The sequence below is a fragment of the Schistocerca americana genome, unplaced genomic scaffold (assembly GCF_021461395.2).
Source record: "Schistocerca americana isolate TAMUIC-IGC-003095 unplaced genomic scaffold, iqSchAmer2.1 HiC_scaffold_89, whole genome shotgun sequence".
Taxonomy (NCBI): domain Eukaryota; kingdom Metazoa; phylum Arthropoda; class Insecta; order Orthoptera; family Acrididae; genus Schistocerca; species Schistocerca americana.
The window spans coordinates 75,233-147,321 of NW_025726664.1; positions in this window are offsets into that span (position 1 = coordinate 75,233).

The following is a 72,089-nucleotide window of genomic DNA, read 5'->3' on the forward strand; positions in this document are numbered from 1 at the left end:
TTGGAATTAAATAGAAAACGCACAATGCCGACTTAAAAACAAGAAGACTGACTCTTCTTACTGTCTATGTTTTGAACCATTCCTGTGACACTAGTTACAGATTCCGATGCTTCACTTCGGGTTCACTGTATCCCTCTGACCTTCTTATTGACGATGAAACACAGAAATTGCATCGGAATTAAATAGAAAAGGCACAATGACGACTCAAGTACATGAAAACTGACTCTTCTTACTGTCTATGCTTTGAACCATTCCTGTGACACTAGTTATAGATTCCGATGCTTCACTTCAGGTTTACTGTATCCCTCTGACCTTCTTATTGACGATGAAACACAGAAACTGCATCGGAATTATATACAAAAGGCACAATGCCAACTCAAGTATATGAGGACCGGCTCTTCTTACTGTCTATGTTTTGAGCCCTTCCTGTGAGACCGGTTTTAGATTCCGATGCTTCACTTCAGGTTTACTGTATCCCTTGCACCTTCTTATTGACGACGAAACACAGAAAATGCATTGGAATTAAATAGAAAGGGCACAATGCCGACATAAGTACAAGAAGACTGACTCTTCTTCCTGTCTACGTTTTGAACCATTCCTGTGACACTAGTTATAGATTCCGATGCTTCACTTCAGGTTTACTGTATCCCACTGACCTCCTTATTGACGATGAAACACGGAAATTGCATCGGAATTATATACAAAAGGCACAATGCCGACTCAAGTACAAGAGGACTGGCTCTTCTTACTGTCTATGTTTTGAACCTTTCCTGTGAGACCGGTTTTAGATTGCGATGCTTCACTTCAGGTTTACTATATCCCTTGGACCTTCTTATTGACGACGTAACACAGAAATTGCATCGGAATTAAATACAAAAGGCACAATGCCGACTCAAGTACAAGAAGACTGGCTCTTCTTCCTGTCTATGATTTGAACCATTCCTGTGACACTAGTTATAGTTTCCGATGCTTCACTTCAGGTTTACTGTATCCCCCTGACCTCCTTATTGACGATGAAACACAGAATTTGCATCGGAATTAAATAGAAAAGGCACATTGCGGACTGAAGTACAAGACGCCTGACTCTTCTTACTGTCTATGTTTTGGACCACTCCTGTGACACTAGTTATAGATTCCGTTGCTTCACTTCAGGTTTACTGTATCCCTCTGACCTCCTTATTGACGATGAAACACAGAAATTGCATCAGAATTAAATACAAAAAGCACAATGCCGACTCAAGTACGAGAGGACTGGCTCTCCTTATTGTCTATGTTTTGAACCTTTCCTGTGAGACCGGTTTTAAATTGCGATGCTTCACTTCAGGTTTACTGTATCTCTTGGACCTTCTTATTGACGACGAAACACAGAAATTGCATCGGAATTAAATACAAAAAGCACAATGCCGACTCAAGTACAAGAAGACTGGCTTTTCTTTCTGTCTATGTTTTGAACCATTCCTGTGATACTAGTTATAGATTCCGATGATTCACTTCAGGTTCACTGTATCCCTCTGACCTCCTTATTGACGATGACACACAGAAATTGCATCGGAATTAAATGCAAAAGGCACAATGCCGACTCAACTACAAGAAGGCTGGCTCATCTTACTGTCTATCTTTCGAACCATTCCTGTGACACTAGTTATAGATTCCGTTGCTTCACTTCAGGATTACTGTATCCCTCTGACCTTCTTATTGACGATGAAACACAGAAATTGCATCAGAATTAAATAGAACAGGCACAATGCCGACTTAAGTTCAAGAGGGCTGGCTCTTCTCACTGTCTATGTTTTGAACCCTTCCCTTGAGACCGACTTTAGATTCTGATGCTTCACTTCAGGTTTACTGTATCCCTTGGACCTTCTTATTGACGACGAAACACAGAAATTGCATTGGAATTAAATAGAAAAGGCACAATGCCGACTTAAAAACAAGAAGACTGACTCTTCTTACTGTCTATGTTTTGAACCATTCCTGTGACACTAGTTACAGATTCCGATGCTTCACTTCGGGTTCACTGTATCCCTCTGACCTTCTTATTGACGATGAAACACAGAAATTGCATCGGAATTAAATAGAAAAGGCACAATGACGACTCAAGTACATGAAAACTGACTCTTCTTACTGCATATGCTTTCAACCATTCCTGTGACACTAGTTATAGATTCCGATGCTTCACTTCAGGTTTACTGTATCCCTCTGACCTTCTTATTGACGATGAAACACAGAAACTGCATCGGAATTATATACAAAAGGCACAAAGCCGACTTAAGTACAAGAAAACTGACTCTTCTTACTGTCTATGTTTTGAACCATTTCTGTGACACTAGATACAGATTCCGATGCTTCACTTCAGGTTTACTGTATCCATCTGACTGTCTTATTGACGATGAAACACAGAAATTGCGTCGGAAATAAATCCAAAAGGCACAATGCCGGCTCAAGTACAAGAAGGCCGGCTCTTTTTACTGTCTATCTTTCGAACCATTCCTGTGACACTAGTTATAGATTCCGTTGCTTCACTTCAGGATCACTGTATCCCTCTGACCTTCTTATTGACGATTAAACACAGAAATTGCATCGGAATTAAATACAAAAGGCACAATGCCGACTAAAGTACAAGAGGACTGGCTCATCTTACTGTCTATGTTTGGAACCATTCCTGTGACACTAGTTATAGATTCCGTTGCTACACTTCAGGTTTACTGTATCCCTCTGACCTTCTTATTGACGATGAATCACAGAAATTAAATCGGAATTAAATAGAAAAGGCACAAGGCCGACTTAAGTACAAGAAAACTGACTCTTCCTACTGTCTATGTTTTGAACCATTTCTGTGACACTAGTTATAGATTCCGATGCTTCACTTCAGGTTTACTGTATCCCTCTGACCTCCTTATTGACGATGAAACACAGAAATTGCATCGGAATGAAATAGAAAAGGCACAATGCCGACTTAACTACAAGAAAACTTACTCTTCTTACTGTCTATGTTTTGAACCATTCCTGTGGCACTAGTTATAGATTCCGATGCTTCAATTCATGTTTACTGTATCCCTCTGACAATCATATTGACGATGAAACACAGAAATTGCATCGGAATCATATACAAAACGCACAATGCCGACTCAAGTAAAAGAGGACTGGCTCATCTTACTGTCTATGCTTTAAACCTTCCCTGTGAGACCGGTTTTAGATTCCGACGCTTCACTTAAGGTTTACTGTATCCCTTGGACCTCCTTATTGACGATGAAACACAGAAATTGCATCGGAATCAAATAGAAAAGTTACAAAGCTGATTTAAGTACAAAAAAACTGAGTCTTCTTACTGTCTATGTTTTTGAACCATTCCTGTGACACTAGTTATAGATTCCGATGGTTCACTTGAGGTTTACTGTATCCCTCTGACATTCTTATTGACGATGAAACACAGACATTGCATCGGAATTAGATAGAAAAGGCACAATGCCGATTCAAGTACAACAAAACAGACTCTTTTTATTGTCTATGTTTTGATCCATTCCTGTGACACCAGTTACAGATTCCGAAGCTTCACTTCTGGTTTACTGTATCCCTCCGACCTTCTTATTGACGATGAAACACAGAAATTGCTTCGGAATTAAATAGAAAAGGCACAATGCCGACTTAAGTACAAGAAAACTGACTCTTCTTACTGTCTATGTTTTGAACCATTCCTGTGACACTAGTTATAGATTCCGATGCTTCACTTCAGGTTTACTGTATCCCTCTGACCTCCTTATTGACGATGAAACACAGAAATTGCATCTGAATTAAATAGAAAAGGCACAATGTCGACTTAAGAACAAGACAACTGACTCTTCTTACTGTCTATGTTTTGAACCTTTCCTGTGAGACCGGTTTTTGATTCCGACGCTTCACTTCAGGTTCACTGTAACCCTTGGACCCCATTGTTGACGATGAAACACAGAAATTGCATTGGAATTAAATACAAAAGGCACAATGCTGACTTAAGTACAAGAAAACTGACTGTTCTTACTGTCTATGTTTTAAACCATTCCTCTGACGCTAGTTATAGATTCCGATGGTTCACTTCAGGTTTACTGTATCCCTCTGACATTCTTATTGACGATGAAACACAGACATTGCATCGGAATTAAATAGAAAAGACACAATGCCGATTCAAGTACAAGAAAACTGACTCTTCTTACTGTCTATGTTTTGAACCATTTCTGTGACACTAGTTATAGATTCCGATGCTTCAGTTCAGGTTTACTATATCCCTCTGACCTTCTTATTGACGATGAAACACAGAAATTGCATCGGAATTAAATAGAAAACGCACAATGCCGACTTAAGTACAAGAAAACTGACTCTTCTTACTGTCTATGTTTTGAACCATTTCTGTGACACTAGTTATAGATTCCGATGCTTCACTTCAGGTTTACTGTATCCCTCTGACCTCCTTATTGACGATGAAACACAGAAATTGCATCGGAATTATATACAAAAGGCACAATGCCGACTCAAGTACAAGAGGACTGGCTCTTCTTACTGTCTATGTTTTTAACCTTTCCTGTGAGACCGGTTTTAGATTGCGATGCTTCACTTCAGGTTCACTGCATCCCTCTGACCTCCTTATTGACGATGACACATAGAAATTGCATCGGAATTAAATACAAAAGGCACAATGCCGACTCAAGTACAAGAAGACTGGCTTTTCTTTCTGTCTATGTTTTGAACCATTCCTGTGACACTAGTTATAGATTCCGATGATTCACTTCAGGTTCACTGTATCCCTCTGACCTCCTTATTTACGATGACACACAGAAATTGCATCGGAATTGAATGCAAAAGGCACAATGCCGACTCAAGTACAAGAAGGCTGGCTCATCTTACTGTCTATCTTTCGAACCATTCCTGTGACACTAGTTACAGATTCCGATGCTTCACTTCAGGTTTACTGTATCCCTCTGACCTTCTTATTGACGATGAAATACAGAAATTGCATTAGAATTAAATAGAAAAGGCACAATGCCGACTTAAGTACTAGAAAACTGACTCTTCTTACTGTCTATGTTTTGAACCATTTCTGTGACACTAGTTATAGATTCCGATGCTTCAGTTCAGGTTTACTATATCCCTCTGACCTTCTTATTGACGATGAAACACAGAAATTGCATCGGAATTAAATAGAAAACGCACAATGCCGACTTAAGTACAAGAAAACTGACTCTTCTTACTGTCTATGTTTTGAACCATTTCTGTGACACTAGTTATAGATTCCGATGCTTCACTTCAGGTTTACTGTATCCCTCTGACCTCCTTATTGACGATGAAACACAGAAATTGCATCGGAATTATATACAAAAGGCACAATGCCGACTCAAGTACAAGAGGACTGGCTCTTCTTACTGCCTATGTTTTGAACCTTTCCTGTGAGACCGGTTTTAGATTGCGATGCTTCACTTCAGGTTTACTATATCCCTTGGACCTTCTTATTGACGACGTAACACAGAAATTGCATCGGAATTAAATACAAAAGGCACAATGCCGACTCAAGTACAAGAAGACTGGCTCTTCTTCCTGTCTATGATTTGAACCATTCCTGTGACACTAGTTATAGTTTCTGATGCTTCACTTCAGGTTTACTGTATCCCTCTGACCTTCTTATTGACGATGAAACACAGAAATTGCATCAGAATTAAATAGAACAGGCACAATGCCGACTTAAGTTCAAGAGGGCTGGCTCTTCTTACTGTCTATGTTTTGAACCTTTCCCTTGAGACCGATTTTAAATTCTGATGCTTCACTTCAGGTTTACTGTATCCCTTGGACCTTCTTATTGACGACGAAACACAGAAATTGCATTGGAATTAAATAGAAAACGCACAATGCCGACTTAAAAACAAGAAGACTGACTCTTCTTACTGTCTATGTTTTGAACCATTCCTGTGACACTAGTTACAGATTCCGATGCTTCACTTCGGGTTCACTGTATCCCTCTGACCTTCTTATTGACGATGAAACACAGAAATTGCATCGGAATTAAATAGAAAAGGCACAATGACGACTTAAGTACAAGAAGACTGACTCTTCTTCCTGTCTACGTTTTGAACCATTCCTGTGACACTAGTTATAGATTCCGATGCTTCACTTCAGAATTACTGTATCCCTCTGACCTCCTTATTGACGATGAAACACGGAAATTGCATCGGAATTATATACAAAAGGCACAATGCCGACTCAAGTACAAGAGGACTGGCTCTTCTTACTGTCTATGTTTTGAACCTTTCCTGTGAGACCGGTTTTAGATTGCGATGCTTCACTTCAGGTTTACTATATCCCTTGGACCTTCTTATTGACGACGTAACACAGAAATTGCATCGGAATTAAATACAAAAGGCACAATGCCGACTCAAGTACAAGAAGACTGGCTCTTCTTCCTGTCTATGATTTGAACCATTCCTGTGACACTAGTTATAGTTTTCGATGCTTCACTTCAGGTTTACTGTATCCCCCTGACCTCCTTATTGACGATGAAACACAGAATTTGCATCGGAATTAAATAGAAAAGGCACATTGCGGACTGAAGTACAAGACGCCTGACTCTTCTTACTGTCTATGTTTTGGACCACTCCTGTGACACTAGTTATAGATTCCGTTGCTTCACTTCAGGTTTACTGTATCCCTCTGACCTCCTTATTGACGATGAAACACAGAAATTGCATCAGAATTAAATACAAAAAGCACAATGCCGACTCAAGTACGAGAGGACTGGCTCTCCTTATTGTCTATGTTTTGAACCTTTCCTGTGAGACCGGTTTTAAATTGCGATGCTTCACTTCAGGTTTACTGTATCTCTTGGACCTTCTTATTGACGACGAAACACAGAAATTGCATCGGAATTAAATACAAAAAGCACAATGCCGACTCAAGTACAAGAAGACTGGCTTTTCTTTCTGTCTATGTTTTGAACCATTCCTGTGATACTAGTTATAGATTCCGATGATTCACTTCAGGTTCACTGTATCCCTCTGACCTCCTTATTGACGATGACACACAGAAATTGCATCGGAATTAAATGCAAAAGGCACAATGCCGACTCAACTACAAGAAGGCTGGCTCATCTTACTGTCTATCTTTCGAACCATTCCTGTGACACTAGTTATAGATTCCGTTGCTTCACTTCAAGATTACTGTATCCCTCTGACCTTCTTATTGACGATGAAACACAGAAATTGCATCAGAATTAAATAGAACAGGCACAATGCCGACTTAAGTTCAAGAGGGCTGGCTCTTCTCACTGTCTATGTTTTGAACCCTTCCCTTGAGACCGACTTTAGATTCTGATGCTTCACTTCAGGTTTACTGTATCCCTTGGACCTTCTTATTGACGACGAAACACAGAAATTGCATTGGAATTAAATAGAAAAGGCACAATGCCGACTTAAAAACAAGAAGACTGACTCTTCTTACTGTCTATGTTTTGAACCATTCCTGTGACACTAGTTACAGATTCCGATGCTTCACTTCGGGTTCACTGTATCCCTCTGACCTTCTTATTGACGATGAAACACAGAAATTGCATCGGAATTAAATAGAAAAGGCACAATGACGACTCAAGTACATGAAAACTGACTCTTCTTACTGCATATGCTTTCAACCATTCCTGTGACACTAGTTATAGATTCCGATGCTTCACTTCAGGTTTACTGTATCCCTCTGACCTTCTTATTGACGATGAAACACAGAAACTGCATCGGAATTATATACAAAAGGCACAATGCCAACTCAAGTACATGAGGACCGCCTCTTCTTACTGTCTATGTTTTGAGCCCTTCTTGTGAGACCGGTTTTAGATTCCGATGCTTCACTTCAGGTTTACTGTATCCCTTGCACCTTCTTATTGACGACGAAACACAGAAAATGCATTGGAATTAAATAGAAAGGGCACAATGCCGACTTAAGTACAAGAAGACTGACTCTTCTTACTGTCTACGTTTTGAACCATTCCTGTGACACTAGTTATAGATTCCGATGCTTCACTTCAGGTTTACTGTATTCCCCTGACCTCCTTATTGACGATGTATCACAGAATTTGCATCGGAATTAAATAGAAAAGGCACAATGCCGACTGAAGTAAGAGACAACTGACTCTTCTTACTGTCTATGTTTTGGACCACTCCTGTGACACCAGGTATAGATTCCGTTGCTCCACTTGAGGTGTACTGTATCCCTCTGACCTTCTTGGTGACGATGAAACACAGAAATTGCATCGGAATTAAACAGAAAAGGCACAATGCCGACTTAAGTACAAGACAACTGACTCGTCTTACTGTCTATGTTTTCAACCATTCCTGTGCCACTAGTTATAGATTCCGATTCTTCACTTCATGTTTACTGTATCCCTCTGACCTTCTTATTGACGATGAAACACAGAAATTGCATCGGAATTATATACAAAAGGCACAATGCCGACTCAAGTAAAAGAGGACTGGCTCTTCCTACTGTCTGTGCTTTGAACCTCTCCTGTGAGACCCGTTTTAGATTCCGATGCTTCAGTTCAGGTTTACTGTATCCCTTGGCCCTTCCTATTGACGACGAAACACAGAAATTGCATCGGAATTAAATAGAAAAGTCACAATGCCGACTTACATACAAGAAGACTGACTCTTCTTACTGTCTACGTTTTGAACCATTCCTGTGACACTAGTTATAGATTCCGATGCTTCACTTCAGGTTTACTGTATCCCTCTGACCTCCTTATTGAAGATGAAACACAGAAATTGCATCGTATTTAAATAGAAAACGCACAATGTCGACTTAAGTACAAGACAACTGACTCATCTTACTGTCTATGTTTTGAACTATTCCTGTGACACTAGTTATAGATTCCGATGCTTCACTTCAGGTTTACTGTATCCCTCTGACCTCCTTATTGACGATGTAACACAGAAACTGCATCGGAATTAAATAGAAAAGGCACAATGCCGACTTAAGTACAAGACAATTGACCCTTCTTACTGTCTATGTTTTGAACCATTCCTGTGACTCTAGTTACAGATTCCGATGCTTCACTACAGGTTTATTGTATCTCTCTGACCTTCTTATTGACGATGAAACACAGAAATTGCATTGGAATTAAATACAAAAGGCACAATACTGACTTAAGTACAAGAAAACTGACTCTTCTTACTGTCTATGTTTTGAACCATTCCTGTGACACTAGTTATAGATTCCGATGGTTCACTTCAGGTTTACTGTATCCCTCTGACATTTTTATTGACGATGAAACACAGACATTGCATCGGAATTAAATAGAAAAGACACAATGCCGATTCAAGTACAAGAAAATTGACTCTTCTTACTGTCTATGTTTTGAACCATTCCCGTGACACTAGTTACAGATTCCGATGCTTCACTTCAGGTTTACTGTATCCCTCTGACCTTCTTATTGACGATGAAATACAGAAATTGCATCAGAATTAAATAGAAAAGGCACAATGCCGACTTAAGTACAAGAAAACTGACTCTTCTTACTGTCTATGATTTGAACCATTTCTGTTACACTAGTTATAGGTTCCGATGCTTCACTTCAGGTTTACTGTATCCCTCTGCCCCGCTTATTGACGATGAAACACAGAAATTGCATCGGAATTAAATAGAAAACGCACAATGCCGACTTAAGTACAAGAAAACTGACTCTTCTTACTGTCTATGTTTTGAACCATTTCTGTGACACTAGTTATAGATTCCGATGCTTCACTTCAGGTTTACTGTATCCCTCTGACCTCCGTATTGACGATGAAACACAGAAATTGCATCGGAATTATCTACAAAAGGCACAATGCCGACTCAAGTACAAGAGGACTGGCTCTTCTTACTGTCTATGTTTTGAACCTTTCCTGTGAGACCGTTTTTAGATTGCGATGCTTCACTTCAGGTTTACTATATCCCTTGGACCTTCTTATTGACGACGTAACACGGAAATTGCATCGGAATTAAATACAAAATGCACAATACCGACTCAAGTACAAGAAGACTGGCTCTTCTTCCTGTCTATGATTTGAACCATTCCTGTGACACTAGTTATAGATTCCGATGCTTCACTTCAGGTTTACTGTATCCCCCTGACCTCCTTATTGACGATGAAACACAGAATTTGCATCGGAATTAAGTAGAAAATGCACATTGCGGACTGAAGTACAAGACAACTGACTCTTCTTACTGTCTATGTTTTGGACCTCTCCTGTGACACTAGTTATAGATTCCGTTTCTTCACTTCAGGTTTACTGTATCCCTCTGACCTCCTTATTGACGATGAAACACAGAAATTGCATCGGAATTATATACAAAAGGCACAATGCCGACTCAAGTACAATAGGACTGGCTCTTCTTACTGTCTATATTTTGAACCTTTCCTGTGAGGCCGGTTTTAGATTGCGATGCTTCACTTCAGGTTTACTGTATTCCTTGGACCTTCTTATTGACGACGAAACACAAAAATTGCATCGGAATGATATACAAAAGGCACAATGCCAAGTCAAGTACAAGAGGACCGGCTCTTCTTACTGTCTATGTTTTGAACCCTTCCTGTGAGACTGGTTTTAGATTCCGATGCTTCACTTCAGGTTTACTGTATCCCTTGCACCTTCTTATTGACGACGAAACACAGAAATTGCATCGGAATTAAATAGAAAAGGCACAATGCCGACTTAAGTACAAGACAACTGACTCTTCTTACTGTCTATGTTTTGAACCATTCCTGTGACACTAGTTATAGATTCCGATGCTTCACTTTATGTTTACTGTATCCCTCTGACCTTCTTATTGACGATGAAACACAGAAATATCATCGGAATGATATACAAAAAGCACAATGCCGACTCAAGTACAAGAGGACTGGCTCTTCTTACTGTCTATGTTTTGAACCTTTCCTGTGAGACCGGTTTTTGATTCCGACGCTTCACTTTAGGTTTACTGTATCCCTTGGACCTCATTATTGACGATGAAACACAGAAATTGCATTGGAATAAAATACAAAAGGCACAATGCTGACTTGAGTACAAGAGAACTGACCCTTCTTACTGTCTATGTTTTGAACCATTCCTGTGACACTAGTTATAGATTCAGATGGTTCACTTCAGGTGTACTGTATCCCTCTGACATTCTTATTGACGATGAAACACAGACATTGCGTCGGAATTAAATAGAAAAGACACAATGCCGATTCAAGTACAAGAAAACTCACTCTTCTTACTGTCTATGTTTTGAACCATTCCTGTGACACTAGTTACAGATTCCGATGCTTCACTTCAGGTTTACTGTATCCCTCTGACCTTCTTATTGACGATGAAACACATAAATTGCATCAGAATTAAATAGAAAAGGCACAATGCCAACTTAAGTAAAAGAAAACTGACTCTTCTTACTGTCTATGTTTTGAACCATTTCTGTGACACTAGTTATAGATTCCGATGCTTCACTTCATGTTTACTGTATCCCTCTGACCTCCTTATTGACGATGAAACACAGAAATCGCATCGCAATTATGTACAAAAGGCACAATGCCGACGCAAGTACAAGAGGACTGGCTCTTCTTACTGTCTATGTTTTGAACCTTTCCTGTGAGACCAGTTTTAGATTGCGATGCTTCACTTCAGGTTTACTGTATCCCTTGGACCTTCTTATTGACGACGTAACACAGAAATTGCATCGGAATTAAATACAAAAGGCACAATGCCGACTCAAGTACAATATGACTAGCTCTTCTTTCTGTCTATGATTTGAACCATTCCTGTGACACTAGTTATAGATTCCGATGCTTCACTTCAGGTTCACTGTATCCCTCTGATCTCCTTATTGACGATGAAACACAGAAATTGCATCGGAATTAAATACAAAAGGCACAATGCAGACTCGAGTACAAGAGGACTGGCTCTTCGTACTGTCTATGTTTTGAATCTTTCCTGTGAGACCGGTTCTAGATTGCGATGCTTCACTACAGGTTTACTGTATCCCTTGGACCTTCTTATTGAAGACGAAACACAGAAATTGCATCGGAATTAAATACAAAAGGCACAATGCCGACTTAAAAACAAGAAGACTGACTCTTCTTACTGTCTATGTTTTGAAACATTCCTGTGACACTAGTTACAGATTCCGATGCTTCAATTCGGGTCTACTGTATCCCTCTGACCTTCTTATTGACGAAGAAACACAGAAATTGCATCGGAATTAAATAGAAAAGTCACAATGCCGACTTACGTACTAGAAGACTGACTCTTCTTACTGTCTACGTTTTGAACCATTCCTGTGACACTAGTTATAGATTCCGATGCTTCACTTCAGGTTTACTGTATCCCTCTGACCTCCTTATTGAAGATGAAACACAGAAATTGCATCGTAATTAAATAGAAAAGACACAATGCCGACTTAAGTACAAGACAACTGACTCATCTTACTGTCTATGTTTTGAACCATTCCTGTGACACTAGTTATAGATTCCGATGCTTCACTTCAGGTTTACTGTATCCCTCTGACCTCCTTATTGACGATGAAACACAGAAATTGCGTCGGAATTAAATAGAAAAGGCACAATGCCGACTTAAGTACAAGACAATTGACCCTTCTTACTGTCTATGTTTTGAACCATTCCTGTGACACTAGTTACAGATTCCGATGCTTCACTTCAGGTTTATTGTATCTCTCTGACCTTCTTATTGACGATGAAACACAGAAATTGCATTGGAATTAAATACAAAAGGCACAATACTGACTTAAGTACAAGAAAACTGACTCTGCTTACTGTCTATGTTTTGAACCATTCCTGTGACACTAGTTATAGATTCCGATGGTTCACTTCAGGTTTACTGTATCCCTCTGACATTCTTATTGACGATGAAACACAGACATTGCATCGGAATTAAATAGAAAAGACACAATGCCGATTCAAGTAGAAGAAAACTGACTCTTCTTACTGTCTATGTTTTGAACCATTCCCGTGACACTAGTTACAGATTCCGATGCTTCACTTCAGGTTTACTGTATCCCTCTGACCTTCTTATTGACGATGAATTACAGAAATTGCATCAGAATTAAATAGAAAAGGCACAATGCCGACTTACGTACAAGAAAACTGACTCTTCTTACTGTCTATGATTTGAACCATTCCTGTGACACTAGTTATAGATTCCGATGCTTTACTTCAGGTTTACTGTATCCCTCTGACCTCCTTATTGACGATGAAACACAGAAATTGCATAGGAATTATATACAAATGGCACAATGCCGACTCAAGTACAAGAGGACTGGCTCTACTTACTGTCTATGTTTTGAACCTTTCCTGTGAGACCGGTTTTAGATTGCGATGCTTCACTTCAGGTTTACTATATCCCTTGGACCTTCTAATTGACGACGTAACACAGAAATTGCATCGGAATTAAATACAAAAGGCACAATGCCGACTCAAGTACAAGAAGACTGGCTCCTCTTCCTGTCTATGATTTGAACCATTCCTGTGACACTAGTTATAGATTCCGATGCTTCACTTCAGGTTTACTGTACCCCCCTGACCTCCTTATTGACGATGAAACACAGAATTTGCATCGGAATGAAATAGAAAAGGCACATTGCGGACTGAAGTAAAAGACATCTGAATCTTCTTACTGTCTATGCTTTGGACCACTCCTGTGACACTAGTTATAGATTCCGTTGCTTCACTTCAGGTTTACTGTATCCCTCTGACCTCCTTATTGACGATGAAACACAGAAATTGCATCGGAATTATATACAAATGGCACAATGCCGACTCAAGTACAAGAGGGCTGGCTCTACTTACTGTCTATGTTTTAAATCTTTCCTGAGAGACCGGTTTTACATTGCGATGCTTCAGTTCTGGTTTACTGTATCCCTTGGACCGTCTTATTGACGACGAAACACAGAAATTGCATCGGAATTATATACAAAAGGCACAATGCCAAGTCAAGTACAAGAGGACCGGCTCTTCTTACTGTCTATGTTTTGAACCCTTCCTGTGAGACCGGTTTTAGATTCCGACGCTTCACTTCAGGTTCACTGTATCCCCCTGACCTCCTTATTGACGATGAAACACAGAATTTGCATCGGAATTAAATAGAAAAGGCACATTGCGGACTGTAGTACAAGACAACTGACTCTTCTTACTGTCTATGTTTTGGACCACTCCTGTGTTACTAGTTATAGATTCTGTTTCTTCACTTCAGGTTTACTGTACCCTCTGACCTCCTTATTGACGATGAAACACAGAAATTGCATCGGAATTATATACAAAAGGCACAATGCCGACTGAAGTACAAGAGGACTGGCTCTTCTTACTGCCTATATTTTGAACCTTTCCTGTGAGACCGGTTTTAGATTGCGATGCTTCACTTCAGGTTTACTGTATCCCTTGGACCTTCTTATTGACGACGAAACACAAAAATTGCATCGGAATTATATACAAAAGGCACAATGCCAAGTCAAGTACAAGAGGACCGGCTCTTCTTTTTGTCTATGTTTTGAACCCTTCCTGTGAGACCGGTTTTAGATTCCGATGCTTCACTTCAGGTTACTGCATCCCTTGCACCTTGTTATTGACGACGAAACACAGAAATTGCATCGGAATTAAATTGAAAAGGCACAATGCCGACTTAAGTACAAGACAACTGACTCTTCTTACTGTCTATGTTTTGGACCACTCCTGTGACACTAGTTATAGATTCTGTTTCTTCACTTCAGGTTTACTGTACCCTCTGACCTTCTTATTGACGATGAAACTCAGAAATTGCATCGGAATGAAATACAAAAGGCATAATGCCGACTTAAGTACAAGAAAACTGACTCTTCTTACTGTCTATGTTTTGAACCATTCCTGTGACACTAGATATAAATTTCGATGCTTCGCTTCAGGTTTACTATATCCCTCTGACCTTCTTATTGACGATGAAACACAGAAATTGCATCGGAATGATATACAAAAAGCACAATGCCGACTCAAGTACAAGAGGACTGGCTCTTCTTACTGTGTATGTTTTGAACCTTTCCTGTGAGACCGGTTTTTGATTCCGACGCTTCACCTTAGGTTTACTGTAACCCTTGGACCCCATTATTGACGATGAAACACAGAAATTGCATTGGAATTAAATACAAAAGGCACAATGCTGACTTAAGTACAAGAGAACTCACCCTTCTTACTGTCTATGTTTTGAACCATTCCTGTGACACTAGTTATAGATTCCGATGGTTCACTTCAGGTGTACTGTATCCCTCTGACATTCTTATTGACGATGAAACACAGACATTGCATCTGAATTCAATAGAAAAGACACAATGCCGATTCAAGTACAACAAAACTGACTCTTCTTACTGTCTATGTTTTGAACCATTTTTGTGACACTAGTTATAGATTCCGATGCTTCACTTCATGTTTACTGTATCCCTCTGACCACCTTATTGACGATGAAACACTGAAATCGCATCGGAATTATATACAAAAGGCACAATGCCGACTCAAGTACAAGAGGACTGGCTCATCTTACTGTCTATGTTTTGAACCTTTCCTGTGAGACCGGTTTTAGATTGCGATGCTTCACTTCAGGTTTACTGTATCCCTTGGACCTTCTTATTGACGACGTAACACAGAAATTGCATCGGAATTAAATACAAAAGGCACAATGCCGACTCAAGTACAAGAAGACTAGCTCTTCTTTCTGTCTATGATTTGAACCATTCCTGTGACACTAGTTATAGATTCCGATGCTTCACTTCAGGTTCACTGTATCCCTCTGATCTCCTTATTGACGATGAAACACAGAAATTGCATCGGAATTAAATACAAAAGGCACAATGCCGACTCGAGTACAAGAGGACTGGCTCTTCTTACTGTCTATGTTTTGAACCTTTTCTGTTAGACCGGTTCTAGATTGCGATGCTTCACTTCAGGTTTACTGTATCCCTTGGACCTTCTTATTGACGACGAAACACAGAAATTGCATCGGAATTAAATACAAAAGGCACAATGCCGACTTAAAAACAAGATGACTGACTCTTCTTACTGTCTATGTTTTGAACCATTCCTGTGACACTAGTTACAGTTTCCGATGCTTCACTTCGGGTTTACTGTATCCCTCTGACCTTCTTATTGACGAAGAAACACAGAAATTGCATCGGAATTAAATTGAAAAGGCACAATGCCGACTCAAGTACATGACAACTGACTCTTCTTACTGTCTATGTTTTGAACCATTCCTGTGACACTAGTTATAGATTCCGATGCTTCACTTCAGGTTTACTGTATCCCTCTGACCTTCTTATGGACGATGAAACACAGAAACTGCATCGGAATTATATACAAAAGGCACAATGCCATCTCAAGTACAGGAGGACCGGCTCTTCTTACTGTCTATGTTTTGAACCCTTCCTGTGAGACCGGTTTTAGATTCCGATGCTTCACTTCAAGTTTACTGTATCCCTTGCACCTTCTTATTGACGACGAAACACAGAAATTGCATTGGAATTAAATAGAAAAGGCAAAATGCCGACTTAAGTACAAGAAGACTGACTCTTCTTACTGTCTATGTTTTGAACCATTCCTATGACACTAGTTACAGATTCCGATGCTTCACTTCAGGTTTACTGTAAATCTCTGACCTTCTTATTGACGATGAAACACAGAAATTGCATCGGAATTAAATACAAAAGGCACAATGCCGACTTAAGTACAAGAAAACTGACTCTTATTACTGCCTATGTTTTGAACCATTCCTGTGACACTAGTTATAAATTCCGATGCTCCACTTCAGGTTTACTGTATCCCTCTGACCTTCCTATTGACGATGAAACACAGAAATTGCATCGGAATGATATACAAAAGGCACAATGCCGACTCAAGTACAAGAGGACTGGCTCTTCTTACTGTCTATGTTTTGAACCTTTCCTGTGAGACCGGTTTTTGATTCCGACGCTTCACTTCAGGTTTACTGTATCCCTTGGACCTCATTACTGACGATGAAACACAGAAATTGCATTGGAATTAAATAGAAAAGCACAATGCTGACTTAGGTACAAGAAAACTGACTCTACTTACTGTCTATGTTTTGAACCATTCCTGTGACACTAGTTATAGATTCCGATGGTTCACTTCAGGATTACTGTATACCTCTGACATTCTTATTGACGATGAAACACAGACAATGCATCGGAATTAAATAGAAAAGGCACAATGCCGATTCAAGTACAAGAATACTGACTTTTCTTAATGTCTATGTTTTGAACCATTCCTGTGACACTAGTTACAGATTCCGATGCTTCACTTCAGGTTTACTGTATCCCTCTGACCTTCCTATTGACGATGAAACACAGAAATTGCATTCAGAATTAAATAGAAAAGGCACAATGCCGACTTAAGTACAAGACAACTGACTCTTCTTACTGTCTATGTTTTGAACCATTCCTGTGACACTAGTTATAGATTCCGATGCTTCACTTCATGTTTACTGTATCCCTCTGACCTTCTTATTGACGATGAAACACAGAAATTGCATCGGAATGAAATACAAAAGGCATAATGCCGACTTAAGTACAAGAAAACTGACTCTTCTTACAGTCTATGTTTTGAACCATTCCTGTGACACTAGATATAAATTTCGATGCTTCGCTTCAGGTTTACTATATCCCTCTGACCTTCTTATTGACGATGAAACACAGAAATTGCATCGGAATGATATACAAAAAGCACAATGCCGACTCAAGTACAAGAGGACTGGCTCTTCTTACTGTGTATGTTTTGAACCTTTCCTGTGAGACCGGTTTTTGATTCCGACGCTTCACTTTAGGTTTACTGTAACCCTTGGACCCCATTATTGACGATGAAACACAGAAATTGCATTGGAATTAAATACAAAAGGCACAATGCTGACTTAAGTACAAGAGAACTCACCCTTCTTACTGTCTATGTTTTGAACCATTCGTGTGACACTAGTTATAGATTCCGATGGTACACTTCAGGTGTACTGTAACCCTCTGACATTCTTATTGACGATGAAACACAGACATTGCATCGGAATTGAATAGAAAAGACACAATGCCGATTCAAGTACAAGAAAACTGACTCTTCTTACTGTCTATGCTTTGAACCATTTCTGTGACACTAGTTACAGATTCCGATGCTTCACTTCAGGTTTACTGTATCCCTCTGACCTTCTTATTAACGATGAAACACAGAAATTGCATCAGAATTAAATAGAAAAGGCACAATGCCGACTTAAGTACAAGAAAACTGACTCTTCTTACTGTCTATCTTTTGAACCATTTCTGTGACACTAGTTATATTTTCCGATGCTTCACTTCAGGTTTACTGTATCCCTCTGACCTTCTTATTGACGATGAAACACAGAAATTGCATCGGAATTAAATAGAAAACGCACAATGCCGACTTAAGTACAAGAAAACTGACTCTTCTTACTGTCTATGTTTTGAACCATTTCTGTGACACTAGTTATAGATTCCGATGCTTCACTTCATGTTTACTGTATCCCTCTGACCTCCTTATTGACGATGAAACACAGAAATCGCATCGGAATTATATACAAAAGGCACAATGCCGACTCAAGAACAAGAGGACTGGCTCATCTTACTGTCTATGTTTGAACCTTTCCTGTGAGACCGGTTTTAGATTGCGATGCTTCACTTCAGGTTTACTGTATCCCTTGGACCTTCTTATTGACGACATAACACAGAAATTGCATCGGAATTAAATACAAAAGGCACAATGCCGACTCAAGTACAAGAAGAATAGCTCTTCTTTCTGTCTATGATTTGAACCATTCCTGTGACACTAGTTATAGATTCCGATGCTTCACTTCAGGTTCACTGTATCCCTCTGATCTCCTTATTGACGATGAAACACAGAAATTGCATCGGAATTAAATACAAAAGGCACAATGCCGACTCGAGTACAAGAGGACTGGCTCTTCTTACTGTCTATGTTTTGAACCTTTCCTGTGAGACCGGTTATAGATTGCGATGCTTCACTTCAGGTTTACTGTATCCCTTGGACCTTCTTATTGACGACGAAACACAGAAATTGCATCGGAATTAAATACAAAAGGCACAATGCCGACTTACGTACAAGAAAACTGACTCTTCCTACTGCCTATGTTTTGAACCATTCCTGTGACACTAGTTATAAATTCCGATGCTCCACTTCAGGTTTACTGTATCCCTCTGACCTTCCTATTGACGATGAAACACAGAAATTGCATCGGAATGATATACAAAAGGCACAATGCCGACTTAAGTACAAGAAAACTGACTCTTCCTACTGCCTATGTTTTGAACCATTCCTGTGACACTAGTTATAAATTCCGATGCTCCACTTCAGGTTTACTGTATCCCTCTGACCTTCCTATTGACAATGAAACACAGAAATTGCATCAGAATTAAATAGAAAAGGCACAATGTCGACTTAAGTACAAGAAAACTGACTCTTCTTACTGCCTATGTTTTGAACCATTTCTGTGACACTAGTTGTAGATTCCGATGCTTCACTTCAGGTTTACTGTGTCCCTCTGACCTTCTTATCGACGACGAAACACAGAAATTGCATCGGAATTAATTAGAAAAGGCACAATGCCGATTTAAGTACAAGAAAACTGGCTCTTCTTACTGTCTATGTTTTGAACCATTCCTGTGACACTAGTTATAGATTCCGATGCTTCACTTCAGGTTCACTGTATCCCTCTGATTTCCTTATTGACGATGAATCACAGAAATTGCATCGGAATTATATACAAAAGGCACAATGCCATCTCAAGTACAAGAGGACCGGCTCTTCTTACTGTCTATGTTTTGAACCCTTCCTGTGAGACCGGTTTTAGATTCCGATGCTTCACTTCAGGTTTACTGTATCCCTTGGACCTTCTTCTTGACGACGAAACACAAAAATTGCATCGGAATTAAATGGAAAAGGCACAATGCCGACTTACGTACAAGAAGACTGACTCTTCTTACTGTCTACGTTTTGAACCATTCCTGTGACACTAGTTATAGATTCCGATGCTTCACTTCAGGTTTACTGTATCCCTCTGACCTCCTTATTGAAGATGAAACACAGAAATTGCATCGTAATTAAATAGAAAAGGAACAATGCCGACTTAAGTACAAGACAACTGACTCATCTTACTGTCTATGTTTTGAACCATTCCTGTGACACTAGTTATAGATTCCGATGCTTCACTTCAGGTTTACTGTATCCCTCTGACCTCCTTATTGACGATGAAACACAGAAATTGCATCGGAATTAAATAGAAAATGCACAATGCCGACTTAAGTACAAGGCAATTGACCCTTCTTACTGTCTATGTTTTGAACCATTCCTGTGACACTAGTTACAGATTCCGATGCTTCACTTCAGGTTTATTGTATCTTCCTGACCTTCTTATTGACGATGAAACACAGAAATTGCATTGGAATTAAATACAAAAGGCACAATACTGACATAAGTACAAGAAAACTGACTCTTCTTACTGTCTATGTTTTGATCCATTCCTGTGACACTAGTTATAGATTCCGATGGTTCACTTCAGGTTTACTGTATCCCTCTGACATTCTTATTGACGATGAAACACAGACATTGCATCGGAATTAAATAGAAAAGACACAATGCCGATTCAAGTAGAAGAAAACTGACCCTGCTTACTGTCTATGTTTTGAACCATTCCCGTGACACTAGTTACAGATTCCGATGCTTCACTTCAGGTTAACTGTATCCCTCTGACCTTCTTATTGACGATGAATTACAGAAATTGCATCAGAATTAAATAGAAAAGGCACAATGCCGACTTACGCACAAGAAAACTGACTCTTCTTACTGTCTATGTTTTGAACCCTTCCTGTGAGACCGGTTTTAGATTCCGATGCTTCACTTCATGTTTACTGCAGCCCTTGCACCTTGTTATTGACGACGAAACACAGAAATTGCATCGGAATTAAATTGAAAAGGCACAATGCCGACTTAAGTACAAGACAACTGACTCTTCTTACTCTCTATGTTTTGAACCATTCCTGTGACACTAGTTATAGATTCCGATGCTTCACTTCATGTTTACTGTATCCCTCTGACCTTCTTATTGACGATGAAACACAGAAATTGCATCGGAATGAAATACAAAAGGCACAATGCCGACTTAAGTACAAGAAAACTGACTCTTCTTACTGTCTATGTTTTGAACCATTCCTGTGACACTAGATATAAATTTCGATGCTTCGCTTCAGGTTTGCTATGTCCCTCTGACCTTCTCATTGACGATGAAACACATAAATTGCATCGGAATGATATACAAAAAGCACAATGCCGACTCAAGTACAAGAGGACTGGCTCTTTTTACTGTCTATGTTTTGAAACTTTCCTGTGCGACCGGTTTTTGATTCCGACGCTTCACTTTAGGTTTACTGTAACCCTTGGACCTCATTATTGACGATGAAACACAGAAATTGCATTGGAATTAAATACAAAAGGCACAATGCTGACTTAAGTACAAGAGAACTCACCCTTCTTACTGTCTATGTTTTGAACCATTCCTGTGACACTAGTTATAGATTCCGATGGTTCACTTCAGATGTACTGTATCCCTCTGACATTCTTATTGACGATGAAACACAGACATTGCATCGGAATTCAATAGAAAAGACACAATGCCGATTCAAGTACAAGAAAACTGACTCTTCTTACTGTCTATGCTTTGAACCATTCCTGTGACACTAGTTACAGATTCCGATGCTTCACTTCAGGTTTACTGTATCCCTCTGACCTTCTTATTGACGATGAAACACAGAAATTGCATCAGAATTAAATAGAAAAGGCACAATGCCGACTTAAGTACAAGAAAACTGACTCTTCTTACTGTCTATCTTTTGAACCATTTCTGTAACACTAGTTATATTTTCCGATTCTTCATTTCAGGTTTACTGTATCCCTCTGACCTTCTTATTGACGATGAAACACAGAAATTGCATCGGAATTAAATAGAAAACGCACAATGCCGACTTAAGTACAAGAAAACTGACTCTTCTTACTGTCTATGTTTTGAACCATTTCTGTGACACTAGTTATAGATTCCGATGCTTCACTTCATGTTTACTGTATCCCTCTCACCTCCTTATTGACGATGAAACACAGAAATCGCATCGGAATTATATACAAAAGGCACAATGCCGACTCAAGTACAAGAGGACTGGCTCATCTTACTGTCTATGTTTTCAACCTTTCCTGTGAGACCGGTTCTAGATTGCGATGCTTCACTTCAGGTTTACTGTATCCCTTGGACCTTCTTATTGACGACGACACAGAAATTGCATCGGAATTAAATACAAAAGGCACAGTGCCGACTCAAGTACAAGAAGACTAGCTCTTCTTTCTGTCTATGATTTGAACCATTCCTGTGACACTAGTTATAGATTCCGATGCTTCACTTCAGGTTCACTGTATCCCTCTGATCTCCTTATTGACGATGAAACACAGAAATTGCATCGGAATTAAATACAAAAGGCACAATGCCGACTCGAGTACAAGAGGACTGGCTCTTCTTACTGTCTATGTTTTGAACCTTTCCTGTGAGACCGGTTCTAGATTGCGATGCTTCACTTCAGGTTTACTGTATCCCTTGGACCTTCTTATTGACGACGAAACACAGAAATTGCATCGGAATTAAATACAAAAGGCACAATGCCGACTTAAAAACAAGATGACTGACTATTCTTACTGTCTATGTTTTGAACCATTCCTGTGACACTAGTTACAGATTCCGATGCTTCACTTCGGGTTTACTGTATCCCTCTGACCTTCTTATTGACGAAGAAACACAGAAATTGCATCGGAATTAAATAGAAAAGGCACAATGCCGACTCAAGTACATGACAACTGACTCTTCTTACTGTCAATGTTTTGAACCATTCCTGTGACTCTAGTTATAGATTCCGATGCTTCACTTCAAGTTTACTGTATCACTTGCACCTTCTTATTGACGACGAAACACAGAAATTTCATTGGAATTAAATAGAAAAGGCAAAATGCCGACTTAAGTACAAGAAGACTGACTCTTCCTACTGTCTATGTTTTGAACCATTCCTGTGACACTAGTTACAGATTCCGATGCTTCACTTCAGGTTTACTGTATCTCTCTGACCTTCTTATTGACGATGAAACACAGAAATTGCATCGGAATTAAATACAAAAGGCACAATGCCGACTTAAGTACAAGAAAACTGACTCTTCTTACTGCCTATGTTTTGAACCATTCCTGAGACACTAGTTATAAATTCCGATGCTCCACTTCAGGTTTACTGTATCCCTCTGACCTTCCTATTGACGATGAAACACAGAAATTGCATCGGAATGATATACAAAAGGCACAATGCCGACTCAAGTACAAGAGGACTGGCTCTTCTTACTGTCTATGTTTTGAACCTTTCCTGTGAGACCGGTTTTTGATTCCGACGCTTCACGTCAGGTTTACTGTATCCCTTGGACCTCATTATTGACGATGAAACACAGAAATTGCATTGGAATTAAATAGAAAAGGCACAATGCTGACTTAAGTACAAGAAAACTGACTCTTCTTACTGCCTATGTTTTGAACCATTCCTGTGACACTAGTTATAGATTCCGATGGTTCACTTCAGGTTTCCTGTATACCTCTGACATTCTTATTGACGATGAAACACAGACAATGCATCGGAATTAAATAGAAAAGGCACAATGCCGATTCAAGTACAAGAATACTGACTCTTCTTAATGTCTATGTTTTGAACCATTCCTGTGACACTAGTTACAGATTCCGATGCTTCACTTTAGGTTTACTGTATCCCTCTGACCTTCCTATTGACGATGAAACACAGAAATTGTATCAGAATTAAATAGAAAAGGCACAATGCCGACTTAAGTACAAGAAAACTGACTCTTCTTACTGCCTATGTTTTGACCCATTTCTGTGACACTAGTTGTAGATTCCGATGCTTCACTTCAGGTTTACTGTATCCCTCTGACCTTCTTATCGACGATGAAACACAGAAATTGCATCGGAATTAATTAGAAAAGGCACAATGCCGATTTAAGTACAAGAAAACTGGCTCTTCTTACTGTCTATGTTTTGAACCATTCCTGTGACACTAGTTATAGATTCCGATGCATCACTTCAGGTTTACTGTATTCCCCTGACCTCCTTATTGACGATGAAACACAGAATTTGCATCGGAATTAAATAGAAAAGGCACAATGCCGACTGAAGTACAAGACAACTGACTCTTCTTACTATCTATGTTTTGAACCACTCCTGTGACACTAGTTATAGATTCCGTTGCTTCACTTCAGGTTTACTGTATCCCTTGGACCTTCTTATTGACGACGAAACACAGAAATTGCATCGGAATTAAATAGAAAAGGCACAATGCCGACTTACGTACAAGAAGACTGACTCTTCTTACTGTCTACGTTTTGAACCATTCCTGTGACACTAATTATAGATTCCGATGCTTCACTTCATGTTTACTGTATCCCTCTGACCTCCTTATTGAAGATGAAACACAGAATTAGCATCGGAATTAAATAGAAAAGGCACAATGCCGACTTAAGTACAAGACAACTGTCTCTTCTTACTGTCTATGTTTAGAACCATTCCTGTGACACTAGTTACAGATTCCGATGCTTCACTTCAGGTTTACTGTATTTCTCTGACCTTCTTATTGACGATGAAACACAGATATTGCATCGGATTTAAATACAAAAGGCACAATGCCGACTTAAGTACAAGAAAACTGACTCTTCTTACTGTCTATGTTTTGAACCATTCCTGTGACACTAGTTATAAATTCCGATGCTTCACTTCAGGTTTCCTGTATCCCTCTGACCTTCTTATTGACGATGAAACACAGAAATTGCATCGGAATGATGTACAAAAGGCACAATGCCGACTCAAGTACAAGAGGACTGGCTCTTCTTACTGTCTATGTTTTGAACCTTTCCTGGGATACCGGTTTTTGATTCCGACGCTTCACTTCAGGTTTACTGTATCCCTTGGACCTCATTATTGACGATGAAACACAGAAATTGCATTGGAATTATTTAGAAAAGGCACAATGCTGACTTAAGTACAAGAAAACTGACTCTTCTTACTGTCTATGTTTTGAACCATTCCTGTGACACTAGTTATAGATTCCGATGCTTCACTTCAGGTTTACTGTATCCCTCTGACCTTCTTATTGACGATGAAACACAGAAATTGAATTAGAATTAAATAGAAGAGGCACAATGCCGACTTAAATACAAGAAAACTGACTCTTCTTACTGTCTATGTTTTGAACCATGTCTGTGACACTAGTTGTAGATTCCGATGCTTCACTTCAGGTTTACTGTATCCCTCTGACCTTCTTATTGACGATGAAACACAGAAATTGCGTCGGAATTAATTAGAAAAGGCACAATGCCGACTTAAGTACAAGAAAACTGACTCTTCTTACAGTCTATGTTTTGAACCATTTCTGTGACACTAGTTTTAGATTCCGATGCTTCACTTCAGGTTTACTGTATCCCTCTGACCTCCTTATTGACGATGAAACACAGATATTGCATCGGAATTAAATACAAAAGGCACAATGCCGACTCAAGTACAAGAAGACTGGCTCTTCTTTCTGTCTATGATTTGAACCATTCCTGTGACACTAGTTATAGATTCCGATGCTTCACTTCAGGTTCACTGTATCCCTCTGATTTTATTATTGATGACGAAACACAGAAATTGCATCGGAATTAAATACAAAAGGCACAATGCCGACTCAAGTACAAGAGGACTGGCTCTTCTTACTGACTATGCTTTGAACCTTTCCTGTGAGACCGGTTTTAGATTGCGATGCTTCACTTCAGGTTTACTGTATCCCTTGGACCTTCTTTTTGACGACGAAACACAGAAATTGCATCGGAATTAAATACAAAAGGCACAATGCCGACTCAAGTACAAGAAAACTGACATTTCTTACTGTCTATGTTTTGAACCATTCCTGTGACACTAGTTATAGATTCCGATGCTTCACTTCAGGGTTACTGTATCCCTCTGACATTCTTATTGACGATGAAACACAGAAATTGCATCGGGATTGAATATAAAAGGCAGTGTGCATACTTAAGTACAATAAGAGTGATACTTCTAAGAGTTAGTGATTTGAGCGGCTCCTTGGAGACCAGTATTAGATTCCGATGCACCAGTGCAGGTTTACTGTAAGCCTAGGACCTTCACATTGACCATAAAACACAGATATTGCATCGGGATTGAATGCAAAATACACAATGCCAACTTAAGTACAAGTAGAGTGAGTCTTCTAAGAGTTTGTGCATTGAGCAACACCTGGCAAACCAGTATTAGATTCCGATGCATCAGTGCAGGTTTACTGTATCCCTTGGACCTTCACATTTATAATGAAACACAGAAATTGCATCGGGATTCAATACAAAATTCAGAATGAATACTTAAGTACAAGAAGAGTGAATCTTCTAAGAGTTAGTGCTTTGAGCGACTCCTGGAAGACCAGTATTAGATTCCGATGGACCAGTGTAGGTATACTGTATCCCTTGGAGCTTCACATTGACTACGAGTTTCAGGAATTGCATCGGGACTGAATACGTAAGGCTAAATGCCGTCTTAAGTACAAGAAGAGTTAATCTTCGAAGTGTCTGTGCTTTGAGGGTCTCCTGCGAGACCACTATTAGTATCCGATACAGCAGTGCATTTTTACGGTACCCTTTGGAACTTAACATTGACCATGAAACACAGACATTGCGTCGGGATTGGATACAAAATGCACAATGCCGACTTAAGTACAAGATGTGTGAATCTCCTAAGTGTTTGAACAATGAGCGGCTCCTGGGGGACCAGTATTAGACTCCGAAGCACCAGTGCAGGTTTACTGTATCCCTGGGACCTACGCATTGACCATGATACACATAATATGCATCGGGATCGAATAAAAACGGCACAATGCCGACTTAAGTACAGGAAGAGTGAATCTTCTAAAAAATAGTGCTTTGAGCGGCTCCTGGGAGACAAGTATTAGATTCCGATGCACCAGTGCAGGTTTACTGTAAAACTTGGACCTTCACATTGACCATCAATCACAGATATTACATCGGGATTGAATACAAAAAGCACAATGCCGACATAAGTACACGAACTGTGAATATTGTAAGAGTTTGTGCTTTGAACGGCTCCTGGGAGACCAGTATTAGATTCCGATGCACCAGTGTAGGTATACTGTATCCCTTGGACATTCACATTGACCATGAATCACAGGAATTGCATCGGGATTGAATACATAAGGCTAAATGCCGTCTTAAGTACAAAAAGTGTGAATCATCTAAGAATTTGTGCTTTGAGCGGCTCCTGGGAGCCCAGAAATAGATTCCGATGCACCAGTGCAGGTTTACTGTAACCCTCGGACCTTCACATTGACCATGAAACACAGAAATTGCATCGGGATTGAATTCAAAAACACAATGACGGCATAAGTACAAGATGACTGAATCCTCTAAGACTGTGTGCTATGAGCGGCTCCTGGGGGTTCAGTATTAGATTCGGATGCATCAGTGCAGGTTAACTGCATCACTTGGACCTTCACATTGACCACGAATCACAGAAATTGCATCGGGATTGAATACAAAAGGCACAATGCCGACTTAAGTACGGGAAGAGTGAATCCTTTAAGCGTTCGTGATTTGAACGGTATCTGGGAGACCAGTATTAGATTCCGATGCATCAGTGCAGGTTTACTGTATCCCTTGGACCTTCACATTGACCATGAAACACAGGAATTGCATAGGGATTGAATACAAAAGGCACAATGCCGACTTAAGTAAAAGAAGACTGAATCTTTTAAGAGTTTGTGCTTTGAGCGGCTCCTGGGAGACCAGTATTAGATTCCGATGCCCCAGTGCAGGTTTATTGTATCCCATGGCCCTTCACATTGACCATGAAACACAGAAATTCCATCGGCATTGAATACAAAGAGCACAATGCCGACTTAAGGAAAAGACGAGTGAATATTCTATGAGTTTTTGCTTTGAACGGCTCCTGGGAGACCAGAATTAGATTCCGATGCACCAGTGCAGGTTTACTGTGTCCCTTGGACCTTCACATTGTCCATGAAACACAGTAATTGCATCGGGATTGAATACAAAATGCACAATGCCGACTTAAGTAAAAGAAGACTGAATCTTCTAAGAGTTTGTGGTTTGAGCGGCTCCTGGGAGACCTGTATTACATTCCGATGCACCAGTGCAGGTTTACTATAAACCTTGGACCTCCACATTGACCATGAAACACAGAAATTGCATCGGGATTGAATACATACGGAACAATGCCGACTTAAGTACAAGAAGAGTGAATCCTCTAAGCGTTCGTGATTTGAACGGTCTCTGGGAGACCAGTATTAGATTCCGATGCATCAGTGCAGGTTTACTGTATCCCTTAGACCTTCACATTGACCATGAAGCAGAGGAATTGCATAGGGATTGAATACAAAAGCACAATGCCGACTTAAGTACAAGAAGAGTGAATCTTCTAAGAGTGTGTGATTTGAGCGACTCCAGGGAGACCAATATTCCGATGCACCAGTGCAGGTTTACTGCATCCCATGGACCTTCACATTGGCCATGAAACACAGAAATCGCAATGGGATTGAATACAATAGGTACAATGCCGACTGAAGTACAAGAAGAGTGAATGTTCTAAGAGTTTGATCTTTGAGCGGCTCCTGGGACACCAGTATTACATTCCGATGCACCAATGTAGGTATACTGTATCCCTTGGACCTTCACATTGCCCATGAATCATAGGAATTGCTTCGGGATTGAATGCATAAGGCTCATTGCCGTTTTAAGTACAAGAAGAGTGGATCTTGTAAGAGTGTGTGATTTGAGCGGCTCCTGGGAGACCAGTAATAGAATCCGATGCTCCAGTGCACGTTTACAGCATCCCATGGACCTTCACATTGACCATGAAACACAGAAATTGTATCGGGATTGAATACTAAAGGCACAATGACGGCTTAAGTACAAGTAGAGTGAATCTTCCAAGCCTTTGGGTTTTGAGCAGGTCCTGGGATTCCAGTATTAGATTCCGATGCACCAGTGCTGGCTTACTGTATTCCTTGGACCGTCACATTGACCATGAATCACAGGAATCGCATCGGGATTGAATACAAAAGGCAAAATGCCGTCTTAAGTACAAGAAGAGTGAATCTACCAAGAGTTTGTGATTTCAGCGGCTCCTGGGAGACCAGTACTAGATTCCGATGCAGCAGTGCAGGTTTACCGTATCCCTTGGGCATTCTAATTGACCATAAAATACAGAAATTGCATCGGGATTGAATACAAAAGGCTTAATGCCGGCTTAAATACAAGAAGCGGAATCTTGTAAGAGTTTGTGCTTTGAGTGGATGCTTGGGACCAGAATTAGATTCCGATGCACCAGTGCAGGTTTACTGCAATCCTTGGCCCTTCACATTAACCATGAAACACAGAAATTGCATCGCGACTGAATACAAAATGCACAATGCCGATATAAGTACAAGAAGAGTGAATCCTCTAAGAGTGTGTGCTTTGAGCGACTCCTGGAAGACCGGTATTAGAGTCCGATGCACCAGTGCAGATATACCGCATCCCTTGGACCGTCACATTGTCTATGAATCACAGGAATTGCGTCGGGATTGTATACAAAAGGCTAAATGCTGTCTTAAGTACTAGGAGAGTGAATCTTCTAAGAGTTTGTGCTTTGAGCGGCTCGTATGAGACCAGAATTAGATACCGATGCACCAGTCCACGTTTACTGCATCCCATGGTCAATCGCATTGACCATGAAACACAGAAATTGTATCGGGATTGAATACAAAAGGCACAATGCCGACTTAAGTACATGTAGAGTGAATCACCTAAGAATATGTGCTTTGAGCGGCTCCTGGGAGGCCTGTGTTAGTTTGCGACTCATCTGTGCAGGTTTACTGTATCCTATGGACTGTCACATTGACCATGAAACACAGTAATTGCATCGGGATTGAATACTGAAAGCACAACACCGACTTAAGTACAAGAAGAGTGAATCTTCTACGAATTTTTTCTTTGAGCGGCTCCTGGAAGACCAGTATTAGATTCCGATGCACCAGTGCAGGTTTACTCTACCCCCTCAGACCTTCCTAATGACCATGAAACACAGAAATTGCATCGGGATTGAATACAAATTTCACAATGTCGACTTAAGTACAAGAAGAGTTAATCATCTAAGAAAGTGTGTTTTGAGCGGCTCCTGGGAGACCATAATTAGATACCGATGCACCAGTCCACGTTTACTGCATCCCATGGACCTTCACATTGACCATGAAACACAGAAACTGCATCGGGAATGAATACAATATTTACAATGCCGACTTAAGTACTAGAAGAGTGAATCTTCTAAGAGGTTGTGGTTTGAGCAGCTCCTGGGACACCAGTATTAGATTCCGATGCACCAGTGCAAGTTTACCGTGTCCCTTGGACCTTCACATTGACCATGAAACACAGAACTAGCATCGTGATTCAATATTAAAGTCACAATACCGACTTAAGTACAAGAAAAGTGAAACATCTTAGAGTTTGTGTTTAGAGCGGCTTCTAGGAAACCAGTATTAGACTCCGATGCGCCAGTGCAGGTTTACTGTATCCCTTGGACCTTCACATTGACCATGAGTCACAGACATTGCATCGGCATTGAAACAAAAGGGACAATGCCGACGTAAGTACAAGAAGTGTGTATCTTCTTAGAGTTTGTGGTTTGAGCGGCTCCTGGGAGACTAGTATTAGATTCCGATGCCCCAGTGCAGGATTACTGTTTCCCTTGGACCTTCACAATGACCACGAAACACAGATATCGCATTTGGATTGAACACATAAGGACCATGACGTTTTAAGTACAAGAGGAGAGAATCTTATAAGAGTTTGTGGTTTGAGCGGCTGCCGGGAGACCAGTAGTAGATTCCGATGCACCAGTGCAGGTTTGCTGTATCCCTTGGTCCTTCACATTGACGATGAAACACAGAAATTGCATCGGGATTGAATACAAAAAGCACAATGCCGACTTAAGTACAAGAAGAGTGAATCTTCTAAGCGTTTATGCTCTGAGCGGCTCCTGGGTGACCAGTACTAGATTCCAATGCACCAGTGCAGGTTTAATTTATCCCTTGGACATTCACATTGACCATGGAACACAGAAATCGCATCGGGATTAAATACAAAAGGGACAATGCCGACTTAAGTATAAGAAGAGGGAAGCTTCTAAGAGTTTGTGGTTTGTGTGGCTGCCGGGAGACCAGCATTACATTCCGATGCACCAGTGCAGTTTTACTGTATCCCTTGGACCTTCACATTGACCATGAGAAACAGAAATTGCATCGTGATTCAATACAAAATGGACAATGCCGACTTAAGTACATGAAGAGTGAATCTTCTAATAGATTATGCTCTGAGCGGCTCCTGGGAGACCAGAATTGGATTCCGATGCACCAGTGCAGGTTTACTGTATCCCTTGGACCTTCAAATTGACCATGATACACAGAAATTGCATCAGGATTGAATACAAAAGGCACAATGCCGACTTAAGTACAAGAAGAGTGAATCTTCTAAGAATTTGAGCTAGGAGCGTCTGCTGCGAGACCAGTATTAGACTCCGATGCACCAGTGCAGGTTTACCGTATCCCTTGGACCCTCACATTGACCATGAAACACAGAAATTGCATCGGGATTGAATACAAAATGGACAATGCCGACATAAGTGCAAGAAGAGTGAATCTTCTAAGAGTTTGTGTTTTGAGCGGCTACTGGGAGACCAGTATTAGATTCCGATGCACCAGTGCAAGATTACCGTGTCCCTTGGACCTTCACATTGACCATGAAACACAGAAATTGCATCGTGATTCAATATTAAAGGCACAATGCCGACTTAAGTACAAGAAGAGCGAAACTTCTTAGAGTCTGTGCTTTGAGCGGCTTCTGGGAGACCAGTATTAGATTCCGATGCACCAGTGCAATTTTAGTGTATCCCTTGGACCTTCACATTGACCATGAAACACAGTAATTGCATCGGTAATGAATACAAAAAGGACAATGCCAACTTAAGTTCAAGAAGAGTCAATCTTCTAAGAGTCTTTGCTTTGAGCGGCTCCTGGCTGACCAGTTCTAGAATCCGATGCACCAGTGCAAGTTTACTGTATCCCTTGGACCTTCACATTGATCATGAAACACAGAAATTGCATCGGGATTGAATACAAAAGGCACAATGCCAACGTAAGTACAAAAAGAGTGAATCTTCTAAGAGTTTGTGTTTTGAGCGGCTACTGGAAGACCATAATTAGATTCCGAAGCCCCAGTGCAGGATTACTGTAACGCATGGACCTTCACAATGACCATGTAACACAGAAATTGCATTTGGATTGAATACAAAAGGACCATGACGTTTTAAGTGCAAGAGGAGAGAATCTTATAAGAGTTTGTGGTTTGAACGGCTGCCGGGATACCAGTACTAGATTCCGATGCACCAGTGCAGGTTTACTGTATCCCTTGGACCTTCACGATGACCATGAAACACAGAAATTGCATCTGGATTGAATACAAAAAGCACAATGCCGACTTAAACACAAGAAGAGTGAATCTTCTAAGCGTTTATGATCTGAGCGGCTCCTGGGAGACCAGTATTAGATTCCGATGCACCAGTGCAGGTTTACTGTATCCCTTGGACCTTCACATTGATCATGAATCACAGAAATTGCATCGGGATTGAATACAAACGGCACAATGCCAACGTAAGTACAAAAAGAGTGAATCTTCTAAGAGTTCGTGCTTTGAGCGTGACCTAGGAGACCACTATTGCATTCCGATGCACAAGTGCAGGTTTACTGAATCCCTTGGACCTTCACATTGACCATGAAACACAGAAATTGCATAAAGATTGAATACAAAAGTGACAATGCCGACTTAAGTACAAGAAGAGTGAATCTTCTAAGAGTTTATGATTTGAGTGGCTGCCGGGAGACCAGTATTCGATTCCGATGCACCAGTGCAGGTTAACTGTATCCCTTGGACCATCACATTGACCATGAAACACAGAAAATGCATCGGGACTGAATACAAAATGGACAATGCCGACTTAAGTGCAAGAAGAGTGAATCTTCTAAGAGTTTGTGTTTTGAGCGGCTTCTGGGAGACCAGCATTAGATTCCGATGCACCACAGCAAGTTTACCGTGTCCCTTGGACCTTCACATTGACGATGAAACACATAAATTGCATCGTGATTCAATATTAAAGTCCCAATACCGACTTAAGTACAAGAAGAGTGAAACTTCTTAGAGTTTGTTTTTAGAGCGGCTCCTGGGAGACCAGTATTAGATTCCGATGCGCCAGTGCAGGTTTACTGTATCCCTTGGACCTTCACATTGACCATGAGTCACAGAAATTGCATCGGCATTGATTACAAAAGGGACAATGCCGACTTAAGTGCAAGAGGAGAGAATCTTATAAGAGTTTGTGGTTTGAGCGGCTGCCGGGAGACCAGTAGTAGATTCCGATGCACCAGTGCAGGTTTACTGTATCCCTTGGACCTTCACATTGACCATGAAACACAGAAATTGCGTCGGGATTGAATACAAAAGAGACAATGCCGACTTAAGTACAAGAGGAGAGAATCTTATAAGAGTTTGTGGATTGAGCGGCCGCCGGGAGACCAGTACTAGATTCCGATGCACCAATGCAAGTTTACCGTGTCACGTGGACCTTCACATTGACCATGAAACACAGAAATTGCATCGGGATTGAATACCAATGGGACAATGCCGACTTAAGTACAAGAAGAGTGAATCTTCTAAGAGTTTGTGGTTTGTGTGGCTGCCGGGAGACCAGCATTAGATTCCGATGCACCAGTGCAATTTTATTGTATCCGTTGGACCTTCACATTGGCCATGAAACACAGAAATTGCATCGGGATTCAATACAAAAGGCACAATGCTGACTTAAGTACAAGAAGAGTGAATCTTCTAAGAGTTTGAGCTTAGAGCTGCTCCTGGGAGACCAGTATTATGTTCCGATGCACAGCTGCAGGTTTACTGTTTCCCTTGGACCTTCACATTGATCATGAAACACAGAAATTGAATAGGGATTACGTACAATCAGTACAATGCCGATTTAAGTACAAGAAGAGTGTATCTTCTAAGAATTTGTGCTATGTGCGTCTGCTGCGAGACCAGTATTAGACTCCGATGCACCAGTGCAGGTTTACTGTATCCCTTGGACCTTCACATTGATCATGAAACACAGAAATTGCATCGGGATTGAATACAAACGGCACAATGCCAACGAAAGTACAAAAAGAGTGCATCTTCTAAGAGTTCGTGCTTTGAGCGTGACCTGGGAGACCAGTATTACATTCCGATGCACAAGTGCAGGTTTACTGTATCCCTTGGACCTTCACATTGACCATGAAACACAGAAATTGCATAAAGATTGAATACAAAAGTGACAATGCCGACTTCAGTACAAGAAGAGTGAATCTTCTAAGAGTTTATGATTTGAGTGGCTTCCGGGAGACCAGTAATCGATTCCGATGCACCAGTGCAGGTTAACTGTATCCCTTGGACCATCACATTGACCATGAAACACAGAAAATGCATCGGGACTGAACACAAAATGGACAATGCCGACTTAAGTGCAAGAAGAGTGATTCTTCTAAGAGTTTGTGTTTTGAGCGGCTTCTGGGAGACCAGTATTAGATTCCGATGCACCACTGCAAGTTTACCGTGTCCCTTGGACCTTCACATAGACCATGAAACACAGAAATTGCATCGTGATTCAATATTAGTCACAATACCGACTTAAGTACAAGAAGAGTTAAAATTCTTAGAGTTTGTTCTTAGAGCCGCTCCTGGGAGACCAGTATTAGATTCCGATGCACCAGAGCAAGTTTACCGTGTCACTTGGACATTCACATTGACCATGAAACACAGAAATTGCATCGTGATTCAATATTAAAGTCACAATACCGACTTAAGTACAAGAAGAGTGTATCTTCGTAGAGTTTGTGGTTTGAGCGGCTCCTGGGAGACTAGTATTAGATTCCCACGCTCCAGTGCAGGATTTCTGTTTCCCTTGGACCTTCACAATGACCATGAAACACAGATATTTCATTTGGATTGAATACAAAAGGACCATGACGTTTAAAGTACAAGAGGAGAGAATCTTATAAGAGTTTGTGGTTTGAGCGGCTGCCGGGAGACCAGTAGTAGATTCCGATGCACCAGTGGAGGTTTACTGTATCCCTTGGACGTTCACATTGAGCATGAAACACAGAAATTGCATCGGGATTGAATACAAAAAGCACAATGCCGACTTAAGTACAAGAAGAGTGAATCTTCTAAGCGTTTATGATCTGAGCGGCTCCTGGGAGCCCAGTGCTAGATTCCGATGCACCAGTGCAGGTTTACTTTATCCCTTGGACATTCACATTGACCATGGAACACAGAAATCGCATCGGGATTGAATACAAAAGGCACAGTGCCGACTTAAGTATAAGAAGAGTGAATCTACCAAGCGTTTGTGCTTTGAGCGGATCCTGGGAGACCAGTATTAGATTCCGATGCACCAGTACAGGTTTACTGCATCCCTTGCACCTTCACATTGACCATGACACACAAAAATCGTGTCGGGATTGTATACAAAATGCACGATACTGACTTAAGTACAAGAAGAGTTAATCATCTAAGAAAGTGTGTTTTGAGCGGCTCCTGGGAGACCATAATTAGATACCGATGCACCAGTCCACGTTTACTGCATCCCATGGACCTTCACATTGACCATGAAACACAGAAACTGCATCGGGATGGAATACAAAAGCCACAATGCTGACTTAAGTACAAGAAGATTGAATCATCTAAGAGTGTGTGCTTTGAACTTCTCCTGGGAGACCAGTATCAGATTCCGATGCACCAGTGCTTGTTTACTACTTCCCATGGTAGTTCACATTGACCATGAAACACAGAAATTGTATCGGGATTGAGTACAAAAGGCACAATGCCGACATAAGTACAAGAAGAGTGAATCTTCTAAGAGTTTGTGTTTGAGCATCTCCTGGGAGACCAGTATTAGATTCCGATGCACCAGTGCAGGTTTACAGCATCCCATGGACCTTCACATTGACCATGAACCACAGAAATTGCATCGGGGTTGAATACAAAATGCACAATGCCGACTTAAGTACAAGAAAGTGAATCATCTAAGAAAGTGTGCTTTGAGCGGCTCCTGGGAGACCAGAATTAGAAACCGATGCACCAGTCCTCGTTTACTGCATCCCATGGATCTTCACATACGCCGTGAAGCACAGAAATCGCATCGGGATTGAATACAATATTCACAATGCCGACTTAAGTACAAGAAGAGTGAATCTTCTAAGGGTTTGTGCTTTGAGCGGTTCCTGGGAGACCAGTATTAGATTCCGATGCACCAGTGTATGTATACTGTATCCCTTAGACCTTCACATTGACCATAAGAACCCAGAAATTGCATCAGGATTGAATACAAAGCACAATACCGACTTAAGTACAAGAAGAGTGAATCTCGTTAGAGTGTGTCCTTTGAGCGGCTCCTGGGACACCAGTATTAGAATCCGATGCACCAGTGCTGGTTTACTGCATCCCATGGACCTTCACATTGCCCATGAAACACTGAAATTTTTCGGGATTGAATACCAATGGCACAATGCCGACTTAAGTACAAGTAGAGTGAATCTTCCAAGAATTTGTGCTTTGAGCGGCTCCTGGGAGGCCAGTATTAGATTCCGATGCACGAGTGCAGGTTTACTGTATCCCTTGGACCGTCACATTGACCATGAATCACAGGAATGGCAACGAGAATGAATACATAATGCTAATTGCTCTCTGAAGTACAACAAGAGTGAATCTTCTAAGAGTTTGAGCGTCTCCTCGGAGACCAGTAATAGATTCCGATGCATAAGTGCAGGTTTACTGTATCCCCTCGAACTTCACATTGACCATGAAACACATAAGTTGCATTGGGATTGAATACAAGAGGCACAATGCTGTCTTAAGTACAAGAATAGTGAATCTTCTAAGAATTTGTGCTTTGAGCGGCTCCTGGGAGACCAAAATTAGATTCCGATGCACCAGTGCTGGTTTACTGAAACCCTTGGACCATCACATTGACCATGAAACACAGAAATTGCATCGGGATTGAATACAAAAGGCACAATGATGAGTTAAGTACAAGAAGAGTGAATCTACTAGTAGTGTGTGCTCTGAGCGGCTCCTGGGAGACCAGTATCAGATTCCGATGCACCAGTGCTGGTTTACTGCATCCCTTGGACCGTCACATTGACCATAAAAACCCAGAAATTTCATTGGGATTGAATACAAAGCACATTGCCGACTTAAGTACAAGAAGAGTGAATCTTGTAAGACTGTGTGCTTTGAGCGGCTCCTGGGAGACCAGTATTAGAATCCGATGCACCAGTGCTGGTTTACTGCATCCCACGGACCTTCACATTGACCATGAAACACAGAAATTGTATCGGGATTGAATACTAAAGGCCCAATGCCGACTTAAGTACAAGTAGAGTGAATCTTCCATGAGTTTGTGATTTCAGCGGCTCCTGGGAGACCAGTATTAGATTCCGATCCAGCAGTGCAGGTTTACCGTATCCCTTAGGCCTTCACATTCACCATGGAATACAGAAATTGCATCGGGATTGAATATAAATGGCACAATGCCGGCTTAAGTACAAGAAGAGGAATCTTGTAAGAGTTTGTGCTTTGAGCGGATGCTGGGATACCAGAATTAGATTCCGATGCATCAGAGCAGGTTTACTGTAATCCTTGGCCCTTCACATTGACCATGAAACATAGAAATTGCATCGGGATTGAATACAAAAGGCACAATGGCGACATAAGTACAAGATGAGTGAATCTTCTAAAATTTTGTGTTTTGAGCGGCTCCTTGGGAGACCAGTATTAGATTCCGATGCACCAGTGCAGGTTTACTGTATCCCTTGGACTTTCACATTGACCATGAAACACAGAAATTGCATTGGGGTTGAATACAAAAGGCACAAATCCGGCTTAATTACAAGAAGAGTGTATCTTCTAAGAGTTTGTGCTTTGAGCGGCTCCTGGGACACCAGTATTTGATTACGATGCAGCAGTGCAGGTTTTCAGTATCCCTTGGACCCTCACATTGACCATGAAACACAGAAATTGCATCGTGATTGAATAACAAAGGCACAATGCCGACTTAAGTACAAGAAAACTGAATCTTCTAAGGGGTTGTGCTTTCAGCGGCTCATGGGAGACCAGTATTAGATTCCGATGCAGCAGTGCATTGTTTCTGTATCCCTATCACCTTCACATTGACCATGAAACACAGATATTGCATCGGGATTGAATACAAAAGGCACAATGCCGACTTAAGTACTAGAAGAGAGAGTCTTCTACGACTTTGTGCTTAGAGCGGCTCCTGGGAGACGAGTATTTGATTCTGATGCACCAGTGCAGGTTTACTGTATCCCTTGATCCTTCACATTGACCATGAAACACAGAAATTGCATCTGGATGGAATACAAAATGGACAATGCCGACTTAAGTACAAGAAAAGTGAATCTTCTAAGAGTTTGTGGTTTGAGCGGCTACAAGGAGACCAGTATTATTTCGATGCACCAATGGCAGTTTTCTGTACCCCTTGAACCGTCAAATTGACGATGAAATACAGACATTGCATCGGGATTGAATACAAAATGCACAATGCCGACTGAAGTACAAGAAGAGTGAATCTATTTATAATTTGTGCTTTGAGCGGGTCATGGGAGACTAGTACTAGATTCAGACACACCAGTGCAGGTTTTCTGCATACGTTTGACCTTCACTTTGACCATGAAGTACAAAAATTGCATCGGGGTTGAATACAAAATGCACAATGCCGACTTAGGTACAAGAAGAGTGAATCTACTAAGAAATTGTGCTTTGAGCGGATCATGAGAGACCAGTATTAGAATCCGGCGCACCAGTGCAGGTTTTCTGTATACGTTTGACCTTCACTTTGACCATGAAACACGGAAATTGCATCGGGATTGAATACAGAAGGGACAATGCCGACTTAAGTACAAGAAGAGCGAATTTTCTAAGAGTTTGTGGTTTGAGCGGCTCCTAGGAGACCTGTATTAGATTCCAATGCACCAGTGCAGGTTTACTGTATCCCTTGGACCTTCACATTGACCATGAAACACAGAAATCGCATCGGGATTAAATATAAAAGGCACAATGCCGACTTACGTACAAGAAGAGTGAATCTTCTAAGAGTTTGTGCTTTGAGCGGCTCATGGGAGACGAGTATTAGATTCCGATGCACCAGTGCAGGTTTACTGTATCCCTTGGACCTTCACATTGAGCATAAAAGAAAGAAATTGCTTCGGAATTTGAATACAAAAAGCACATTGCCCACTTATTTAAGAGAAGAGTGATTCTTCTAAGAGTTTGTGCTTTGAGCGGCTCCTGGGAGATTGGTATTAGATTCCGATGCACCATTGCATGTTTACTGTATCCCATGGACCTTCACATTGACAATGAAACACAGAAATTACATCAGGATTGAATACAAATGGCACAATGACGACCTAAGTACAAGATGAGTGAATTTCCCGGCCGGCCGCGTTGGTCTAGCGGTTCTGGCGCTGCAGTCCGGAACCGCGGGACTGCTACGGTCGCAGGTTCGAATCCTGCCTCGGGCATGGGTGTGTGTGATGTCCTTAGGTTAGTTAGGTTTAAGTAGTTCTAAGTTCCAGGGGACATGACCTAAGATGTTGAGTCCCATAGTGCTCAGAGCCATTTGAGTGAATCTCCCAAGATTTTGTTTTTTGAGCGGGTCCAGGGAGACCAGTATTAGATTCCGATGCATCAGTGCAGGTTTACACTATCCCTTGGACTTTCACATTGACCATGAAAGACAGATATTGCATCGGGATTGAAATCAAAAGGGACAATGCCGACTTAAGTACAAGAAGAGTGAATCTTCTGAGAATTTGTGCTTTGAGCGGCTCCTGGGAGACCAGTATTTGATTCCGATGCAGCAGTGCAGGTTTACACTATCCCTTGGACTATCACATTGACCATGAAAGACAGACATTGCATCGGGTTTGAAATCAAAAGGGACAATGCCGACTTAAGTACAAGAAGAGTGAATCTTCTGAGAATTTGTGCTTTGAGCGGCTTTTGGGATACCAGTATTAGATTCCGATGCACCAGTGCATATTTAACGTATCCCTTGGACCTTCACATCGACCATGAAAGACAGATATTGCATCGGGATTAAATACAAAAGGCACAATGGCGACATAAGTACAAGAAGAGTGAATCGTCTAAGATTTTGTGTTTTGAGCGGCTCCTTGGGAGACCAGTATTAGATTCCGATGCACCAGTGCAAGTTTACTGTATCCCTTGGACTTTCACATTGACCATGAAGCACAGAAATCGCATTGGGGTTGAATACAAAAGGCACAAATCCGGCTTAATTACAAGAAGAGTGAATCTTCTAAGAGTTGTGCTTTGGGCGGCTCCTGGGAGACCAGTATTAGATTCCGATGCACCAGTGCAGGTTTACTGTATCCCTTGGACCTTCACATTGACCATGATACAAAGAAATTGCATCGGGGTTGAATACAAAAGGCACAAGGCCGACTTTAGTACAAGAAGAGTGAATCATCTGAAAGTTTGTGCTTCGAGCGGCTCCTGGGAGACCAGTATATGATTCCTATGCAGCTGTGCAGGTTTACTGCATCCCTTGAACCTTCACATTGACCATGAAAGACAGAACTTGCATCGGGATATAAATCAAAAGGGACAATGCCGACTTGAGTACAACAAGAGTGAATCTTCTGAGGGTTTCTGCTTTGAGCGGCTCCTGGGATAGCAGTATTAGATTCCGATGCACCAGTGCAGGATTCACTTATCCCCTGGACCTTCACATCGACCATGAAACATAGAAATTGCATCGGGATTGAATACAAAAGGCACAATAGCGACTTAAGTACAAGAAGAGTGAATCTTCTAAGAGTTTTTGCTTTGAGCGGATAATTGTGAGACCAGTATTAGATTCCGATGCACCAGTGCAGGTTTACTGTGTCCCTTCGACTTTCACATTGACCATGAAGCACAGAACTTGCATCGGATTAGAGTACAAAAAGCACAAAGCCGACTTAATAACAAGAAGAGTGACTTTTCTAAGATGTTGTGGTTTGAGCGGCTCCTGGGAGCCCAGTATTAGATTCCGATGCACCAGTGCAGGTTTACTGTATCCCTTGGACCTTCACATTGACCATGAAACACAGAAATTGCATCGGGATTGAATACAAAATGCACAATGTGGACTTAGGTACAAGAAGAGTGAATATTCTAAGAATTTGTGCTTTGAGCGGCTCATGAGAGACCAGTATTAGATTCCGACGCACCAGTGCAGGTTTTCTGTATCCGTTTGACCTTCACTTTGACCGTGAAACACGGAAATTGCATCGGGATTGAATACAGAAGGGACAATGCCGACATAGGTAAAGGAAGAGTGAATTTTCTAAGAGTTTGTGTTTTGAGCGGCTCCTAGGAGACCTGTATTAGATTCCAATGCACCAGTGCAGGTTTACTGTATCCCTTGGACCTTCACATTGACCGTGAAGCACAGAAATCACATCGGGATTAAATAGAAAAGGCACAATGCCGACTTAAGTACAAGAAGAGTGAATCTTCTAAGAGTTTGTGCTTTGAGCGGCTCATGGGAGACCAGTATTAGATTCCGATGCACCAGTGCAGGTTTACTGTATACATTGCACCTTCACATTGACCTTGAAACACAGATATTGCATCGGGATTGAATACAAAACGCACAATGCCGACTTAAGTACAAGAAGAGTGAGTCTTCTACGAGTTTGTGCTTTGAGCGTCTCCTGGGAGACGAGTGTTACATTCCGATGCACCAGTGCAGGTTTGCTGTATCTTTTGGACCTTCACATTGACCATGAAAGAAAGAAATTGCTTCGGAATTTGAATACAAAAAGCACATCGCCGACTTAGTTAAGAGAAGCGTGATTCTTCTAAGAGTTTGTGCTTTGAGCGGCTTTTGAGAGTACAGTATTAGATTCCGATGCACCAGTGCATGTTTACTGCATCCCATGGACCTACACATTGACAATGAAACGCAGAAATTGCATCTGGATTGGACACAAAAAGCACAATGACGACCTAAGTAGAAGATGAGTGAATCTCCCAAGATTTTGTGCTTTGAGCGGGTCCAGGGAGACCAGTATTAGATTCCGATGCACCAGTGCAGGTTAATTGTAACCCTTGGACCATCACATTTACCATGAAACACAGAAATTGCATTCGGATTGAATACAAAATGCACAATGCCGACTTAAGTACAAGAAGAGTGAATCTTCTAACAGATTTTGCTTTTAGCGGCTCCTGGGAGACCAGTATTTGATTCCGATGCAGCAGTGCAGGTTTACAGTATCCCTTGGACTTTCACATTGACCATGAAAGACAGATATTGCATCGGGATTGAAATCAAAATGGACAATGCCGGCTTAAGTACAAGAAGAGTGAATCTTCTGAGAATTTGTGCTTTGAGCGGCTTTTGGGATACCAGTAATAGATTTCGATGCACCAGGGATATTTAACGTATCCCTTGGACCTTCACATCGACTATGAAACATAGAAATTGCATCGGGATTGAATACAAAAGGCACAATGGCGACATAAGTACAAGAAGAGTGAATCTTCTAAGATTTTGTGTTTTGAGCGGCTCCTTGGGAGACCAGTATTAGATTCCGATGCACCAGTGCTGGTTTACTGTATCCCTTGGACTTTCACATTGACCATGAAACACAGATATTGCATTGGGGTTGAATACAAAAGGCACAAATCCGGCTTAATTACAAGAAGAGTGTATCTTCTAAGAGTTTGTGCTTTGAGCGGCTCATGGGAGACGAGTATTAGATTCCGATGCACCAGTGCAGGTTTACTGTATCCCTTGGACCTTCACATTGAGCATAAAAGAAAGAAATTGCTTCGGAATTTGAATACAAAAAGCACATTGCCCACTTATTTAAGAGAAGAGTGATTCTTCTAAGAGTTTGTGCTTTGAGCGGCTCCTGGGAGATCGGTATTAGATTCCGATGCACCATTGCATGTTTACTGTATCCCATGGACCTTCACATTGATAATGAAACACAGAAATTACATCAGGATTGAATACAAATGGCACAATGACGACCTAAGTACAAGATGAGTGAATCTCCCGGCCGGCCGCGTTGGTCTAGCGGTTCTGGCGCTGCAGTCCGGAACCACGGCACTGCTACGGTCGCAGGTTCGAATCCTGCCTCGGGCATGGGTGTGTGTAATGTCCTTAGGTTAGTTAGGTTTAAGTAGTTCTAAGTTCCAGGGGACATGACCTAAGATGTTGAGTCCCATAGTGCTCAGAGCCATTTGAGTGAATCTCCCAAGATTTTGTTTTTTGAGCGGGTCCAGGGAGACCAGTATTAGATTCCGATGCATCAGTGCAGGTTTACTGTAACCCTTGGACCATCGCATTGACCATGAAACACAGAAATTGCATTCGGATTGAATACAAAATGCACAATGCCGACTGATGTACAAGAAGAGTGAATCTTCTAAGAGATTGTGCTTTGAGCGGCTCCTGGGAGACCAGTATTTGATTCCGATGCAGCAGTGCAGGTTTACACTATCCCTTGGACTTTCACATTGACCATGAAAGACAGATATTGCATCGGGATTGAAATCAAAAGGGACAATGCCGACTTAAGTACAAGAAGAGTGAATCTTCTGAGAATTTGTGCTTTGAGCGGCTTTTGGGATACCAGTATTGGATTCCGATGCACCAGTGCATATTTAACGTATCCCTTGGACCTTCACATCGACCATGAAAGGCAGATATTGCATCGGGATTAAATACAAAAGGCACAATGGCGACATAAGTACAAGAAGAGTGAATCTTCTAAGATTTTTTGCTTTGAGCGGATAATTGTGAGACCAGTATTAGATTCCGATGCACCAGTGCAGGTTTACTGTGTCCCTTCGACTTTCACATTGACCATGAAGCACAGAACTTGCATCGGATTAGAATACAAAAAGCACAAAGCCGACTTAATAACAAGAAGAGTGACTTTTCTAAGATGTTGTGGTTTGAGCGGCTCCTTGGGAGACCAGTATTAGATTCCGATGCACCAGTGCAAGTTTACTGTATCCCTTGGACTTTCACATTGACCATGAAGCACAGAAATCGCATTGGGGTTGAATACAAAAGGCACAAATCCGGCTTAATTACAAGAAGAGTGAATCTTCTAAGAGTTTGTGCTTTGGGCGGCTCCTGGGAGACCAGTATTAGATTCCGATGCACCAGTGCAGGTTTACTGTATCCCTTGGACCTTCACATTGACCATGATACAAAGAAATTGCATCGGGGTTGAATACAAAAGGCACAAGGCCGACCTAAGTACAAGAAGAGTGAATCATCTGAAAGTTTGTGCTTCGAGCATCTCCTGGGAGACCAGTATATGATTCCTATGCAGCTGTGCAGGTTTACTGCATCCCTTGAACCTTCACATTGACCATGAAAGACAGAACTTGCATCGGGATATAAATCAAAAGGGACAATGCCGACTTGAGTACAACAAGAGTGAATCTTCTGAGGGTTTCTGCTTTGAGCGGCTCCTGGGATACCAGTATTAGATTCCGATGCACCAGTGCAGGATTCACTTATCCCCTGGACCTTCACATCGACCATGAAACATAGAAATTGCATCGGGATTGAATACAAAAGGCACAATGGAGACTTAAGTACAAGAAGAGTGAATCTTCTAAGAGTTTTTGCTTTGAGCGGATAATTGTGAGACCAGTATTAGATTCCGATGCACCAGTGCAGGTTTACTGTGTCCCTTCGACTTTCACATTGACCATGAAGCACAGAACTTGCATCGGATTAGAATACAAAAAGCACAAAGCCGACTTAATAACAAGAAGAGTGACTTTTCTAAGATGTTGTGGTTTGAGCGGCTCCTGGGAGCCCAGTATTAGATTCCGATGCACCAGTGCAGGTTTACTGTATCCCTTGGACCTTCACATTGACCATGAAACACAGAAATTGCATCGGGATTGAATACAAAATGCACAATGTGGACTTAGATACAAGAAGAGTGAATCTTCTAAGAATTTGTGCTTTGAGCGGCTCATGAGAGACCAGTATTAGATTCCGACGCACCAGTGCAGGTTTTCTGTATCCGTTTGACCTTCACTTTGACCGTGAAACACGGAAATTGCATCGGGATTGAATACAGAAGGGACAATGCCGACTTAGGTAAAGGAAGAGTGAATTTTCTAAGAGTTTGTGTTTTGAGCGGCTCCTAGGAGACCTGTATTAGATTCCAATGCACCAGTGCAGGTTTACTGTATCCCTTGGACCTTCACATTGACCGTGAAACACAGAAATCACATCGGGATTAAATAGAAAAGGCACAATGCCGACTTAAGTACAAGAAGAGTGAATCTTCTAAGAGTTTGTGCTTTGAGCGTCTCCTGGGAGACGAGTGTTACATTCCGATGCACCAGTGCAGGTTTGCTGTATCTTTTGGACCTTCGCATTGACCATGAAAGAAAGAAATTGCTTCGGAATTTAAATACAAAAAGCACATTGCCGACTTAGTTAAGAGAAGCGTGATTCTTCTAAGAGTTTGTGCTTTGAGCGGCTTTTGAGAGTACAGTATTAGATTCCGATGCACCAGTGCATGTTTACTGCATCCCATGGACCTACACATTGACAATGAAACGCAGAAATTGCATCTGGATTGGGCACAAAAGGCACAATGACGACCTAAGTACAAGATGAGTGAATCTCCCAAGATTTTGTGCTTTGAGCGGGTGCAGGGAGACCAGTATAAGATTCCGATGCACCAGTGCAGGTTTACTGTAACCCTTGGACCATCACATTTACCATGAAACACAGAAATTGCATTCGGATTGAATACAAAATGCACAATGCCGACTGAAGTACAAGAAGAGTGAATCTTCTAACAGATTGTGCTTTTAGCGGCTCCTGGGAGACCAGTATTTGATTCCGATGCAGCAGTGCAGGTTTACAGTATCCCTTGGACTTTCACATTGACCATGAAAGACAGATATTGCATCGGGATTGAAATCAAAAGGGACAATGCCGACTTATGTACAAGAAGAGTGAATCTTCTGAGAATTTGTGCTTTGAGCGGCTTTTGGGATACCAGTATTAGATTCCGATGCACGAGTGCATATTTAACGTATCCCTTGGACCTTCACATCGACCACGAAACATAGAAATTACATCGGGATTGAATACAAAAGGCACAATAGCGACTCAAGTAAAAGAAGAGTGAATCTTCTAAGAGTTTTTGCTTTGAGCGGCTCCTTCTGAGACCAGTATTAGATTCCGATGCACCAGTGCAGGTTTATTGTAACCCTTGGACTTTCACATTGACCATGAAGCACAGAGATTGCATTGGGGTTGAATACAAAAGGCACAAATCCGGCTTACTTACAAGAAGAGTGAATCTTCTAAGAGTTTGTGCTTTGAGCGGCTCCTGGGAGACCAGAATTTGATTCCTATGCAGCTGTGCAGGTTTACTGCATCCCTTGGACCTTCACATTGACCATGAAACACAGAAATCGCATCGGGATTCAATAGAAAAGGCACAATTCCTACTTAAGTACAAGAAGAGTGAATATTCTAAGAGTTTGTGCTTTGAGCGGCTCATGGGAGACGAGTATTAGATTCCGATGCACCAGTGCAGGTTTACTGTATCCCTTGCACCTTCACATTGACCATGCAACACAGATATTGCATCGGGATTGAATACAAAACGCACAATGCCGACTTGAGTATAAGAAGAGTGAGTCTTCTTTGAGTTTGTGTTTTGAGTGGCTCCTGAGAGACCAGTATTAGATTCCGGTGCACCAGTGCAGGTTTACTGTAACCCTTGGACCATCACATTGACCATGAAACACAGAAATTGCATTCGGATTGAATACAAAATGCTCAATGCCGACCGAAGTACAAGAAGAGTGAATCTTCTAAGAGATTGTGCTTTGAGCGGCTCCTGGGAGACCAGTATTTGATTCCGACGCAGCAGTGCATGTTTACAGTATCCCTTGGACTTTTACATTGACCATGAAAGACAGATATTGCATGGGGATTGAAATCAAAATGGACAATGCCGGCTTAAGTACAAGAAGAGTGAATCTTCTGAGAATTTGTGCTTTGAGCGGCTTTTGGGATACCAGTAATAGATTTCGATGCACCAGGGATATTTAACGTATCCCTTGGACCTTCACATCGACTATGAAACATAGAAATTGCATCGGGATTGAATACAAAAGGCACAATGGCGACATAAGTACAAGAAGAGTGAATCTTCTAAGATTTTGTGTTTTGAGCGGCTCCTTTGGAGACCAGTATTAGATTCCGATGCACCAGTGCAGGTTTACTGTATCCCTTGGACTTTCACATTGACCATGAAACACAGAAATTGCATTGGGGTTGAATACAAAAGGCACAAATCCGGCTTAATTACAAGAAGAGTGTATCTTCTAAGAGTTTGTGCTTTGAGCGGCTCCTGGGACACCAGTATTTGATTACGATGCAGCAGTGCAGGTTTTCAGTATCCCTTGGACCCTCACATTGACCATGAAACACAGATATTGAATCGGGATTGAATAACAAATGCACAATGCCGACTTAAGTACAAGAAAACTGAATCTTCTAAGGGGTTGTGCTTTCAGCGGCTCATGGGAGACCAGTATTAGATTCCGATGCAGCAGTGCATTGTTTCTGTATCCCTATCACCTTCACATTGACCATGAAACACAGATATTGCATCGGGATTGAATACAAAAGGCACAATGCCGACTTAAGTACTAGTAGAGAGAGTCTTCTACGACTTTGTGCTTAGAGCGGCTCCTGGGAGACGAGTATTTGATTCTGATGCACCAGTGCAGGTTTACTGTATCCCTTGATCCTTCACATTGACCATGAAACACAGAAATTGCATCGGGATGGAATACAAAATGGACAATGCCGACTTAAGTACAAGAAAAGTGAATCTTCTAAGAGTTTGTGGTTTGAGCGGCAACAAGGAGACCAGTATTATTTCGATGCACCAATGGCAGTTTTCTGTACCCCTTGAACCGTCAAATTGACGATGAAATACAGATATTGCATCGGGATTGAATACAAAATGCACAATGCCGACTGAAGTACAAGAAGAGTGAATCTATTTATAATTTGTGCTTTAAGCGGGTCATGGGAGACTAGTACTAGATTCAGACACACCAGTGCAGGTTTTCTGCATACGTTTGACCTTCACTTTGACCATGAAGTACAAAAATTGCATCGGGATTGAATACAAAATGCACAATGCCGACTTAGGTACAAGAAGAGTGAATCTACTAAGAAATTGTGCTTTGAGCGGATCATGAGAGACCAGTATTAGAATCCGGCGCACCAGTGCAGGTTTTCTGTATACGTTTGACCTTCACTTTGACCATGAAACACGGAAATTGCATCGGGATTGAATACAGAAGGGACAATGCCGACTTAAGTACAAGAAGAGCGAATTTTCTAAGAGTTTGTGGTTTGAGCGGCTCCTAGGAGACCTGTATTAGATTCCAATGCACCAGTGCAGGTTTACTGTATCCCTTGGACCTTCACATTGACCATGAAACACAGAAATCGCATCGGGATTAAATATAAAAGGCACAATGCCGACTTACGTACAAGAAGAGTGAATCTTCTAAGAGTATGTGCTTTGAGCGGCTCATGGGAGACGAGTATTAGATTCCGATGCACCAGTGCAGGTTTACTGTATCCCTTGGACCTTCACATTGAGCATAAAAGAAAGAAATTGCTTCGGAATTTGAATACAAAAAGCACATTGCCCACTTATTTAAGAGAAGAGTGATTCTTCTAAGAGTTTGTGCTTTGAGCGGCTCCTGGGAGATCGGTATTAGATTCCGATGCACCATTGCATGTTTACTGTATCCCATGGACCTTCACATTGACAATGAAACACAGAAATTACATCAGGATTGAATACAAATGGCACAATGACGACCTAAGTACAAGATGAGTGAATCTCCCGGCCGGCCGCGTTGGTCTAGCGGTTCTGGCGCTGCAGTCCGGAACCGCGGCACTGCTACGGTCGCAGGTTCGAATCCTGCCTCGGGCATGGGTGTGTGTGATGTCCTTAGGTTAGTTAGGTTTAAGTAGTTCTAAGTTCCAGGGGACATGACTAAGATGTTGAGTCCCATAGTCCTCACAGCCATTTCAGTGAATCTCCCAAGATTTTGTATTTTGAGCGGGTCCAGGGAGACCAGTATTAGATTCCGATGCATCAGTGCAGGTTTACTGTAACCCTTGGACCATCGCATTGACCATGAAACACAGAAATTGCATTCGGATTGAATACAAAATGCACAATGCCGACTGATGTACAAGAAGAGTGAATCTTCTAAGAGATTGTGCTTTGAGCGGCTCCTGGGAGACCAGTATTTGATTCCGATGCAGCAGTGCAGGTTTACACTATCCCTTGGACTTTCACATTGACCATGAAAGACAGATATTGCATCGGGATTGAAATCAAAAGGGACAATGCCGACATAAGTACAAGAAGAGTGAATCTTCTGAGAATTTGTGCTTTGAGCGGCTTTTGGGATACCAGTATTTGATTCCGATGCACCAGTGCATATTTAACGTATCCCTTGGACCTTCACATCGACCATGAAAGACAGATATTGCATCGGGATTAAATACAAAAGGCACAATGGCGACATAAGTACAAGAAGAGTGAATCGTCTAAGAGTTTTTGCTTTGAGCGGATAATTGTGAGACCAGTATTAGATTCCGATGCACCAGTGCAGGTTTACTGTGTCCCTTCGACTTTCACATTGACCATGAAGCACAGAACTTGCATCGGATTAGAATACAAAAAGCACAAAGCCGACTTAATAACAAGAAGAGTGACTTTTCTAAGATGTTGTGGTTTGAGCGGCTCCTTGGGAGACCAGTATTAGATTCCAATGCACCAGTGCAAGTTTACTGTATCCCTTGGACTTTCACATTGACCATGAAGCACAGAAATCGCATTGGGGTTGAATACAAAAGGCACAAATCCGGCTTAATTACAAGAAGAGTGAATCTTCTAAGAGTTTGTGCTTTGGGCGGCTCCTGGGAGACCAGTATTAGATTCCGATGCACCAGTGCAGGTTTACTGTATCCCTTGGACCTTCACATTGACCATGATACAAAGAAATTGCATCGGGGTTGAATACAAAAGGCACAAGGCCGACTTAAGTACAAGAAGAGTGAATCATCTGAAAGTTTGTGCTTCGAGCATCTCCTGGGAAACCAGTATATGATTCCTATGCAGCTGTGCAGGTTTACTGCATCCCTTGAACCCTCACATTGACCATGAAAGACAGAACTTGCATCGGGATATAAATCAAAAGGGACAATGCCGACTTGAGTACAACAAGAGTGAATCTTCTGAGGGTTCCTGCTTTGAGCGGCTCCTGGGATACCAGTATTAGATTCCGATGCACCAGTGCAGGATTCACTTATCCCCTGGACCTTCACATCGACCATGAAACATAGAAATTGCATCGGGATTGAATACAAAAGGCACAATGGCGACTTAAGTACAAGAAGAGTGAATCTTCTAAGAGTTTTTGCTTTGAGCGGATAATTGTGAGACCAATATTAGATTCCGATGCACCAGTGCAGGTTTACTGTGTCCCTTCGACTTTCACATTGACCATGAAGCACAGAACTTGCATCGGATTAGAATACAAAAAGCACAAAGCCGACTTAATAACAAGAAGAGTGACTTTTCTAAGATGTTGTGGTTTGAGTGGCTCCTGGGAGCCCAGTATTAGATTCCGATGCACCAGTGCAGGTTTACTGTATCCCTTGGACCTTCACATTGACCATGAAACACAGAAATTGCATCGGGATTGAATACAAAATGCACAATGTGGACTTAGGTACAAGAAGAGTGAATCTTCTAAGAATTTGTGCTTGGAGCGGCTCATGAGAGACCAGTATTACATTCCGACGCACCAGTGCAGGTTTTCTGTATCCGTTTGACCTTCACTTTGACCGTGAAACACGGAAATTGCATCGGGATTGAATACAGAAGGGACAATGCCGACTTAAGTACAAGAAGAGTGAGTCTTCTACGAGTTTGTGCTTTGAGCGTCTCCTGGGAGACGAGTGTTACATTCCGATGCACCAGTGCAGGTTTGCTGTATCTTTTGGACCTTCGCATTGACCATGAAAGAAAGAAATTGCTTCGGAATTTGAATACAAAAAGCACATTGCCGACTTAGTTAAGACAGGCGTGATTCTTCTAAGAGTTTGTGCTTTGAGCGGCTTTTGAGAGTACAGTATTAGATTCCGATGCACCAGTGCATGTTTACTGCATCCCATGGACCTACACATTGACAATGAAACGCAGAAATTGCATCTGGATTGGACAAAAAAGGCACAATGCCGACTGAAGTACAAGAAGAGTGAATCTTCTAACAGATTGTGCTTTTAGCGGCTCCTGGGAGACCAGTATTTGATTCCGATGCAGCAGTGCAGGTTTACAGTATCCCTTGGACTTTCACATTGACCATGAAAGACAGATATTGCATCGGGATTGAAATCAAAATGGACAATGCCGGCTTAAGTACAAGAAGAGTGAATCTTCTGAGAATTTGTGCTTTGAGCGGCTTTTGGGATACCAGTATTAGATTCCGATGCACGAGTGCATATTTAACGTATCCCTTGGACCTTCACATCGACCACGAAACATAGAAATTGCATCGGGATTGAATACAAAAGGCACAATAGCGACTCAAGCACAAGAAGAGTGAATCTTCTAAGAGTTTTTGCTTTGAGCGGCTCCTTCTGAGACCAGTATTAGATTCCGATGCACCAGTGCAGGTTTATTGTAGCCCTTGGACTTTCACATTGACCATGAAGCACAGAGATTGCATTGGGGTTGAATACAAAAGGCACAAATCCGGCTTACTTACAAGAAGAAAGAATCTTCTAAGAGTTTGTGCTTTGAGCGGCTCCTGGGAGACCAGAATTTGATTCCTATGCAGATGTGCAGGTTTACTGCATCCCTTGGACCTTCACATTGACCGTGAAACACAGAAATCGCATCGGGATTAAATAGAAAAGGCACAATGCCTACTTAAGTACAAGAAGAGTGAATATTCTAAGAGTTTGTGCTTTGAGCGGCTCATGGGAGACGAGTATTAGATTCCGATGCACCAGTGCAGGTTTACTGTATCCCTTGCACCTTCACATTGACCATGCAACACAGATATTGCATCGGGATTGAATACAAAACGCACAATGCCGACTTGAGTATAAGAAGAGTGAGTCTTCTTTGAGTTTGTGTTTTGAGTGGCTCCTGAGAGACCAGTATTAGATTCCGGTGCACCAGTGCAGGTTTACTGTAACCCTTGGACCATCACATTGACCATGAAACACAGAAATTGCATTCGGATTGAATACAAAATGCTCAATGCCGACCGAAGTACAAGAAGAGTGAATCTTCTAAGAGATTGTGCTTTGAGCGGCTCCTGGGAGACCAGTATTTGATTCCGACGCAGCAGTGCATGTTTACAGTATCCCTTGGACTTTTACATTGACCATGAAAGACAGATATTGCATCGGGATTGAAATCAAAATGGACAATGCCGGCTTAAGTACAAGAAGAGTGAATCTTCTGAGAATTTGTGCTTTGAGCGGCTTTTGGGATACCAGTAATAGATTTCGATGCACCAGGGATATTTAACGTATACCTTGGACCTTCACATCGACTATGAAACATAGAAATTGCATCGGGATTGAATACAAAAGGCACAATGGCGACATAAGTACAAGAAGAGTGAATCTTCTAAGATTTTGTGTTTTGAGCGGCTCCTTGGGAGACCAGTATTAGATTCCGATGCACCAGTGCAGGTTTACTGTATCCCTTGGACTTTCACATTGACCATGAAACACAGAAATTGCATTGGGGTTGAATACAAAAGGCACAAATCCGGCTTAATTACAAGAAGAGTGTATCTTCTAAGAGTTTGTGCTTTGAGCGGCTCCTGGGACACCAGTATTTGATTACGATGCAGCAGTGCAGGTTTTCAGTATCCCTTGGACCCTCACATTGACCATGAAACACAGAAATTGAATCGGGATTGAATAACAAAGGCACAATGCCGACTTAAGTACAAGAAAACTGAATCTTCTAAGGGGTTGTGCTTTCAGCGGCTCATGGGAGACCAGTATTAGATTCCGATGCAGCAGTGCATTGTTTCTGTATCCCTATCACCTTCACATTGACCATGAAACACAGATATTGCATCGGGATTGAATACAAAACGCACAATGCCGACTTAAGTACTAGAAGAGAGAGTCTTCTACGACTTTGTGCTTAGAGCGGCTCCTGGGAGACGAGTATTTGATTCTGATGCACCAGTGCAGGTTTACTGTATCCCTTGATCCTTCACATTGACCATGAAACACAGAAATTGCATCGGGATGGAATACAAAATGCACAATGCCGACTTAAGTACAAGAAAAGTGAATCTTCTAAGAGTTTGTGGTCTGAGCGGCAACAAGGAGACCAGTATTATTTCGATGCACCAATGGCAGTTTTCTGTACCCCTTGAACCGTCAAATTGACGATGAAATACAGATATTGCATCGGGATTGAATACAAAATGCACAATGCCGACTGAAGTACAAGAAGAGTGAATCTATTTATAATTTGTGCTTTAAGCGGGTCATGGGAGACTAGTACTAGATTCAGACACACCAGTGCAGGTTTTCTGCATACGTTTGACCTTCACTTTGACCATGAAGTACAAAAATTGCATCGGGATTGAATACAAAATGCACAATGCCGACTTAGGTACAAGAAGAGTGAATCTACTAAGAAATTGTGCTTTGAGCGGATCATGAGAGACCAGTATTAGAATCCGGCGCACCAGTGCAGGTTTTCTGTATACGTTTGACCTTCACTTTGACCATGAAACACGGAAATTGCATCGGGATTGAATACAGAAGGGACAATGCCGACTTAAGTACAAGAAGAGCGAATTTTCTAAGAGTTTGTGGTTTGAGCGGCTCCTAGGAGACCTGTATTAGATTCCAATGCACCAGTGCAGGTTTACTGTATCCCTTGGACCTTCACATTGACCATGAAACACAGAAATCGCATCGGGATTAAATATAAAAGGCACAATGCCGACTTACGTACAAGAAGAGTGAATCTTCTAAGAGTTTGTGCTTTGAGCGGCTCATGGGAGACCAGTATTAGATTCCGATGCACCAGTGCAGGTTTACTGTATCCCTTGCACCTTCACATTGACCATGAAACACAGATATTGCATCGGGATTGAATACAAAACGCACAATGCCGACTTAGGTATAAGAAGAGTGAGTCTTCTACGAGTTTGTGCGTTGAGTGGCTCCTGAGAGATCAGTATTAGATTCCGAAGCACCAGTGCACGTTTACTGTATCCCATGGACCTTCACATTGACAATGAAACACAGAAATTGCATCAGGATTGAACACAAAAGGCACAATGACGAACTAAGTACAAGATGAGTGAATCACCCAAGATTTTGTGTTTTGAGCGGGTCCAGGGAGACCAGTATTAGATCCCGATGCACCAGTGCAAGTTTACTGTAACCCTTGGACCATCACATTGACATTGAAACACAGAAATTGCATTCGGATTGAATACAAAATGCACAATGCCGACTGAAGTACAAGAAGAGTGAATCTTCTAAGAGATTGTGCTTTGAGCATCCCCTGGGAGACTAGTAATTCATTCCGATGCAGCAGTGCAGGTTTACAGTATCCCTTGGACTTTCACATTGACCATGAAAGACAGATATTGCATCGGGATTGAAATCAAAAGGGACAATGCCGGCTTAAGTACAAGAAGAGCGAATCTTCTGAGAATTTGTGCTTTGAGCGGCTTTTGGGATACCAGTAATAGATTTCGATGCACCAGTGCATATTTAACGTATCCCTTGGACGTTCACATCGACCATGAAACATAGAAATTGCATCGTCATTGAATACAAAAGGCACAATGGCGACATAAGTTCAAGAAGAGTGAATCTTCTAAGATTTTGTGATTTGAGCGGCTCCTTGGGAGACCAGTATTAGATTCCGATGCACCAGTGCAGGTTTATTGTATCCCTTGGACTTGCACATTGACCATGAAGCACAGAAATTGCATTGGGGTTGAATGCAAGAGGCACAAATCCGGCTTAATTACAAGAAGAGTGAATCTTCTAAGGGTTTGTGCTTTGAGCGGCTCCTGGGAGACCAGTATTAAATTCAGATGCACGAGTGCAGGTTTACTGTATCTCTTAGACCTTCACATTGACCATAAAACACAGATATTGCATCGGGATTAAATACAAGAGGGACAATTCCAACTTAAATACAAGATGAGTGAATCTTCTAAGATTTTGTGATTTGAGCGACTCCTGGGAGACCAGTATTAGATTCCGATGCACCAGTGCAGATTTACTGTATCCCCTGGACCTTCACATTGACCATGAAACACAGAAATTGCATCGGGATGGAATACAAAATGGACAATGCCGACTTAAGTACAGGAAAAGTGAATCTTCTAAGAGTTTGTGGTTTGAGCGGCTATAGGGAGACCAGTATTAGATTCCGATGCACCATTGCAGGTTTTCTGTATCCCTTGAACCGTCACATTGACGATGAAATACAGAAATTGCATCGGGATTGAATACAAAATGCACAATGCCGACTGAAGTACAAGAAGAGTGAATCTGTTTATAATTTGTGCTTTGATCGGGTCATGGGAGACCAGTATTAGATTCAGACACACCAGTGCAGGTTTTCTGCATCCGTTTGACCTTCACTTTGACCATGTAGTGTAGAAATTGCATCGGGATTGAATACTAAAGTCACAATGACGACTTAACTACAGGAAGAGTGAATCTTCTAAGAGTTTTTACTTTGAGCGGGTCATGGGAGACCAGTATTAGATTCATATGCACCAGTGCGGGTTTTCTGTGTAAGTTTGTCCTTCACATTGACCATGAAACACAGAAATTGCATCGGGATTGATTACGAAAAGGACAACGCCGACCTAAGTACAAGAAGAGTGAATCTTCCAAGAGTTTGTGTATTGAGCGGCTCCTGGGAGTTCAGTATTAGATTCCGATGCACCAGTGCAGGTTTACTGTATCCCTTGGACCTTCACATTGACCATGAAACACAGAAATTGGATCGGGATGGAATAAGAAAGGCACAATTCCGCCTTATGTACTAAAAAATGAATCTTCTAAGAGTTTGTGCTTTGAGTGGGTCCAGGGAGACCAGTATTAGATTCCGATGCACCAGTGCAGGTTTTCTGTATCCCTTGAACAGTCACATTGACGATGAAACACAGAAATTGCATCGGGATTGAATACAAAATGCACAATGCCGACAGAAGTACAAGAAGAGATAATCTTCTAAGAGTTTGTGCTTCGAGCGGCTCCTGGGAGACCAGTATTAGATTCCGATGCACCAGTCCAGGTTTACTGTATCCCTTGGACCTTCACATTGACCACGAAAGACGGAAATTGCATCGGGATTGAAACCAAAAGGGACAATGCCCACTTAAGTACAAGAAGAGTGACTCATCTGTTAGTTTGTGCTTTGAGCGGCTCCTGGGATACCAGTATTAGATTCCGATGCACCAGTGCAGGTTTCACTTATCCCCTGGACCTTCACATCGACCATGAAACATAGAAATTGCATCGGGATTGAACACATAAGGCACAATGTCGACCTATGTTCAAGATGAGTGAATCTCCCAAGATTTTGTGTTTTGAGCGGGTCCAGGGAGACCAGTATTAGATTCCGATGAACCAGTGCAGGTTTACTACATCCCTTGGACCTTCAAATTGACCATGAGACACAGATATAGCATCGGGATTGAATACAAAATGCACAATGCCGACTTAGGTACAATAAGAGTGAATCTTCGAAGAATTTGTGCTTTGAGCGGCTCATGAGAGACCAGTATTAGAATCCGACGCACCAGTGCAGGTTTTCTGTATACGTTTGACCTTCACTTTGACCATGAAACAGGGAAATTACATCGGGATTGAATACAGAAGGGACAATGCCGACTTAAGTACAAGAAGAGAGAATTTTCGAAGAGTTTGTGGTTTGAGCGGCTCCTAGGAGACCAGTATTAGATTCCGATGCCCCAGTGCAGGTTTACTGTATCCCTTGGACCTTCACATTGACCATGAAACACAGATATTGCATCGGGATTGAATACAAAACCCACAATGCCGACTTAAGTATAAGAAGAGTGAGTCTTCTACGAGTTTGTGCTTTGAGCGGCTCCTGAGAGATCAGTATTAGATTCTGATGCACCAGTGCACGTTTACTGTATCCCATGGACTTTCACATTGACATTGAAACACAGAAATTGCATCATGATTGAACACATAAGGCACAATGACGACCTATGTTCAAGATGAGTGAATCTCCCAAGATTTTGTGCTTTGAGCGGGTCCAGGGAGACCAGTATTAGATTCCGATGCACCAGTGCAGGTTTACTGTAACCCTTGGACCATCACATTGACCATGAAACACAGAAATTGCATTCGGATTGAATACAAAATGCACAATGCCGACTGAAGTACAAGAGGAGTGAATCTTCTAAGAGATTGTGCTTTGAGCGGCTCCTGGGAGACCAGTATTTGATTCTGATGCAGCAGTGCAGGTTTACAGTATCCCTTTGACCCTCACATTGACCATGAAACACAGAAATTGCATCGGGATTGAAATCAAAAGGGACAATGCCGGCTTAAGTACAAGAAGAGTGAATCTTCAGAGAATTTGTGCTTTGAGCGGCTTTTGGGATACCAGTAATAAATTTCCATGCATCAGTGCATATTTAACGTATCCCTTGGACCTTCACATCGACCATGAAACATAGAAATTGCATAGTGATTGAATACAAAAGGCACAATGGCGACATAAGTACAAGAAGAGTGAATCTTCTAAGATTTTGTGTTTTGAGCGGCTCCTTGGGAGACCAGTATTAGATTCCGATGCACCAGTGCAGGTTTACTGTATCCCTTGGACTTTCACATTGACCATGAAGCACAGAAATTGCATTGGGGTTGAATACAAAAGGCACAAATCCGGCTTAATTACAAGAAGAGTGAATCTTCTAAGGGTTTGTGCTTTGAGCGGCTCCTGGGACACCAGTATTTGATTACGATGCAGCAGTGCAGGTTTTCAGTATCCCGTGGACCCTCACATTGACCATGAAACACAGAAATTGCATCGGGATTGAATAATAAAGGCACAATGGGGCCTTAAGTACAAGCAGACTTAATCTTCTAAGAGGTTGTCCTTTCAGCGGCTCATGGGAGACCTGTATTAGATTCCGATGCAGCAGTGCATTGTTTCTGTATCCCTATCACCTTCACATTGACTATGAAACACAGATATTGCATCAGGATTGAATACAAAAGGCACAATGCCGACTTAAGTACTAGAAGAGAGAGTCTTGTACGACTTTGTGCTTAGAGCGGCTCCGGGGAGACGAGTATTTGATTCTGACGCACCAGTGCAGGTTTACTGTATCCCTTGGACCTTCACATTGAGCATGAAACAAAGATATTGCATCGGGATTGAATATTAAAGGCAAAATGTCGACTTAAGTACAAGAAGTGTGAATCTTCTTAGAGTTTGTGCTTTGAACGGCTCCTGGGAGACCTATATTAAATTCCGTTGCACGAGTGCAGGTTTACTGTATCCCTTAGACCTTCACATTGACCATAAGACACACATATTGCATCGGGAGTGAATACAAGAGGGACAATTCCAACTTAATGGCAAGATGAGTGAATCTTCTAAAATTTTGTGCTTTGAGCGACTCCTGGGAGACCAGTATTAGATTCCGATGCACCAGTGCAGATTTACTGTATCGCCTGGACCTTCACATTGACCATGAAACACAGAAATTGCATCGGGATTGATTACGAAAAGGACAACGCTGACTTAAGTACAAGAAGAGTGAATCTTCCAAGAGTTTGTGCATTGAGCGGCTCCTGGGAGTTCAGTATTAGATTCCGATGCACCAGTGCAGGTTTACTGTATCCCTTGGACCTTCACATTGACCATGAAACACAGAAATTGCATCGGGATGGAATAGGAAAGGGACAATGCCGCTTTATGTACTAGAAAAATGAGTCTTCTGAGAGTTAGTGCTTTGAGCAGGTCCAAGGAGACCAGTATTAGATTCCGATGCACCAGTGCAGGTTTTCTGTATCCCTTGAACCGTCACATTGAAGATGCAACACAGAAATTGCATCGGGATTGAATACAAAATGCACAATGCCGACAAAAGTACAAGAAGAGTGAATCTTCTAAGAGTTAATGCTTCGAGCGCCTCCTGGGAGACCAGTATCAGATTCCGATGCACCAGTGCAGGTTTACTGAATCCTATGGACCTTCACATTGACCATGAAATACGGAAATTGCATCGGGATTGAAACCAAAAGGGACAAATCCGACTTAAGTACAAGAAGGGTGAATCTTCTTATAGTTTGTGCTTTGAGCGGCTCCTGGGATACCAGTATTAGATTTCGATGCACCAGTGTTCTTTTGACATATCCCTTGGACCTTCACATTGACCATGAAAAATAGAAATTGCATCGGGATGGGATACAAAAGCCACAACGGCGACTTAAGTACAAGAGGAGTGAATCTTCTAAGAGTTCGTGCTTTGAGCGACTGCTTGGGAGACCAGAATTAGATTCCGATGCCTCAGTGCAGGTTTACCGTATCTCTTGGACCTTCACATTAACCATGAAACACAGAAATTGCATCGGGATTGAATACGTAAGGGACAATGCCGACGTAAGTACAAGAAGAGTGAATCTTCTATGAGTTTGTGCTTTGAGCGGCTCCTGGGAGACCAGTATTAGATTCCGATGCACCAGTGCAGGTTTACTGTATCCCTTGGACCTTCACATTGACCTTGATACAAAGAAATTGCATCGGGATTGAATACAACCGCACAATGCCGACTTAAGTACAAGAAGAGTGAATCTTCTAACAGTTTGTGCTTCGAGTGGCTCCTGGGAGACCAATATTTGATTCCGATGCAGCTGTGCAGGTTTACTGCATCCCTTGGTAACCATGAAAGACAGAACGTGCATCGGGATATAAATTAAAAGGGACAATGCCGACTTAAGTACAAGAAGAGTGAATTTTCTAAATATTTGTGCTTTGAGCGGCTCCTAGGACTCCAGTAACAGATTCCGATGCACCAGTGCAGGTTTACTGTATCCCCTGGACCTTCACATTGACCATGATACAAAGAAATTGCATCGGGATTGAATACGAATGGATCAATGCCGACTTAAGTAAAAGAAGAGTGAATCTTCTAAGAGTTTGTGCTTCGAGCGGCTCCTGGGAGACCAGTATTTGATTCCGATGCAGCTGTGCAGGTTTACTGTATTTGTTGGACCTTCACATTGACCATGAAACACAGAAATTGCATCGGGATGGAATACAAAACGGACAATGCCGCCTTAAGTACTAGAAAAGTGAATCTTCTGAGAGTTTGTGCTTTGAGCGGCTCCAGGGAGACCAGTATTAGATTCCGATGCACCAGTGCAGGTTTACTGTATACGTTTGTCCTTCACATTGACCACGAAACACATAAATTGCATCGGGTTTGATTACAAATGGGACTATGCCGACTTAAGTACAGGAAGAGTGAATCTTCTAAGAGTTTGTGCTTCGAGCGGCTCCTGGGAGACCAGTATTTGATTCCGATGCAGCTGTGCAGGTTTACTGTATCCCTTGGAACGTCACATTGACGATGAAACACAGAGATTGCATCGAGAATCAATACAAAATGCACAATGCCGACTGAAGTACAAGAAGAGAGAATCTTCTAAGAGTTTGTGTTTCGAGCGGCTCCTGGGAGACCAGTATTTGATTCCGATGCAGCTGTTCAGGTTTACTGTATACCTTGGAACTTCACATTGACCATGAAAGACAGAAATTGCATCGAGATTGAAACCAAAAGGGACAATGCCGACTTAAGTACTAGAATTGTGAATCTTCTGAGAGTGTGTGCTTTGAGCGGCTCCAGGGATTCTAGTATTAGATTCAGATGCACCAGTGCTGGTTTAACGTATCCCTAGGACCTTCACATTGACCATGAAACATAGAAATTGCATCAGGATTGAATACAAATGGCACAACATCGACTTGAATACAAGAAGAGTGAATCCTCTAAGAGTTCGTGCTTTGAGCTGCTACTTGGGAGACCAATATTAGATTCCGATGCACCAATGCAAATTTACTGTATCCCATGGACTTTCTCATTGACCATGAAGCACAGAAATTGCATCGGGGATGAATACAAAAGGCACAAAGCCGACTTAAGTACAAGAAGAGTGAATCTAATAAGAATTTGTGCTTTGAGCGGCACATGGCAGACCAGTACTAGATTCAGATGCACCAGTGCAGGTTTTCTGTATCCGTTTGACCTTCACTTTGACCATGAAACACGGAAATTGCATCGAGATTGAAAACAAAAGGGACAATGCCGACTGAAGTACAAGAAGAGTGAATTTTCTAAGAGTTTGTGGTTTGAGCGGCTCCTGGGAGACCTGTATTAGATTCCGATGCACCAGTTCATTTTTACTGTATCCCTTGGACTTTCACATTAACCATGAAACAAAGAAATTGCATCGGGATTAAATACTAAGAGCACGATGAGGACTTAAGTACAAGATGAGTGAATCTCCTAAAAGTTTGTGCTTTCAGCGGCTCCCGGGATACCACTATCAGATTCCGATGCACCAGTGCAGGTTTACCGTTTCCCTTGGACCTACACATTGACCATGAAACACAGAAAATGCATCGGGATTGAATACGAAAGGGACAATGCCGACTTAAGTGCAAGAAGAGTGAATCTTCTACAAGTTTGTGCTTTGAGCGGCTCCTGGGAGACCAGTATTAGTTTCCGATGCACCAGTGCAGGTTTACAGTATCCCTTGGTCCTTCACATTGACCATGATACAAAGAAATTGCTTCGGGATTCAATACAGAAGGCACAATGCCGACTTAAGTACAAGAAGAGTGATTCCTCTAAGAGTTTGTGCTTTGAGAAGCTCCTGGGAGACCGGTATTAGATTCCGATGCACCAGTGCAGGTTTACTTTATCCCATGGACCTTCACATTAACAATGAGACACAGATATTTCATCGGGATTGGATAATAAAGGCACAACGCCGACTTAAGTACAAGAAGACTGAATCTTCTAAGAGGTTGTGCTTTCAGCGGCTCATGGGAGACCAATATTAGATTCCGATGCACCACTGCAGGTTTACTGTATCCCATGGACCTTCCCATTGACCATGAAACACAGATATTGCATCGGGATCGTATAGAAAAGCACAATGCCGACTTAAGTACAAGTAGAGTGAGTCTTCTATGAGTTTGTGCTTTGAGCGGCTCCTAGGAGACCAGTATTAGATTCCGAGGCACCAGTGCAGGTTTACTGTATCCCTTCGACCCTCATATTTACCATGAAACACAGAAATCGCATCGGGATTGAATACAAAAGCACAATGCCGACTTAAGTACAAGACGAGTGAATCTTCTGAGAATTTTTGCCTTGAGCGGCTCATGGGAGACCAGTATTAGATTCAGATGCACCAATGCAGGTTTTCTGTATCCGTTTGACCTTCACATTGACCATGAAACACAGAAATTGCATCGGGATTGATTACAAAATGCACAATGCCGACTGACGTACAAGAAGAGTGACTCATCTAAGAGTTTGTGGTTCGAGCGGCTCCTGGGAGACCAGTATTTGATTCCGATGCAGCTGTGGAGGTAATTGTATTTGTTGGACCTTCACATTGACCATGAAACACAGAAATTGCATCGGGATGGAATACAAAACGGACAATGCCGCCTTAAGTACTAGAAAAGTGAATCTTCCGAGAGTTTGTGCTTTGAGCGGCTCCATTTAGACCAGTATTGGATTCCGATGCACCAGTGCAGGTTTACTGTATACGTTTGTCCTTCACATTGACCATGGAACACAAAAATTGCATCGGGATTGATTACGAAAGGGACTATGCCGACTTAAGTACAAGAAGAGTGTATCTTCTAAGAGTTTGGGCTCAGAGCGGCGCCTGGGAGACCAGTATTTGATTCCTATGCAGCTGTGCAGGTTTACTGCATCCCTTGGACCTTCACATTGACCATGAGAGACAGAAATTGCATCGGGATTGAAACCAAAAGGGACAATGCCGACTTAAGTACAAGAAGAGTGATTCTTCTATGTGTTTGTGCTTTGAGCGGCTCCTGGGAGACCAAAATTAGATTAGATGCACCAGTGCACGTTTACAGTATCCCTTGGACATTCACATTGACCATGATACAACGAAATTGCATCGGGAGTGAATACAAAAGGCACAATGCCGACTTAAGTACAGTAAGAAAGAATCTTCTAAGAGTTTGTGCTTCGAGCGGCTCCTGGGAGACCAGTATTCGATTCCTATGCAGCTGTGCAGGTTTACTGCATCCCTTGGACCTTCACATTGACCATGAAAGACAGAACTTGCATCGGGATATAAATCAAAACGGACAATGCAGACTTAAGTACAAGAAGAGCGAATCTTCTGAGAGTTTGTGGTTTGAGCGGCTACTCGGATACCAGTATTAGATTCCGATGCACCAGTGCAGGTTTACTGTATCCCTTGGACCGTCACATTGACGATGAAACACAGAGATTGCATCGAGAATCAATACAAAATGCACAATGCCGACTGAAGTACAAGAAGAGAGAATCTTCTAAGAGTTTGTGTTTCGAGCGGCTCCTGGGAGACCAGTATTTGATTCCGATGCAGCTGTTAAGGTTTACTGTATACCTTGGACCTTCACATTGACCATGAAAGACAGAAATTGCATCGAGATTGAAACCAAAAGGGACAATGCCGACTTAAGTACTAGAATTGTGAATCTTCTGAGAGTGAGTGCTTTGAGCGGCTCCAGGGATTCTAGTATTAGATTCAGATGCACCAGTGCTGGTTTAGCGTATCCCTAGGACCTTCACATTGACCATGAAACATAGAAATTGCATCAGGATTGAATACAAAAGGCACAACGGCGACTTAAATACAAGAAGAGTGAATCTTCTAAGAGTTCGTGCTTTGAGCTGCTACTTGGGAGACCAGTATTAGATTCCGATGCACCAATGCAGGTTTACTGTATCCCATGGACTTTCTCATTGACCATGAAGCACAGAAATTGCATCGGGGATGAATACAAAAGGCACAAAGCCGACTTAAGTACAAGAAGAGTGAATCTAACAAGAATTTGTGCTTTGAGCGGCACATGGGAGACCAGTATTAGATTCAGATGCACCAGTGCAGGTTTTCTGTATCCGTTTGACCTTCAGTTTGACCATGAAACACGGAAATTGCATCGAGATTGAAAACAAAAGGGACAATGCCGACTGAAGTACAAGAAGAGTGAATTTTGTAAGAGTTTGTGGTTTGAGCGGCTCCTGGGAGACCTGTATTAGATTCCGATGCACCAGTGAAGGTTTACTGTATCCCTCGGACCTTCACATTGACTATGAAACACAGATATTGCATCAGGATCGTATAGAAAAGCACAATGCCGACTTAAGTCCAAGAAGAGTGAGTCTTCTATGAGTTTGTGCTTTGAGCGGCTTCTGGGAGACCAGTATTAGATTCCGAGGCACCACTGCAGGTTTACTGTATCCCTTGGACTTTCACATTGACCATGAAACACACAAATTGCATCGGGATTAAATACGAAAGGGACAATGCCGACTTAACTGCAAGAAGATTTAATCTTCTACGAGTTTGTGCTTTGAGCAGCTCCTGGGAGTCCAGTATTAGTTTTCCGATGCACCAGTGCAGGTTTACAGTATCCCTTGCTCCTTCACATTGACCATGATACAAAGAATTTGCTTCGGGATTGAATACAGATGGCAGAATGCCGACTTAAGTACAAGAAAAGTGATTCCTCTAAGAGTTTGTGCTTTGAGCAGTTCCTAGGAAACCAGTACTAGTTTCTGATGCACCAGTGCAGGTTTACTTTATCCCATGGACCTTCACATTAACAATGAGACACAGATATTGCGTCGGGATTGAATAAAAAAGGCACAATGCCGACTTAAGTACAAGAAGAGTGAATCTTCTAAGAGTTTGTGCTTTGAGCGTCTAATGGGAGACCAGTATTAGATTCCGATGCACCAGTGCAGGTTTACTGTATCCCTTGGACCTTCACATTGACCATGAAAGACAGAAATTGCATCGGTTTTGAAACCAAAAGGGACAATGCCGACTTGAGTACTAGAAGAGTGAATCTTCTGAGAGTTTGTGTTTGAGCGGTTCGTGGGATACTAGTATTAAATTCCGATGCAGCAGTGCTGGTTTAACGTATCCCTTGGACCTTCACATTGACCATGAAACATAGAAATTGCATCGGGATTGAATACAAAAGGCACAACAGCGACATAAATACAAGAAGAGTGAATCTTCTAAGAGTTCGTGCTTTGAGCGGCTACTTGGGAGACCAGTATTAGATTCCGATGCACCAATGCAGGTTTACTGTATCCCTTGGAGTTACTCATTGACCATGAAGCACAGAAATTGCATCGGGGTTGAAATCAAAAGGGACAATGCCGACTTAAGTACAAGAAGAGTGAATCTCCTGTGAGTTTGTGCTTTGAGCGGCTCCTGGGATACCAGTATTAGATTCCGATGCACCAGTGCTGGTTTAACGTATCCCTTGGACCTTCCCATTGACCATGAAACATAGATATTGCATCGGGATTGAATACAAAAGGTACAACGGCGATTTAAGTACAAGAAGAATGAATCTTCTAAGAGTTCGTGCTTTGAGCGGTTGCTTGGGAGACCAGTATTAGGATCCTATGCTTCAGTGCAGGTTTACCGTATCCCTTGGACCTTCACATTGAACATGAAACACAGAAATTGCATCGGGATTGAATACGAAAGGGACAATGCCGACTTAAGTACAAGAAGAGTGAATCTTCTAAGAGTTTTTGCTTCGAGCGGCTCCTGGGAGACCTGTATTTGTTTCCGATGCAGCTGTGCAGGTTTACTGCACCCCTTGGACTTTCACATTGGCCATGAAAGACAGAACTTGCATCGAGATATAAATCAAAAGGGACAATGCAGACTTTAGTACTAGAAGAGTGAATCTTCTGAGAGTTTGTGCTTTGAGCGGCTCATGGGAGACCAGTGTTAGTTTCCGATGCACCAGTGCAGGTTTACTGTATCGCTTGGACCTTCACATTGACCATGAAACACAGATATTGCATCGGGATTGTATAGAAAAGCACAATGCCGACTTAAATACAAGAAGAGTGAGTCTTCTATGAGTTTGTGCTTTGAGCGGCTCCTGGGAGACCAATATTAGATTCCGAGGCACCAGTGCAGGTTTACTGTATCCCTTGGACCCTCATATTGACCATGAAAAACAGAAATAGCATAGGGATTGTATACAAAAGCACAATGCCGACTTAAGTATAAGAAGAGTGAATCTTCAAAGAATTTTTGCCTTGAGCGGCTCATGGGAGCCCAGTATTAGATTCAGATGCACCAGTGCAGGTTTTCTGTATCCGTTTGACCTTCACATTGACCATGAAACACAGAAATTGCATCGGGATTTATTACAAAATGCACAATGCCGACTGACGTACAAGAAGAGTGAGTCATCTAAGAGTTTGTGCTTCGAGCGGCTCCTGAGAGACCAGTAATTGATTCCGATGCAGCTGCGCAGGTTTACTGTATCCCTTGGACCTTCACATTGACTATGAAAGACAGAAATTGCATCGGGATTGAAACCAAAAGGGACAATGCCGACTTAAGTAAAAGAAGTGTGAATCTTCTGCGAGTTTGTGCTTTGAGCGGCTCCTGGGATACCAGTAATAGATTCCGTAGCACTAGTGCTGGTTTAACGTATCCTGTGGACCTTTACATCGACCATGAAACATAGAAATTGCATCGGGATTGAATACAAAAGGCACAACGGCGACTTAAATACAAGAAGAGTGAATGTGCTAAGAGTTCGTGCTTCGAGCGGCTACTTGTGAGACCAGAATTAGATTCCGATGCACCAATGCAGGTTTACTGTATTCCTTGGACTTTCTCATTGACCATGAAGCACAGAAATTGCATCGGGGTTGAATACATAAGGCACAATGACAACTTAAGTAATAGATGAGTGAATCTTCTAAGAATTTGAGATTTGAGCTGCTCATGGGAGAACAGTATCAGACTCAGATGCACCAGTGCAGGTTTTCTGTATGCGTTTGACCTTCACTTTGACCATGAAACGCGGAACTGGCATCGGTAACGAATACAAAAGGGTCAATGCCGACTTAAGTACAAGGACAGTGAATTTTCTATGAGTTTGTGCTTTGAGCGTCTCCTGGGTGACCAGTAATAAATTCCGATGCACCAGTGCAGGTTTACTGTATCCCTTGGACCTTCACATTGTCCATGATACAAAGAAATTGCATCGGGATTGATTACAAAAGGCACAATGCCAACTAAAGTACAAGAAGAGTGAATCTTCTAAGAGTTTGTGATTTGAGCGGCTCCTGGCAGACGAGTATTAGATTCCGATGCACCAGTGCATTTTTACTTTATCCCTTGGACTTTCACATTGACCATGAAACAAAGAAATTGCATCGGGATTCTATACTAAGAGCACAATGACGACTTAAGTACAAGATGAGTGAATCTTTCAAGAATTTTTGCCTTGAGCGGCTCATGGGATACCAGTATCAGATTCCGATGCACCAGTGCATGTTTACCGTTTCCCTTGGACCTTCACATTGACCATGAAACACAGATATTGCATCGGGATTGTATAGAAAAGCACAATGAAAACTTAAATACAAGAAGAGTGAGTCTTCTATGAGTTTGTGCTTTGAGCGGCTCCTGAGAGACCAGTATTAGATACCGAGGCACCAGTGCAGGTTTACTGTATCCCTTGGACCCTGTTATTGACCATGAAAAACAGAAATCGCATCGGGATTGAATACAAAAGGCACAATGCCGACTTAAGTACAAGAAGAGTGAATCTCTCAAGAATTTTTGCCTTGAGCGGCTCATGGGAGACCAGTATTAGATTCAGATGCACCTGTGCAGGTTTTCCGTATCCCTTTGACCTTCACATTGACCATAAAACACAGAAATTGCATCGGGATTGATTACAAAATGCACAATGCCGACTGACGTACAAGAAGAGTGAGTCATCTAAGAGTTTGTGCTTCGAGCGGCTCCTGAGCGACCAGTATTTGAATGCGATGCAGCTGTGCAGGTTTACTGTATCCCTTGGACCTACACATCGACCATGAAACATAGAAATTGCATCGGGATTGAATACAAAGAAACAACGGCGACTTAAATACAAAAAGAGTGAATCTTCTAAGTGTTCGTGCTTTGAGCGGTTACTTGTGAGACCAGTATTAGATTCCGATGCACCAATGGAGGTTTACTGTATTTCTTGGACTTTCTCATTGACCATGAAGCACAGAAATCGCATCGGGGTTGAATACATAAGGCACAAAGCCGACATAATTACAAGAAGAGTGAATTTTCTCAGAGTTTGTGGATTGAGCGGCTCCTGGGAGACCAGTATTAGACTCCGATGCACCAGTGCACGTTGACTGTATCCCTTGGACCTTCAAATTGACCATGAAACACAGATATCGCATCGGGATTGAATACGATGGGCACAATGACGACTTAAGTACAAGCAGAGTGAATCTTCTAAGAATTTGAGCTTTGAGCGGCACATGGGAGAACAGTATCAGACTCAGATGCACCAGTGCAGGTTTTCTGTATGCGTTTGACCTTCACTTTGACCATGAAACACGGAAATTGCATCGGGATCGAATACGAAAGGGACTATGCCGACTTAAGTACAAGAAGAGTGAATTTTCTGAGAGTTTGTGGTTTGAGCGGCTCCTTGGAGTACCGTCTTAGATTCTGATGCACCAGCGCAGGTTTACTGTATCCCTTGGACCTTCACATTGACCATGAAACTCAGAAATTGCACCGGGATTGAATACGAAACGGACAATGCCGACTTAAGTACAAGAGGAGTGAATTTTCTATGAGTTTGTGCTATGAGCGGCTCTTGGGAGACCAGTATTAAATTCCGATGCACCAGTGCAGGTTTACTGTATCCCTTGGACCTTCACATTGACCTTGAAACACAGAATTAGCATCGGGATTGAATACAAATGGGACAGTCCCGACTTAAGTACAAGAAGAGTGAATTTTCTAAGAGTTTGTGGTTTGAGCTGCTCCTGGGAGACAAGTATTAGATTCCGATGCACCAGTGCAGGTTTACTGTAGCCCTTGGACCTTCACATTGAGCATGAATCACAGAAATTGCATCGGGAACGTATACAAAATTCACAATGCTGAATTAAGTTCAAGAAAAGTGAATCTTCAAAGAGTTTGTGCTTTGAGCGGCCCCTGGGAGACCAGTATCAGATTCCGATGCACCAGGGCAGGTTTACTGTATTCTTTGGACCTTCACGTTGACCATGAAACACAGATATTGCATCGGGATTGAATACGAAAGGCACAATGCCGTCTTGAGTACAAGAAGAGTGAATCTTCTAAGAGTTTGTGCTTTGAGCGGCTCCTGGGAGACCAGTATTAAATTCCTATGCACCAGTGCAGGTTTAATGTATCCCTCGGACCTTCACGTGGACCATGAAACACAGAAATTGCATCGGGATTGAATACAAAATGCACAATGCCAACTTAAGTACAAGAAGAGTGAATCACCTAAGAGTTTGTGGTTTGAGCGGCTCCTGGGAGACCTGTATAGATTCCGATGCACCAGTTCACGTTCACTGTATTCCTTGGACCTTCACATTGACCATGAAGCACAGTAATTGCATCGGGATGGAATGCAAAAGGCACATTGTCGACTTAAGTACAAGAAGAGTGTATCTTCTAAGAGCTTGTGAGCGGCTCCTTTGGGACCAGTATTAGATTACGATGCACCATTGCACGTTTACTGCTTCTTTTGGACCGTCACGTTCACCATGAAACACAGAAATAGCACCGGTGTCGATTACAAAAGAGACAATGCCGACTTAAGTACCAGAAGAGTGATTCTTCTAAGTGTTCTTGCTTTGAGCGGCTCCTGGGAGACAAGTATTAGATTCGGATGCACCAGTGCAGGTTTACTGTATCCCTTGGACTTTCACATTGACCATGAAGCGCAGAAATTGCATCGGGGTTGAATACAAAAGGCACAAAGCCGACTTAATTACAAGAAGAGTGAATTTTCTAAGAGTTTGTGGTTTTTTGGGGCTCCTGCGGGACCAGTATTAAACTCCGATGCACCATGAAGCGCAGAAATTGCATTGGGATTGAATACAAACGCACAATGCAGACTTAAGTAAAAGAAGAGTGAACCTTCTAAGAATTTGTGATTTGAGCGGCTCATGGGAGACCAGTATTAGATTCCGATGCAACAGGGCAGGTTTACTGTATCCCTTGGACCTTCACATTGACCATGAAACACAGAAATTGCATCGGGATTGAATACAAGAGGGGCAAAGCCGACTTAAGTACAAGAAGTGTGAACCCACTAAGAATTTGTGGTTTGAGCGGCTGCTGGGAGACCAGTATTAGATTCCGATGCACCAGTGCAGGTTTACTGTATACCTTGGTCCTTCACATTGACCATGGAGCTCAGAAATTACATCGGGATTGAATCCAAATGTCACAATGGCGACTGATGTACAAGAAGAGTTAATCTTCTAAGAGTTTCTACTTTGAGCGGCTCCTTGGGGACCAGTATTAGATTCCGGTGCACCAGTGCAGGTTTACTGTATCTTTTGGACCTTAACGTTCGCCATGAAACACATGAAAACAATGACAATGAAATACAGAAATTACTTCGGGACTGAAAACCAAAGAGACAGTGCCGACTTAAATACAAAAAGAGTGAATTTTCTTAGAGTTTGAGATTTTAGAGGCTCCTGGAAGACCAGTATTAGATTTCGTTGTACCAGTGCAGGTTTACTGTATCCCTTGGACCTTCACATTGACCATGAAACACAGAAATTGCATCGGAATTGAATACAAAAAGCACAATGCTGACTTAAGTACAAGAGGAGTGAATTTTCTAAGATTTTGTGCTTTGAGCGGTTCCTGGGAGACCAGGATAAGATTCCGATTTACCTGTGCTCGTTTACTGTATCCCTTGGACCTTCACATTGACCATAAAATACAGAAATTGCATCGGGATTGAATGCAAGAGGGACAATGCCGACTTAAGTACAAGAAGAGTGAATCCTCTAAGAGGTTGTGGTTTGAGCGGCTCCTGGGAGACCAGTTTCAGATTACGATGCACCATTGGAGGTTTACTGTACCCCTTGGACGTTCACATTGACAATGAAACACAGAAATTGCATTGGGATTGAATACAAAAGGCACAATGCCGAATAAGTACAAGTTCAGTGTATCTTTTAAGAGTTTGTGATTTGAGCGTCTCCTGGGAGAAAAGTATTAGATTCCGGGCGTCAGTGCAGGTTTGCTGTATCCCTTTGACATTCACATTGACCATGAAAGACAGAAATTGCATCGGGATTGAAATCAAAAGGGACAATGCCGACTTAAGTACAAGAAGAGTGAATTTTCTAAGAGTTTGTGGTTTGAGCGGCTCCTGGGAGACCAGTATTAGATTCCGATGCGCCAGTGGAAGCTTACCGTATCCCTTGGACCTTCACATTGACCATGTATCACAGA